At 36.9% G+C, this 68,889-nt stretch overlaps 7 protein-coding genes and 1 pseudogene across 9 annotated transcripts; 3 read left to right on the top strand and 5 right to left on the bottom strand.

The window, feature by feature from the left end:
• The first annotated feature begins 1,286 nt into the window (after positions 1 to 1,286).
• On the top strand, positions 1,287 to 11,393 carry LOC114473352 (syntaxin-2-like). The gene is made up of 9 exons (XM_028462916.1): positions 1,287 to 1,416; positions 1,511 to 1,571; positions 2,819 to 2,918; positions 5,256 to 5,330; positions 7,511 to 7,584; positions 7,695 to 7,803; positions 8,649 to 8,722; positions 8,855 to 8,992; positions 10,994 to 11,393. The coding sequence occupies exons 2-9, from the start codon at positions 1,551 to 1,553 to the stop codon at positions 11,198 to 11,200; spliced, it is 798 nt and encodes a 265-aa protein (XP_028318717.1). The 5' UTR covers positions 1,287 to 1,416; positions 1,511 to 1,550; the 3' UTR covers positions 11,201 to 11,393.
• A 2,648-nt stretch (positions 11,394 to 14,041) lies between these two features.
• pgam2 (phosphoglycerate mutase 2 (muscle)) lies at positions 14,042 to 15,604 on the bottom strand. Its single transcript, XM_028463390.1, has 3 exons — positions 15,092 to 15,604; positions 14,794 to 14,974; positions 14,042 to 14,389 (listed from the first exon to the last, which is right to left on the bottom strand). Exons 1-3 carry the CDS (start codon positions 15,506 to 15,508, stop codon positions 14,220 to 14,222), a joined length of 768 nt encoding a protein of 255 aa, XP_028319191.1. The 5' UTR covers positions 15,509 to 15,604; the 3' UTR covers positions 14,042 to 14,219.
• A 3,295-nt stretch (positions 15,605 to 18,899) lies between these two features.
• LOC114473415 (heat shock protein 30-like) lies at positions 18,900 to 19,988 on the bottom strand. Its single transcript, XM_028463016.1, has one exon. The coding sequence runs from the start codon at positions 19,916 to 19,918 to the stop codon at positions 19,301 to 19,303; it is 618 nt and encodes a 205-aa protein (XP_028318817.1). The 5' UTR covers positions 19,919 to 19,988; the 3' UTR covers positions 18,900 to 19,300.
• Positions 19,989 to 22,258: 2,270 nt separating this feature from the next.
• On the top strand, positions 22,259 to 23,056 carry LOC114473445 (heat shock protein 30-like). The gene has a single exon (XM_028463079.1). The coding sequence runs from the start codon at positions 22,309 to 22,311 to the stop codon at positions 22,924 to 22,926; it is 618 nt and encodes a 205-aa protein (XP_028318880.1). The 5' UTR covers positions 22,259 to 22,308; the 3' UTR covers positions 22,927 to 23,056.
• A 1,952-nt stretch (positions 23,057 to 25,008) lies between these two features.
• Positions 25,009 to 25,804, bottom strand: LOC114473437 (heat shock protein 30-like). Its single transcript, XM_028463064.1, has one exon. It carries the CDS (start codon positions 25,752 to 25,754, stop codon positions 25,137 to 25,139), a length of 618 nt encoding a protein of 205 aa, XP_028318865.1. The 5' UTR covers positions 25,755 to 25,804; the 3' UTR covers positions 25,009 to 25,136.
• Positions 25,805 to 27,258: 1,454 nt separating this feature from the next.
• On the bottom strand, positions 27,259 to 29,137 carry LOC114473140 (N-acetyllactosaminide beta-1,3-N-acetylglucosaminyltransferase 2). Its single transcript, XM_028462556.1, has 2 exons — positions 29,035 to 29,137; positions 27,259 to 28,631 (listed from the first exon to the last, which is right to left on the bottom strand). The coding sequence occupies exon 2, from the start codon at positions 28,600 to 28,602 to the stop codon at positions 27,259 to 27,261; it is 1,344 nt and encodes a 447-aa protein (XP_028318357.1). The 5' UTR covers positions 28,603 to 28,631; positions 29,035 to 29,137.
• Positions 29,138 to 30,630: 1,493 nt separating this feature from the next.
• On the top strand, positions 30,631 to 52,837 carry smad2 (SMAD family member 2). 3 transcript variants are annotated; one of them, XM_028462553.1, is made up of 11 exons: positions 30,633 to 30,827; positions 38,009 to 38,430; positions 41,720 to 41,809; positions 42,607 to 42,800; positions 43,734 to 43,868; positions 43,967 to 44,041; positions 44,262 to 44,315; positions 45,023 to 45,235; positions 45,489 to 45,626; positions 45,750 to 45,894; positions 48,942 to 52,837. In XM_028462553.1, exons 2-11 carry the CDS (start codon positions 38,183 to 38,185, stop codon positions 49,063 to 49,065), a joined length of 1,416 nt encoding a protein of 471 aa, XP_028318354.1. In that variant the 5' UTR covers positions 30,633 to 30,827; positions 38,009 to 38,182; the 3' UTR covers positions 49,066 to 52,837. The 3 variants fall into 3 exon arrangements, with proteins under 3 accessions (XP_028318356.1, XP_028318354.1, XP_028318355.1); XM_028462554.1 differs by having other exon boundaries at positions 43,967 to 44,029; XM_028462555.1 differs by lacking the exon at positions 41,720 to 41,809 and having other exon boundaries at positions 30,631 to 30,827.
• Positions 52,838 to 56,981: 4,144 nt separating this feature from the next.
• Positions 56,982 to 58,486, bottom strand: LOC114473717 (sperm-associated antigen 6 pseudogene; annotated as a pseudogene).
• Between the last annotated feature and the right edge of the window lie 10,403 nt (positions 58,487 to 68,889).

Genomic DNA, 68,889 nt, shown 5'->3' on the forward strand with positions numbered 1-68,889 from the left:
GTTTTTGTTTACTCAGAATCATAAAATAAAACCAATTTCTGGACCTGATTCTGTGGAAGCTGTGTGTACCATTAATATGAAATTACTGAATTGCTGGGCTAATATTGTATGGACATGTATTTGCATGTAATGGAAGAAACCTCTCATTTCTATATTGTTGTGCTGGAGAGACATCTAGTGGCCAAAGCGTTAGAATCATGTGAAAGGATCAGGAATTCAAATAATCCTTACTCATGTATATATGGATGTAGTGTACAGTATATTTAGTATACTTTGCATACATATACTGTATATGCATTTTTAATGACAACACACTTCATCCATTAGTAGTTTTTGTTGTTGTTGTTTTTTTTTTTTTTTTTTTGTTTTTTTTTAATACAACAGTTTTATTGCTAAAGAACCATTATATATTGGTCTGGTATTAGTTGAGATGATGTGGATGATGTTCTGAGGTCCTGGGGTATTTTTATAATTCAACAAATTTTAAACAAATTTCAGTCTCACAACATGAACACAAAATCTAAAGAAAAATGTAAACTACAATAAATAAATAAATAGAAAGGTAATTTGTGTATTAACAATTATTGATTGCGTGAAACTAAATTAGAATCATTAACATACACAGAAATGAAAGGTTTGACTTGAACACACCTACATTTATGAATAAATTATTTAGTCAAAATAACCAAAACATTATACGCACCAACACCTTTTTCCCTAAAACAAACGAGTAAAATTACCACAGATAAAGGAACACCAGATGCTAGATATATGATATCTATTAACTTAATACCATCGTAATAAATACAGTATCATCTTTCAGCCCTCAGTGCCCAGGGTGTTCATTTATCCTTTTAAGCGTTTGTCAACTTTTTGGGCCTTGATGGATGCCGTAGAAGTGACGACTGTTTGCTTTCTGTGATCTGATTGGTCAGCACTTTTATTTTTACAAAACATTTTACAGCCCTTTTAAATTGATAATAATAAATATACTTACGAGTAGTATTTTATTTGAAACGGAGTCGTGTTGTTGTTTTTTTCTATTTTTTTTTTTTTTTTTGCAAAAATGTGGTCAAACTACCTTCATTCTTTTTTTTGTTTGTTTTATTTTATTTTTGGCTCAGCCTCGTTATTGTTTAGTTGTTGTGAAAATGTCTTTTTATTATTTCCGTGTGAAAAACAAAAGTTTGTGTCAAACTATATGTAGAATGAGCTTCCGTGCGGTTTTCTTTGTTTGTAAATGCCATCGGGAGCGCGCCTACGTGCACGCGCTCCCACAGGTGTGTAGAGTGACGTCATCAGATGAGGTACTGTCATTTCCGTGCGTCTCGCGTTTGGTCAACGACCGTGAATGTGTTCAAATGGATGTAAAAGTCGTTTTTCTGGACGGTAAATAGAAACAAACGCATTACAGATGTAAGTATTTTTCAACAACCGATGTTTGAAAGACTTTTCCACGGAAGAAAGTAGCTCTTCTACAGCCAGCTTGATTAGTTTTGTCTTTTTGCAGCAATAGCAGGATGTGATGAGAGCTACTACAGAGAGACAACATGGAGGATTTCTACAAAGAGGTAACCTTCACACAGTGCAAAAAATAAATAAAGAAATAATTTAGAAATAACCTTTGTAATTATATGTTTAAGCTTCTCATAATAATAATATAGATTATCCTATGTGTATAGTTTTGCATGCGTGTTTTTGTTGTCATTTGTGCTTTATTAGTGATCAGGTGAAGTGGCAACTTTATTACAATTTTTGAAAACTTAAGGTTTTCAAGATAAATCTGTTATTTTCTCTATGAAGTCAAAACATCTTATTAGATAATAGGATTTTTAGCATACACGTTTGTCAAAGGAAAGCAGTCCTTTGTACTGTGATCCCCTAAAATGTTTCACCTCTGAGGAAGACTGGCAGTTGACAGTCGACATATGTCCGGCAATCTAAGTAGACTTCCTAGAAAAAAAAGCTGGCTCAATAAATGAAACCTTAACATATTAAAAAAGAAGACAAAAGGAATGTGCTGGAATTATGAAACCATGAGTCATTGTTTAAATGTCCAACTAATTCAGTTGTAGATATCTCCATAATTTATACACAAATTACCACATTATTCTAAGAACTTCAAACTGTTTTTTTTTTTCTCTCTCAATTACATAAAAATTGGTCACAAAATCAAATAAATTGTAAGTGAAAATCCTGCAGGGACTGATATCTTCCAGTTATTACTTTGATATTATCAGTGCAGTACATATTTACGATGGAGCATTGTAGTCAGTAAAAAAAAAAGAAATCTGTTTTCCGAATTATTATTTTTTTAGTCAATTTTCTGAATATTTTTTTTTTCAAATCAGTTTTCCAAATTATTACTTTTTTAAATCATATTTCCAAATTTTTTATTTATTTTATTTTTTAATTCGTTTTCCGATTTAAATGAATAAATAAATAAATAAATTCAAAAAACGGATTAAAAAAGAAATAAAAAATTGGAAAATGGATTTAAAAAGATTATTTTTTTCGGAAAACAGATTAAAAAAAAAAAAATCTGTTTTCCCAATTTCTTTTTTTTTATGACTCCAATGCTACATCGTACACATTTTATCAATTATTTTAATGTGGAATTGCAAACTAAAGCACAATAATGATTAAATTACTAATTTACTTGCCTAAAATTTGCGATTTGACACCCCTGCATTAGTTGGTCAGTGACTGTATGAGTTCATGGGTTCTTGGTTTTCCAAGTAATGTCATCATAACAAAAAACTAGTGTTTTAACAACTGTAGTCACTGTGTTGTTTCTGTTTGGCTTTTGTTTGTGTAGGTGGATGAGGTGAAAGACCTCATTGAAAACATTTCCAGCCATTCAGAGAAGGTAGAAAAAATACATGGAGCTATCCTCTCATCTCCAAACCAAGAAACAAGTAAGAGAAGTTCTATTGTTGATTTCAATGTTAGTTTGATGCTTTCTTCCTTCAGGGCATGAAAACAGGAACATACGGGTGGTGGACGACCTTTAACAAACACACCCAAACCTGTTTTATGGAAACAAACATGCTATTTGTTGTACATTTTAGGTTTAACTGTTTAATCATTTGTGTATATCTACAGCACACACCCAACACAGCATAACGTGGATGGCTGTTCATCATAGGAATGGGATCCACACAAGGTTCCTGCTGCTTAACAGAAGGTTTTCCTTGCCGCCATGAGGAATTCATGTTGGGTGTGGGATACATATGTATGTGTATATACGTATATATGCATATGTGTGTATCCATAAAATGAAGAGTCCGTCCTTAAGACTGCTCTACTGTAAAGTGTCTTGAGATACCATTGGTTATGATTTGGCTCTATACAAATAAAGATTGATTGATTGATTGATTAATGATTATGATGGATTATTTTGAATAATATAAACAGGAAAACTTTCTCAATGCAGTTTAGAATCATTTGTTTTTTTAAGTAATAATTAATCAATATCAATTTTTAAAAAAAAATAATATACAGTGGGGCAAATAAGTATCTAGTCAGCCACCAAATGTGCAAGTACTCCCACTTAAAAAGATGAGAGGCCTGTAATGTTCATCATAGGTATACCTCAACTATGAGAGACAAAATGAGAAAAAAAAATTCAGAAAATTGCATTGTAGGATTTTTAATGAATTAATTGGTAAATCTCTCAGTAAAATAAGTATTTGGTCACCTACAAACAAGCAAGATTTCTGGCTCTCGCAGACCTGTAACTTCTTCTTAAAGAGGCTCCTCTGTCCTCCACTCTTTACCTGTATTAATGGCACCTGTTTGAACTCGTTATCAGTATAAAAGACAAACAGTCACACTCCAAACTCCACTATGGCAAAGACCAAAGAGCTGTCAAAGGACACCAGAAACAAAATTGTAGACCTGCACCAGGCTGGGAAGACTGAATCTGCAATAGGTAAGCAGCTTGGTGTGAAGAAATCAACTGTGCTAGCAATTATTAGAAAATGGAAGACATACAAGACCACTGATAATCTCCCTCAATCTGGGGCAAAATTATCACAAGAGCGGTGAGCAAAAATCCCAGAACCACATTTGGGGACCTAGTGAATGACCTGCAGAGAGCTGGGACCAAAGTAACAAAGGCTACCATCAGTAACACACTACAGCACCAGGGATTCAAATCCTGCAGTGCCAGACGTGTCCCCCTGCTTAAGCCAGTACATGTCTGGGCCCATCTGAAGTTTGCTAGAGAGCATTTGGATGATCCAGAAGAGGTTTGGGAAAATGTCATATGGTCAGATGAAACCAAAATAGAACTTTTTGGTAAACACTCAACTTGTCGTTTTTGGAGGAGAAAGAACACCATACCGACTGTAAAGCATGGGGGTGGTAACATCATGCTTTGGGGCTGTTTCTCTGCAAAGGGGCCAGGACGGCTGATCCGTGTAAAGGAAAGAATGAATGGGGCCATGTATCGTGAGATTTTGAGTGAAAACCTCCTTCCATCAGCAAGGGTATTGAAGATTAAACGTGGCTGGGTCTTTCAGCACGACAATGATCCCAAACACACCGCCCGGGCAATGAAGGACTGGCTTTGTAAGAAGCATTTCAAGGTCCTAGCCTGTCTCCAGATCACAACCCCATAGAAAATCTTTGGAGGGAGTTGAAAGTCTGTGTTGCCCAGCGACAGCCCCAAAACATCACTGCTCTAGAGGAGATCTACATGGAGGAATGGGACAAAAGTACCAGTAACTGTGTGAAAACCTTGTGAAGACTTACAGAAAATGTTTCACCTCTGTCATTGCCAACAAAGGGTACATTACAAAGTATTGAGATTAACTTTTGTTATTGACCAAATACTTATTTTCCACCATAATTTGCAAATAAATTCATTAAAAATCCTACAATGTGATTTTCTGGATTTTTTTTCTTCTCATTTTGTCTCTCATAGTTGAGGTGTACCTATGATTAAAATTACAGGCCTCTCTCATATTTTTAAGTGGGAGAACTTGCACAATTGGTGGATGACTAAATACTTTTTTGCCCCACTGTATTACTGTTTTTATATTTTAAAAATGTGTTTGTCCATCACATTGTAATAAAACGACTAAATAAAATCTAAAATGCTGTAGGTGTGTTACTGGTGCTAAATCACAGGGTGTGGGACACTTTATATTCCTCTGTGATATTCATATTCATCTTTGTGAACAATGTGAAATCCAAATATTGAATAGAATAACATTTTCCTTCTTGGTAATTTGTTGTTTCTCTTGCAGAAAACAAAGATAAACTCGAGCTGATAAATGGTGTGATCAAGAGGGACGTCGACTTGGTTCAGACCAAGTTAAAATGTAGGTGTACACAGTTGAGTTACCTGCAGTTTTTGCTCTAATACGATGCTATTTTAATCTCATGTCCAATTTCTTTCATGGGGTACTAGATGAATATTGGCACGACTTCCTGTGTAATAGCAGAAATGGTCTTGGATTAATAACCAATGTGCTACAAAATTGCTGAGTTAAAGCAAAAACAAGGATTTCTGGTTTTCACCCAGGTGGCCTGGGTACAACTCCTAGTATGTGAACATATTTAAATGTCTTCTGTTGCTTTAATATCTGATTGTTACCTCTCTGGGATCAATAAAACACTTTTATCCATGATAAACCTTAAAGCATGTTACCTTAGTTTATTATGTGGGTCAGCTTTTCTCAGAAACCACTTAAGATACGATAATCAAATTTGATGTGGGGCTTCAGGGTATCAATACCTTGATGGAGTTCGAAAATGAGAAGTGCGCAACTATTTTTTCCGGAGTTATTGCCCTTGTGCCATTTTTTGTTTACTCTGTTTGAGGTATCCTCAAAGGGCACAGCTTTTCTCAGAAACTGTTTAAGATAGTATAACCAAATTTGGTGTGTGGCTTCAGGGTATCAATACTTTGATGGAGTTTGAAAATGAGAAGCACGTAAGTATTTTTTCATGTGTTATTGCCCTTGTTCCATTTTTTTTTGGATTCTGTTCAAGGTATCTACAAAAGGGACAGCTTTTCTCAGAAACTGTTTAAGATATGATAACGAAATATGGTGTGTGGCTTCAGGGTATCAATACCTTGATAGAGTTTGACAATGAGAAGTGTGCAAATATTTTTTTTTTTTTGAGTTTTTGCCCTTGTTCTGTTTTTCTTTACTCTGAGGTGTCTTCAAAGGGGACAGCTTTTCTTAGAAACCGTTTAAGATAGTTAGTTATTTCATATTCTGATGTGATAGTATTTTCTTATGTATACATCTAAGTTCTTAGATTCAGGACATTTAAAAAAAGATTGTGAGTTATAATGAGAACCAGTCTGGCAGGGGATGTTGATGATTGTCTTCTTGTTTTTTTTGTTTAAAGTAGATTTTTCATTGAATCTAAATTAGAAATGCATTCATATCAATAAAAATATGAAAGTGTTGTGACATTCTGTGACATCATGTACTGATCAGAGAGAAATTGAGGAAAAATTGAAAGCCGACCCAGGTATTGTGGCATTATGCTGATTTTACGAGTGCTGAATTGACTAGATTGACAGGCGAATCGTGTTTCTTTTTAAAATCCTTTAGTTGACTTTTAATGTTTAAGTGTATAGCAGTGGAGGTTTGTGTGTGCACAAAGTTAATAAAGTTGTTGTTTTTTTTGTTGTTGTAATTATTACTTGTGTTTATTTGTTCATTTATCGGACATAATGTTGCAAGTCAGTATGAGCTATATTGGTATTACAGCTGTCAACATTGGTTTTCTGTTTGGGTCAATTACATTTTTCAGTTACAATTATGCTTTTAATTAACCATGTTCAATTACAATTAAATTATGATTACAGTGACCAGCATTTTTTCCAATTGCAATTAAATTACAATTTATTTTTTTATTTTTTTATTTTATCTTCAGAAAGTCGATTACAATTATGTTCTCAATTACTAAAGTTTAATTACAGTTGATCACAATGACTGAGCCTAAAATAAATCACCTAATAAAAGTTAGCCTTCCTCTTGTGTTAGCTTTTTGTTAGCATCTCTAATGATTGTTAGGCTTCCTAATCAATGAAAATATAGGTTTTATTGTTTTTGGTGTCTGTGTCTGAGCCTTTTTTGTATCAGTATACCCCTCAATTTATATATTTCTTCTAAATGATAAAATGTAGGAAAGCTTGATTGAAACATTTTTTAATAATTGTGAACTACATATGTGTAGAACTGTAACATGGTTCTCCAGTTTAGTGTTAAATTATATCTGACAATTTTTCTTACAATTACAAAGTCAATTATTACAATTTAATTAAGGTTAGGACAGCAATAGATTTTTAAAATTACAATATAATTATGCCATAATTGTAATCAATTCTCAATTACACAATTATAATTTACTCCAACCTTAGTTTCAACATTATAGGTGATGAATATTAATAATAGTAGTGTTGGTAATACACATGGAAATGTGTAACTTTAATTTGCAGGATTGTAACCTGATGCAGTATGATCTATGTGTGTTATTTTAGTGATCCTAAAGAAGTGGCCAGTAGACGAGAAGAGCATTAGTCCTTCAGTAATGGAGCGCATTCAGAGGAACCAGGTCTGGCACGGTTTAATCCTTTTTCATTTCGCTCACTATTAATTTCCCTAATTTGGGTCTGTTTTAAAAGCTTAAAAACAAATCTTCTTCTCTGACTCTATTCTTTACAGCACTCCTACCTGACTGGCAGGTTTTCTGATGTTATGAGGGATTACCACCAGGCTCAAGTCTCCTTCAGAGATAAATGCAAGGCACAAATACAGAGAAAATTGGAAATAGGTGAGAGAACAAGAGCAAGTATCATTAGTAACCAGGGCCGGCCTTCCCGACAGGCAACACAGGCGGCCGCCGAGGTTGACATCTGCTGGAGGGGTGCCAAATTGCACCCCCCAATTTTTTTTTTTTATATTAATTTAAAAAGTATTATAAACATGAAACACACCCTTTGAAATCACTGTATATGTTTAATTTGATATTAATATTAAAAATCTTTAACTATACCTGCTGATCTTCTGCCCGTATTTATATTTATTTTATTTTAATTCTTGTTCTTGTCTATATAATTTTATTGTGTTGGTTGCACATTGTGTTGTTTGGTTTTAAGATTTGTGGTACTAACTACAAAAACCAAACAGAAAAGTAGAAATTTCCTTGTACAGAAACCTTTATATCTTATTTTAACTTTTGATTGCACTGTTTTGCATTGCTTTTGGATTTTGCACCATTTTTGTTATTGTTCCCATGAGACATTTGCACTATACTATTATAGTGCATTATTCTAAATTTTAAAATGGGTTGTATTTTTTTTCAATAATTTGTTGTTGCAGAATTGTATTGTTTTGTCTTGATATTTAAAATATATAGGTAAGTAATTTCACCTAGGGCACCAAAAAGGCTAAGGCCAGCCCTGATTGTAACAGAACTGATAAGATTGTTTCTATAATTTTTGGTGTTAAATTGGCCGTGCAAGTCTTTTTGTTCATCCTTTGCTTCCAACCTACTGTTTGAGCATCAGCTATGCTTGATTTAACACTTTGATTCTCAAAACCTCAAAATTAAACAATGTGATAATGTGCACTGACCTGCTTAATGTGTTTGAACGTTCTTCATTGTGTCTCGATCAGTGGATAAAACCATTTCAAATGAAGAGATGGAGGAGATGCTGCACTGTGATGATCTTACCCTCTTCATATCTGACGTGAGTATCTTTATTTATTTTTTTGTTCTGGTTCACAATGCACTGCTCTGATTCAGTCCGTGATTTGTGTTGTAAATCATTCAGGCAGTAATAATGATTAATACTAGAAACTTGGCATTTCTCTTTCTAAAGGTCACTTCCAAGGCTCACATTTCCAAACGGGCTCTGACTGAGATAGAAAGTCGTCATCGGGACATCATCTGCCTCGAGTCCAGCATCAAGGAGTTACAAGAGGTGTTTGCTGACACTGCCATGCTTTTAGAGACTCAGGTAAAAAGGATCAATCATTAGAAAATGCTGCAATTTACAGTGAACTAAGGATGCACCGAATATTCGGTGGCCGAATATTGCAAAAAAAAAGCAACATTCGGTCTTCAGTTTTGTGAGTTAAAATCAAGGCCGAATAGTAGGTTGTGACGCAATGATGCAATCAAACAACGCACAGTGATTTCGAGTCAGAAAAGTGTGTGCGCGTTGCTACAGAACCAGAGCAGCAGCAGCAGCTCCTCCTTTCCACACACAAACACAGCCAGACTCTCTCCTTACCGCTTACCGCTCTCCGTCGTCCGTCACCGCGTAAAAGTTGGAAGCCGTCCATTTCCACAACTGAGTCCGTTGTTAGCGCTGTGAGCCACCAATTCGTAAACAACCCCATTGTTTCCTCCTCAGTTCACCAGAGATGTCGGGTGTCGCTGCACAGACTGGTGTAGCATTAGCACGGAGTGTGTGTAAACAATGGTCGTGGCTCCTAGCAGTGACTCCCAACACGATCGGCAGCAGAAAATGTAGTGCAGTTTTGGCGTCCAGTAGTGCAGCTTGTATTTACATATATGGCAATAAATAGGGATGTAACGATTAATCGTAAGGCAGTTAAAAATCGATTCATAGGGGTCACGGTTGATATCGATTTTCTGACAATTGAATCGCAGTACTTTTTTTAACCAGCAGAGGGCGCTATCCGGAAGTGTTGGCGGCGGGCGGAGTCTGCTAATACTTTCTTTCTGGCCGCCTTCTACTCTTAAATATGTTAATAAATGATTCATTACCCCTTTAGCACCGAAAGAATATCTGTAATATTACTTGAATATCTGTAAAAGTCACGGTTTTCTATTAGCTCTGTCTGCTAGCATAGCTTCTCTTCTTCACTGCAAGATATCTGCATGCCAACCGACCACTGGGTTACCAGCGCCCTCTGCTGGTCCAAACAAATATGACGTAAATCAGTGTAATCACGGTTTTTTTTTTTTTTTTTTAAAGTTCAATTGTTAAGGCACAAAATACATTTTCAGTTGCACTTTTAAAAGAAAAAGAACTATTATGCAGTTTTGCATAGTTTATTATAGAACCAGAATTTAAATTAATAGGCTTCATTTTCATTTGTATTATTCCTTTATTTATTTCATTCAAGATTTATTTTTAGTTAAATTGCATTGTTTTGAATAGTTTATCAAGGAATTCTTTTGACAATGAAAAATAAAAGGAAAATAATACAGTATTTTCTAGTTTTTTTCCCAAAAAAAAAAATTGTCTACAGTCCCATTTTGTAAATGAAAAAATCGTGAGAATCGTATCGTGAACCCAGTATCGTGAATCGAATCGTATCGGGAGTTGAGTGAATCGTTACATCCCTAGCAATAAAGTATAATAAATAGTCTATATTAAACGGCAGTGTTTGTTTTAGTTGTTAGATAGTTGGAGAGGGAGGAGCTCACATTCTAGGAGGTGTGTTAAGTGACGTCACCTGCCAACGTGGGCAAAATCCTACTCGCTCGTTGAAAACTGACTTTTTACTAAATGTGGAATAACAAGGGAGGAGGAAACAGAACTTTTTCAACTTTGGCCCTCTAAATGATGCTAAAGGGATGTGTATCACTGTAGCAAAACCATAAAGTTATTTTTTTTCATCATACCTCTCCTTTAATGCACTTGACTTTTTTTTTTTTTTGGAATGCATGCTTTGTTTTATTTGAAGGGCTAATATAAATGAAAAACTTTGTTGTGCTTTTTTTTGAAAAGCAAAGGCTACTGGAATATCTAAAAAAGTCAGAATATTCAATAAACATTTACTTTCTTTAAAAAAACATGTCTAAAAATGTATTCTAGGCTATTTGGGCACTACTTTAAAAAATGTGAAAAACTTAACATATACTGTATATTCAGTATTCGGCAAAGCGTTTATGTTTTATTCGGCTTCGGCCACAAATTTTCATTTCGGTGCATCCATATAGTGAACCAAACCAAACTGGTGTGGATCTTTTTTTTTTTTTGCAGGGAGACTTGATCAACAACATAGAGAAGAATGTGTCAAAAGCTGCGGAGTATGTTGAGGTATCAAGAGCAGAAACCAACAAGGCAGTCCAATACAAGAAACATTGGTATAAGATCGCATCCATACCGAGTTTCTTAAAGCCATTAAGACGACAAAGTTCTGTTAAAACAGCTGCTGGTCACAACTCTGAAGTGAAGACTTCAAAATGAATATATTTATATATACACATATGATACGGCATATGAAGAACACACAAAACTTTACCAATATGGAGTCATTCAATTAAATATAACTAAACCTCCAAAAGAAAAAGAAATGATTCTGTCAAAAATATGCTGTATATATTTTTGAAAATGTTATTTCCCGTAAAAAAAAAAAAGAAAAAAACATTATAATAATAATTTGACACTTTCCCATTTATATTCCCATTTAGAATGCTTTCATCACACACACTAAATAAAGGTGCAGAAGTGCAGGATGCCTTCAGAAGGTAGAAGTAGCTTTTGATGCTGGAAAGAGATTTCAAAATATATCAAAAGACTTTGAAATCAGCCATTCTAATATCTGGAAAACAGTCCTCAAGTGAAGGACATTGAAAACCTTACCAACTCTCGTTATCCGAGCAAGTCTGTACCCTCGAGAAGTAAACGAAACACTCCAAAAACTCTTTAAGACATCTACATCTCATAACAGCAGACACTCTACAACAGCTATAAACTATTGTCATATAAGTGTGACCAAAAAAAACTTAGGATTACTTAGGTTTTTGTTTTTATTATTATTATTATTATTATTATTATTATTATTATTATTATTATTATTATTATTATTTTTGATGCATGTCGAGAGGGTAGTTTGTGTAAACCAAAGACAGCATTCTGGGAAAAGAACCCCTTATATAATATAGTTTGGGAGTGTTTTGTTGCAACTGCCTCTAGTCAACTCTCTGGGTTAGGTCCTCGCAGGTATTCTACCATCATATGGTGCTTGAGAACCTCTGTACAAAAATCTAAAAGTACTGGGAAGTTGGCATCACACCCCAGCTCCAAATCACATTGAGATGCTTTGGGTGGATTTGGAATTGAACGTTCATTGGTTAAACTCCTCAAACGTCTCACAGCTGAAACCATTGTGCATTCAGGAGTGTTTCAGTCTTTCCTCAGACTGATGATGGACACTATACGACGTCTCACTTAAGTAGTTTCAGCCTATCATGGTAACACTATTTATATTTTACTTTATTTAAATGTGGTGCCAAATTCAAGGCACTCATCACAAAATATGAAGTTATGTTTTAATGAAAAACCCAACACATCCATATGAGCATGTGTCAGCTTGCTGTATGGTTGTGTTGGATTCTGTTTTAAAACAGGTTTAAAAGGGTTTTTTTTTTATATGCAAAAAATAGTTTTCACATATAGAGGAATGTATACACTTTTGTTGAACATATTTAATTAAGTGATAATATTGGTTTCTTTGTATTTATTCTGCTATTGTTTGAAAATTTAAATTATTGCATTTAATTTATGTAGCTCTGGGTTTGTCAGATGTTTCTGTGCAGTGTTTTTTCGATGTGTGATTATTTTTTATTCATTCTGTTGCTTTTGCTCAGCTTTGTACTGCATTTGTGGATGTATGGCAATTATGTGTGAAGAGAAATTGCATGCAAAGGAATTTAAAATAATGTAACTTACAACTGTCCATTCCTGTGAAAAGGAATTAAAGATATACTGCATAACTGTGTAAAAGTCTCTACAACAGGAACTATACGCGTTAAGATCCTGGCCTCTCGTGTTCTGGGTTACAACACACTAGGGTTTAGACTGGCTTTCGAAATACAAAATGATTGGTTCACCCTGGGCAGATCCCGCCCACTGAGGTGGGAATAATATTCTCTTTGATAGCAACTACAAGGTGTGTAAAATAATATGATATGGTTTATTTTTGTGATCTGTACTGGAGGTTTAGCAACAGTTCTTTATGTCCGGATAAATCCACTGCTCTGTGCTGTAAAAAACTGACACATGAAACCCTGTTTTCTTTAGTCCCTCCAGGATTTTGCGGCCAATTTCTGTGATTTTTTTTGTGGCTTAAAATGCGTGATTTTGCAGCACTTTAAAAAAAAAAAAAAAATTGCAACATTTTGAGGCTTTATTATTTGCTATAACTTTGCCTAAACTGATCACTTTGCCAAAAACCTTATTGCCTTTGAATTATTTCATAACAATACAGAAAATAGCTCAGATTCACAATAATTTAACAAGATACAAATTTTTTCCATCACTTTTTAAAGGTTTCTAGTGAAGAGTATATTACAGAGAATCAGTTGTTTAAGTTTTTAAAACAAAAACAAAAAATCCTAAAATAAATAAATGGTTCTTTTCCTGTCAGAATCTCATCAATGCACTCTAGACTTTTGCTACAAACACATTTTGCTGCAGAAGAGTCTCATACATTCAGCAATTTGTAAATTTGTGCATGGAGATACCACCAGGGGGCACAAACACCAATGACATTGGCCAATGCTGCCGTTTTAGAGGTACCTGTATTGAAGCTCTATCACAGATCTTTTAAAATAGTAGAGGTTTAATCAGTTTTTTTTTTTTAAAGTCCTTTTACAGCAGCAGGAGATCATTAAAGACTTGCATATGTGAAACACATTCGCCGCTATTTGGCTCGAAAGTCAGTCTGGCAGTTATGACACAGTCTGTAACCAAACTAAATGATGATTCCGCTCGCACCAGGGGAATCCCAGCGACTGGTGGTGGCTGCCGGCTTCGGAAGTTCATGTGGCTTACTCAAGGCAGACGGACTTCAGCCACGTTGAGCCGCCGAATCGACCGGAATCTTGAGTCAGATTAGTTAAAATTGTAGAAATTTACAGTGATTGGAAAGAATTGCAGAGCCACGCAGAATTTGTGAGGATTGGCTGAAATTGCATTTATAGTTGCGATCGCAACATTGCGATTTCCTGGAGGGTCTGTTTATTGATTGTGCCAGGATGAAGGCTATTATAGCATGGCTTCAGAGCTGAATGAGAAGCTACCACATAAAATACAGAGCTGCTTTATTGACATGTCACTTGTTAGTCTCGTCACTTGTTTGTCCGTTGAATGAACCATTTACACTTTCCCAGTTGGAATGGACTACAAAGGATTTATGTGTTGTTTGGAGGAGGGAAATTATGGATAAAGCAGGAACATTGTCTGTTTCCTCTGAGGTAAAGGCTCACTTCTTGGCTTTGCCCTGAGCAGCCACAGCCTCCATGGCCTTCTTCACTGTTTCTTCATCACCGAGGAAAGACATTGGCTTCACAGGCTTCAGGTTGTCGTCGAGCTCATACACGATCGGGATTCCCGTTGGAAGGTTCAGCTCCATGATGGCTGCATCAGACATTCCTGGAAAAATGGGTCAGAGAGACTTGACAATCCGAAAACTAGACAGAGAATTAACTTTACAGTTTCTGCTTTTGGCAAAGTAAAAAAAAAAAAACTAATCTCTCTAATCTTAGGTTTGTGATTCTTCTGAATGTTTGGCGGCTATGTTGAAAAGTTCAAGATATCTACATAAAGGTCATGACTGTAATGGGAAACAAGCGTGTAACCTTCTACCCTGGCCCTTAGCTCTGCCTCCGTGCTATTTTTATGCACAGTACAACTCAGTGTGCAGACAAATGTCTGAGTAGCTTGCTATTCAGCTCTGCAAATGCAGTGAAACCCCTAATTACCAAGGTTTTCTAATCGTTTTTGTTTACTGTGTGATTAACTCACTAAATGGACTGTAATTTCCCCAAGGAGCTCACCTTCTAAGTGCTTGACGATGCCACGGAGACTGTTCCCGTGAGCAGCAATAATGACATTTTTGCCAGCTTTGATTTGAGGAGCGATAACATCATTCCAGAAAGGCAGGGCCCGAGCAATGGTGTCCTTCAGGGATTCACAGGTGGGCAGCTCCCCGGGATTCAGACCCTTGTAGCGTCGAGACTGAAGATGCATGAATAAAAATGTATCCGTTGAATTTTTTGTTTATTGAAAGTCTTAAACATCAGTCGTAACCACTCATACCCAATAAAGCATCTCACTTAATCTGATTCTTCTCACCTCACTGATGATTTTGTGGTAGGGGTGTTCCCCATCCATGGGTGGAGGAGGGATGTCAAAAGAACGACGCCAGATCTTGACCTGCTCCTCTCCATGCTTCTCAGCTGTCTCTGCCTTGTTGAGTCCAGTCAGACCTCCGTAGTGACGCTCGTTCAGACGCCAGGTACGGACCACGGGCAGCCACATTTGGTCCGTTCCCTCCATGATGGTCCACAGGGTCTTGATGGCACGTTTCAGCACGGACGTGTAACATATGTCAAACTTAAGGCCTGCATCCTTGATGGCTTGGGCGCCACGCTTGGCCTCCTCCATGCCCTTTTCACTGAGGTCAGCATCAAACCAGCCACAGAAGCGGTTCTCCTGGTTCCAGGAGCTTTCACCGTGACGGACGATGACCAAACGGTGTTTAGAAGCCATTTTTGACAGTTTTTCTTCGCTTAAACTGACCTGAGTCTCCTGAACCCTTCTGAATTGTGCTTGAATACACAGTGACTGACCAACAGTGAGCGCGCGCACACATGCCAGGCTCTATTTATAGCAGAGTGGATTGTGGTACCTCGTAGCAGATGCTTCTTTTTGACTCTCCACCAGTGAGAGCCTCTAATCCTCTGATGGACACATCACACCAGCCACTAGAATCCACTCTTCAGTGCTGTGGGAATGTGCTGGCTGGGAAGGCCAGAGGTCAGATATAAGGCCAAAATAGCAACATGACTTTTAAACTGCGATCTAATGAACAAAAGTAGAAAGTTAAGAGACACTTGCAGAAAGGGCACTCCTATAACTTATACTCAATCCAATGTGCATTAAAAAATAAATGAAAGATATATTTTTCTGGTCTGATATGTTAACAAACCAAGGAAGAACAAGTTTGTATGAGATTAGAAAAATATTTGAGTTTTCGTTTGCCAAGGCTCATGGGTGTATTGTTTCTAACAGTGCAAAGATAGCGTAATCCTTAATGGTGTATCAGACTTTGTGTTCTGTGTTAGACTGGGACCATGTTCCCTGTCTTACACCCTGCTGTCCGCTCTGGCCTATGTCCCATATAGCAGTGATCATGAATAATTAAAAACATGTATCAATCTATGCATTAAATAAATACCCACCTGCCACATTTATGTGTCTCTGTGGGTAAATACAGAATCGGTGAGGATAGAATCAAACACCTAGTGATAGATGTACAATAGACTCAAAGCTACCAATACACCATTTGGTGGTTGTGGTCTATTTAAAGGAGACATATCATGGTTTTAAATCCTTCCTTTGTACATATAAATCATACAGTTGTGGTCTATATAAAGCGGAACTGCAATGCTTGGGTCTGAATTCCTCATTATAGCTCCACAGGCCCCTTTTCTACCCCTTTTCTGATGTGCTTCTGAGAGCAACTCGCTTTGGTGTGGCCTCTTTAAATGCAAATGAGACACTTCATACTCCGCCCCCTCTCCAGGTTGCAGAGGTGACACTCAGTTTAACTCCACCCTGTTCGGCCATTTTTGTAGTTTGATAGAAGAGATACGATTATGTTGCGCCGCAGAAACTTCTTATTCACACGTTATTTACAAAATGTCAACAACGGAAGACTTGTCCATCCAGCCTTACATGTTTGAGCCAGAGTCTGACCCGGCGGAGCGAGATGAAAATGAAGATGATGAACCCGCAGAACCCTAACAAGTGAGCAAACACAAGCACCGAGCTAACGCTAGCGCCAAGCTAACGTCACGAAATGCATTTTAATAGTCTTTTCAGAGACAAAAACGGCAAAATGAAATGACTAATGAAAACTTCAGACTTAAATTAAATCATGTAGGCCATATCATCAAGGATCTAAAACGAGCACACAGCGCTAACATATGAAGACGATGCAACTGCTAATGCTAACAAAACAATGACAGGGACGTCTTATCATCACACTTTTTAGCGTTATTTACAGTTTACCGAAGTGCTCTGTTCGTCGTCTCCAAAGATAGAAGGCATTGACCCCTCAATCAGATGAAGTATTTCGGCAAATCCTTCTTTATACTGGCGGAGGTTGCTGAAGCAGTCATCCTAGAAGTGCTTCGCGCACACAAAAATGACCTTACCCACAGATGTGGATACACTTCCGTGAAAAATAAAACTCAACCAGGCAATTCAAAAAGGTTCTGATGCTGGGAGACGGTGTAATGAAGCATGTGGGTTACTACATCCAACAACCGAACATTTTGACTTATCCTCTCGTAACTTCCGCATCCTTGAGCTTGGACTACAAAATAAAAGCGAGAAATAAAAATGGCGGATTGCTCGAAGTGTTGGTCCTGGAGTCGATGTCCTAATTTGGCAGTTCCGCTGCAAATACTGTGACGTTATTGTTCAAAAAACGTAATAGAGAATCGAAAAATCGAAACAGATTGAAAAATATGACCAAAACAGAATATAAAGATATTTACGGAGCACCTGAAGAGACTATTTGAACTTTTCTGTACTTCTAAACACTCTAAATATACAACAAAATGCATTTAAGGGCTAAAAAAGTGGATTTAGGATGATATGTTCCCTTTAACCCAAAATAACTCTTCATTTTGCAAGAAGAAAATCCCTTCATTGAATACAAACATTATTTGACATGTTTAGTTTTCAAGATGAATAATCCATCTTTTTATCAGTTATTAAATCATATGTGCCTGTTTTGTACATTTCTGAACAAATGAGCAAAGACTTCCTTTGATTCATCCTGAGGAGATACTTTGATGTTCAGCTGCTCGTCTCTCACAGTGTGAACATCTCACTAGTATTTAAACTAATAACTAGTTATACAGAGGATGTTTTCAGGTAAGTATTAAATACACACACTATTATTAAAGACAGTGATTTGACCTTGTAGATTCTTTTTGTGCTTAATTTGAACTGTTTTAGAAAAATCTTGTGTAATAGACTGGTCACTAGTCGATAAAGAAACATCCCTAATATTTATCTATTTATTAATGTGTAGTTAGTTACAGACACTTTTTAAGTTAGTGAGATGATACTGTCTGTTTCCTTACAAACCAAGTCCTCCATGATGTGGTAACATGGTTTGTTGAATAGATGAGTAGACTTCACACATTAGATTAAAAACATATGATTATTATGAGTGTGTGTTATTACTGTGAAGTGTAATATCACCAACACCTACAGAGGATGTTGTATTTACAAGTCTTTGTTTTTTTCTATTACTTACCATTAAGCTATATAGCTCCAGCTTATGAACATTCTGTGGGGGAATCACTTTATAATTGGACAACACATCACTGCATGTCATTGAGCAGTCACTGTTCCATCAGCAAATAGAAAAGCATCTTTTTTTGAATGAGCTGATATTAATCACAGATATGTGTTAATTTAAGACAGAATATATATATTAAAGTTTATTTTTACTTTAGTTTTACATTTAGTTTGTTTTTTAAGTAAAATACAAAAACATTCACTCTTTTATCTTTACCAAAGGAAACATCCAACAAATGATGACTAAATAATACAAATCAATTCATTTTTTATTTATTTATTTATTTCTATCAGTTATGAAATCATATGTCTATGGTTTTGTACATTTCTGAGCAGTTAGAATGACCTTCAATAATAAAGGCACAATCAATTTTATTGTCAGTATTACCATTAATAACAATTTTACATATATTTTTCTGATTTATTAAAATACAGTTGTTTTAACTCTAAAGACATATAGCATATTAGATAAATTTTACATACAGTTGAACAATAACATTTAACAGTAGTAACATGACACAATGAGACAAACATTAAATTTGACTGACAACAGAAAACATGATGCCATACATGCTTTTTATTGAAAAACAACAGTCAGAAGTTAAAAGAGCCCAAAAAAATGTACAATATTATACATGATGCCTGTGTTGAAGGTTGTGTAAATGCCACAGTTTCTGATGTTTTCTGGAAGTGTATTCCAGGATTCAGTTAAGTTCCATTTAAAGCCTGTTCATACTCAGAGAGAACATGTAAACTCTACTTAGAGGAATTAACATGAATTGAAGTTATAGCTTTTAAATTGGACACAACATGCAGCAAAGCTTTGTCTCCATGAAACACTTTCACATTAACATAATAAAAAGAAAAATAAGGTTTAAAGTTTAGTTTTCAAGATGAATAATCCAAAGCACAGCTGAACATCATTCATTGATACAAAGACTTAAGTCTTACACAGCTTGAGTATCAGTCCTTGTGTTCAGCTTGTGTGTGTGAGCTGGTGTGTGTGCTGCTGTTCTCTGCCTGTGAACACACACTCTGCTGGGTTTCCTCTCCTGAACTCCTCCTGATGATCAGCTCTCTCTCTGCTTCCTCTCCACGAGGATCTTTGTCTGCCTGGATGTGGAGCTTCCCGTCTGCAGACAGGCAGCAGGTGACAGCTTCAGGGTTCAGGCCTTCAGGGAGATTTAAGTCCTGTCTGAACTCCTGCAGTGTGTAAGAAGAGAAGCCTCTCCCGTCCTCCTGCTTCTTCTCCTTCTTCCCGCTGACTCTCAGCTTCCTGCCCACCTGCTTGACAGACAGCTGGTCAGGAGAAAAGCCTCGAGTGTCCAGAGTCAGGCTGAAGCTCTTTCCATCTTTCTCCAGCTCGTAGGAGGATGGTGACATGGCCTCGCAGCTTTGGAAAGGCTCCGTCTGCTCCAGGATGGAGTGTTGGAGTTCATCCATCAGCTGCAGACTGCTGTGTAGATCCTGTAGGTTCCTCTGGTGGAGCAGAGGTCTGACCTCTGGCCACAGACTGCGTACAGGCCAGTAGACGTCCCTGAAAGGACTGAGTGGAGACAGGAAACCATGAGAGCACAGCATCTTCTCTGATGATAGGGTAGAGTGAGATGAAGGTCTGAAGTGTTTCTCCTCTCTCTGCTGTTTGTCTCAGCAGTGGAACTGTCCCTCCTTTTATATTCTGACTCAAAACAATCCAGAACATTCAGGAACTTTCTGGTCATTACCAGAAAATGACACTAGGTGGTGCTGTTTGTCTGTGTCATGATCTCACTCTTGATTCTTGAATTTACTGGAAACAAACATGAGATATTTATATTTAGCAGCTTCCTGGTTATTAGCACTGGTCTGTCACTGATATGATTATTGAGGAATATCAAACTTATCATAAATTCTGAACTACTTGTGTTAGATGATGGTATTTCTTGAAATCAGCAAAAATGTCCAACTGAAATAACATTTTTTTAGTGGTCTTATGGATTTTTGTTAATCAGCAAGAATGTATCCACTCCAATTAAGGCTATCAGATAAATCTGCTTCTCACATTTAATTTGTTGCTTTTTTACATTCACGATCCACTAATTCATCTTCTATACCTGTTTATTGCATAATTATCACTATCATCACCAGCCCTCCCTATGGAATGGTAAGAAATACTTTATTAAAGGTATGATGTAAAAAGAGAGGCCTCCACCGCCCCCCATATACACACCCGAGAAAGCCCCAAAGAGCCGAGGATCCAGCGCACACTGCCACCGACCCCCAACTCCAAGCCCTCCTGCCAACATACTCTCCCCCACCCACATCCCCACACCCAAGCCCCCCGCCCAAGACCCTAGCGGAGGCCCACGCCCAGCAGACGGCCAGAGTCACGCCGAATGACACATCACTGCATGTCATTGAGCAGTCACTGTTCCATCAGCGATTAGAAAAGCTTCTATTTTTGAATGAGCTGATATAAAGCACAGATAATGTGTGTGTTAATTTAAGACAGAATATATATATTGTTTTACTTTAGTTTTACATTTATTTTGTTTTTTAAATAAATAAAAACAAAATTAACCCTTTAATCTTTACCTTTTAAAAAAGAAAAGAAAGGAAAACTTCCAACAAATGATGAATAAATAATTACAAATAAATCCATCTTTTTTTTTTTATCAGGTATGAAATCATGTGTCTGTTTTGTACATTTTTGAGTAGTCAGAATGACTTTCAGTGTTCTACACAATAATAAAGGCATAATCAATTTTATTGTGAGTATAACCAATAACAATTTTACATAGATTTTTTTTTTTTTTTTTCTGATTTACTAAATTACAGTTGTTTTAACTGTAAAGACATATAGCACGTTAGCTAAATTTCATTTGTTAACCTAAGGCAGGTAAACGTGTTGAGGAGTGGTGGAGGGAAAGGAGGAGTTCCTCAGTCTGGTGGTCCTGTATTTCACAATTCTGTACCTCCGTCCTGAGGGTAGAAGTGTGAACGGACCGTGTTGGGGGTGTGTGGGGTCATTAATGATGGAGCCAGTTCTACTGTGAACTCTGCACTTGTAGATGCTCTGCAGAGAGGGGAGTGGAGTCCTGGTGATCTTTGATGCTGCCTTCACCACCCTCTCCAGGCATTTGTGGTCCATGGCCATGGTGTTGCCATACTACATGGTGATACAGCTGGTGGGGATGGACTCAATGATGCAGCTGTAGAAGTTGGTGACGACTTTTGGTGGAATGTCAAATTTCCTCAGCCTCCTCAGGGAATACAGCTGCTGTTGAGCCTTCTTCACCAGCTGTGTAGTGTTGAGGGATCAGGTGAAGTCCTCACTGATGTGGACCCCCAGGCACTTTATACTGCTCACTCTCTCCACTTCCTGTTCCAGGATAGACAGTGGCTGATGATGACGCCACTCCTTCCTCATGTCCACTATCATCTCCTTGGTCTTGTCCGTGTTGAGGGTGAGGTTGTTCTCCACACACCATGTCATCAGACTGGCCATCTCCCCCCTATATAGCTTCATGGTAAATAATACAGAGGCAAAAAGCATAAATCACCAGGCAATAGGAGTTCCTTCTTTTACCCATGCAGCCATACTCTAATTAAACTAATCAATAAATCTAAAACTTTCCTTAGACTAATTTTATTCATTTAATTTTATTGATCCACCCACTGTGCAACTAAGCAGTGACCTGTCAATCAAACAGGACATCACCTGAGGTATCCAAGTATGATATTCCTAAATAATCATATGTAAATATATCATGTTTGTTTCCAGTAAATTCAAGAATCAAGAGTGAGATCATGACACAGACAAACAGCACCACCTAGTGTCATTTTCTGGTAATGACCAGAAAGTTCCTGAATGCTCTGGATTGTTTTGAGTCAGAATATAAAAGGAGGGACAGTTCCACTGCTGAGACAGACAACAGAGAGAGGAGAAACACTTCAGACCTTCATCTCACTCTACCCTATCATCAGAGAAGATGCTGCGCTCTCATGTATTCCTGTCTCCACTCAGTCCTTTCAGGGACGTCTACTGGCCTGTACGCAGTCTGTGGCCAGAGGTCAGACCTCTGCTCCACCAGAGGAACCTACAGGATCTACACAGCAGTCTACAGCTGATGGATGAACTCCAACACTCCATCCTGGAGCAGACGGAGCCTTTCCAAAGCTGCGAGGCCATGTCACCATCCTCCTACGAGCTGGAGAAAGAAGGAAAGAGCTTCAGCCTGACTCTGGACACTCGAGGCTTTTCTCCTGACCAGCTGTCTGTCAAGCAGGTGGGCAGGAAGCTGAGAGTCAGCGGGAAGAAGGAGAAGAAGCAGGAGGACGGGAGAGGCTTCTCTTCTTACACACTTCAGGAGTTCAGACAGGACTTAAATCTCCCTGAAGACCTGAACCCTGAAGCTGTCACCTGCTGCCTGTCTGCAGACGGGAAGCTCCACATCCAGGCAGACAAAGATCCTCGTGGAGAGGAAGCAGAGAGAGAGCTGATCATCAGGAGGAGTTCAGGAGAGGAAACCCAGCAGAGTGTGTGTTCACAGGCAGAGAACAGCAGCACACACACCAGCTCACACACACAAGCTGAACACAAGGACTGATACTCAAGCTGTTGAAGACTTAAGTCTTTGTATCAATGAATGATGTTCAGCTGTGCTTTGGATTATTCATCTTGAAAACTAAACATGTGAAATAAAATGTTTATCAATAAATAGATTTTCTTCAACTTTAGTGGATTTCAGTTGTCTTTCACTTTCCTTATTTTTCTTTTTATTATGTTAATGTGTAAGTGTTTCATGCAGACAAAGCTTAGCTGCATGTTGTGTCCAATTTAAAAGATGTAACTTCAATTCATGTTAATTCCTCTAAGTAGAGTTTACATGTTCTCTCTGAGTATGAACAGGCTTTAAATGGAACTTAACTGAATCCTGGAATACACTTCCAGAAAACATCAGAAACTGTGGCATTTACACAACCTTCAACACAGGCATCATGTATAATATTGTAAATTTTTTTGGGCTCTTTTAACTTCTGACTGTTGTTTTTTTAATAAAAAGCATGTATGACATGTTTTCTGTTGTCAGTCAAGTTTAATGTTTGTCTCATTGTGTCATGTTACTACTGTTAAATGTTATTGTTAAACTGTATGATATATCACGTTTACCTGCCTTAGGACATCAGATGAAATTTAGCTAATGTGCTATATGTCTTGAGAGTTAAAACAACTGTAATTTTGTAAATAAGAAAAAAAATCGATGTCAATTAAACATTAATGGTAATACAATAAAATTGATTATGCCTTTATTATTGTGTAGAACATTGAAGGTCATTCTAACTGCTCAGAAATGTACAACACAGACACATTTGATTTCATAACTGATCAAAATAAATAAATACATTTTAAAATAGATGGATATTTTATTTTTATTTTTCAGTTTCCCCTTTGAGGGATTGCCACCCTATTGTGGTCAGGGGGTTTGCGTGCCTCAGTGACCTTAAGAGCTATCCCAGTGCTGAGCAATATGGCCTTTTTTTAAATATCTCAATATTTTTCAAGGTATATCACAATATACGATATATATCTCGATATTTTGCCCTTGCCTTGAGATGATGCTTTGATGCATACAATCAAACCAGAATGGTAATTCTCAATATTTATTGATGTTTTCTCTCTGGTGTAATTGGGGTTTCCCCTAACTATTATAGCATAGCGTACCTGTTAGTTTATTTTTTCAGAGGCAAACCCTTAAAATAAGGAAAGTCAGTTAAAGCCTCATGTCAAATGTCACACAGGGACTTATTTATTTATTTATTTATTATTACTGACAATTGTGAATTTATTGTTAGCCAAAGAATTATAATATAACAGTTACCACTAACACACGCGCTGTAACGATGGCCTGAGGACTGTCCCTTCAAGGGCGCCATTGGTAACGTAAGGTCATTCAGACCTGCCTACGTCCTGATTTGTACTGAGTGGTGACTTCTCTGTTACCGTCCCGTCTGAAACGACATAGAAGCAGTGTTTCAGCTTCCCATGCATACAATAAACGTGCAGTGTGACGGTAACGAATTGTTTTGAGTCCTGTTTACGTTATCGACCCACAGACACTTCCGGATCTCTACAGCACACACACACACTCATTCATGCGCACACACTGACTTTCTGAAGCCAAACCATTCCAAATGATTTAACTATTATTTATTTATTTATTTTTTTTACTAACTAACTCTTCGTTCGACCCTGTCTCATAATGTCGCTGCTGAGGTGAGTGAGTGGAGGAGGAGGTGTTTAATCAGCGCGTGTGTGTTGAGTTTCTCTCAGGGAGAGAGGCAGAGCTGGTTAAGATAGACAATGGAGAAACAGGCATACTGGCGGCTCTACGGAACAAACCTTTAATGTTACATCAATTATATCGATATTACGATATAATACTATGTTATATCTCTAAAATAAATATATTGATATTTATTAAAAAGTCGCCCAGTCTTAATTCCAGGATTCAGTTAAGTTCTATCTCAAGCCTGTTCATACTCAGAGAGAACATGTAAACTCTACGTATGAATTTAAGTTATCTTTTAAATTGGGCACAACATGGCTAACATTTGTTTCCAAGAAACACTTACACATCAACATAATAAAAAGAAAAATAAGGAAAGTGAAAGACAGCTGAAATCCACTAAAGTTGAAGAAAATCAATTTATTGATGAACATTTTATTTCACATGTTTAGTTTTCAAGATGAATAATCCAAAGCACAGCTGAACATCATTCATTGATACAAAGACTTAAGTCTTCAACAGCTTGAGTATCAGTCCTTGTGTTCAGCTTGTGTGTGTGAGCTGGTGTGTGTGCTGCTGTTCTCTGCCTGTGAACACACACTCTGCTGGGTTTCCTCTCCTGAACTCCTCCTGATGATCAGCTCTCTCTCTGCTTCCTCTCCACGAGGATCTTTGTCTGCCTGGATGTGGAGCTTCCCGTCTGCAGACAGGCAGCAGGTGACAGCTTCAGGGTTCAGGCCTTCAGGGAGATTTAAGTCCTGTCTGAACTCCTGAAGTGTGTAAGAAGAGAAGCCTCTCCCGTCCTCCTGCTTCTTCTCCTTCTTCCCGCTGACTCTCAGATTCCTGCCCACCTGCTTGACAGACAGCTGGTCAGGAGAAAAGCCTCGAGTGTCCAGAGTCAGGCTGAAGCTCTTTCCATCTTTCTCCAGCTCGTAGGAGGATGGTGACATGGCCTTGCAGCTTTGGAAAGGCTCCGTCTGCTCCAGGATGGAGTGTTGGAGTTCATCCATCAGCTGCAGACTGCTGTGTAGATCCTGTAGGTTCCTCTGGTGGAGCAGAGGTCTGACCTCTGGCCACAGACTGCGTACAGGCCAGTAGACGTCCCTGAAAGGACTGAGTGGAGACAGGAATACATGAGAGCGCAGCATCTTCTCTGATGATAGGGTAGAGTGAGATGAAGGTCTGAAGTGTTTCTCCTCTCTCTGTTGTCTGTCTCAGCAGTGGAACTGTCCCTCCTTTTATATTCTGACTCAAAACAATCCAGAGCATTCAGGAACTTTCTGGTCATTACCAGATCTCACCACTAGATTTCGCTGTTTCAGAAGCATCCTGGTTTTACTTGACTATTCCGGCGCTTTCATGAATTTTCCTGCATTGAGTATTTTTTGTCACTAGATGGCAGTCAAAATCCTCATTATTTTTTAGGCTTAGGTCTGAACACTTTGCATGGTTCTTGCTATCTTAGTAACTTGAGCGACTTTGAAATTATGATCCATGTTGCAGGTAAATTATTACATAATTGTTTTTCCATAGAAGCTGTTCATTCATTTCATTCAAAGAGACATTCTGCTGCACAATGCACTGCCACTGTCGGCCTATTAGGGCTTGGATCAATAACTGAGACTAGACTAGAAAGACATTTGATATGACATAGAGAACAGTGAATTGCATGTGCACACAGTATTGAAATTGATATTTCAAAAGGATTTTCTGAACTGCTTCATGTCTGTAAGACTTGGTTGGAGGTAGTTTGAGGCATTCCAGAGGGTGGAATAGAATTATATAACCTATGAAATGCTGTAGTTTCCTTTTTATTATTTTCAAAGTATAGGTTTATTAACTGATTTATGTTTTTTTTATATGCAAAAACCTAAGCAATTATAAAAAAAAATATTGAAATATTTTCTTCTCTAATGAGTATACATCGCATACCTATGCCAGGCAATAGCATCCCCTAATATTGCGTAGTCATCTAAATGTTAAATTTGGGATATTGATTCGAATGACTTGTTCCTTATCCTATTTCGGATATTTTCCGGAAAATGTTATCAAAATCTGTCCAATAGTTTTTGAGTTAAATTGTTCACAGACAGATAAATAAACAGCGGCAAAAACATATAACCTCCTTGACAGAGGAAATAGTAAAATATAAATGCCTTTATTTTTAATGCTAGATATATAACTACACAGATTACAATTTGCTTGACATAAAATCTCTTGTGTAATAATTAACATTTCAAATCATTTAACAACTTATGAAGACATTTCGTAGCATTTTCCTTTTCTCATTTAAATTTTAAAACAAGTGGTTAAACTGACGGAAAGTACAAACTGAGTCTTATTAAAAAAAAACAAAAATGCCTATAGTTACAGTATGTTGTATACACACCTATGTAACATAACATAAACACATTTTAAAATAGAGCTGGTGACGGAAAGTAATAGCAAACATTCCAGAGGTTTCTGTTTGTTTTGAAAATCCTTCAGTCTCTTTCCTAACACGGTGTAGGCCGAACCTTTGAAATGTAAGCTGCAGCACAAGCAGCCTGCTCGGGATGAAAATGCTGTCATGGGGGTATGTGTTTTTCAAATGAGTGCGGTGACAGCCTTCACCTGGTGCTCAGAGAATCTTATTTGCTTGGCAAATGACCCTCAGCATTGAGCAGGCAGGTGTTGGAGCTGTTTCCACAGTGTCAGCATCTCCTTGGGACTCCGTCTGTGAACCAGGAGGACAGATCTGTAAGCGCAGGGATTGCCTCTGTCTGACTCCGGGAGATCAAATGTTAAGAAACCTGGGTGGTGACTCGGCGAGAGCCCGAGTCTGTGCAGGCACATGCCGAGATACACGTCATCGATTGGAAACAGCCGAACCCTCTCAGACACCTCCTTTAAGCGTAACGCCAGTGAGCTCGAGTACACCACCCCTCCTCCACCTGCATAAGGAGGATACACGCCTTTGTAAAAGGATTCAGGAATGTAGTACTTAGTGGACGGATCACGGCGAGGCATTGCGTTATTAATCACATCACCGACAAACAAATCCAAGTTTGTCTCATTTGTGTAGGATCTCCACATGTTGTGCTCTTCTATCTGCTTATGCAGGTAATCAATAAGGGCATCTGTTCGCACAAACACATCATCATCCCCTTTGAAAACAAACGCAGCAGTGGGGCAGTATCGCTGGAGCCAATTCCAAAAGACCAAGTCCTTTAGGGTCAAATTAAAGAAAGTGTCTCTGAAGTCCCATTGAAGAATGTCTCTATACTTCTGGTTCTCAAGCTCCAGAAGGTTTTTAAGGTCTGGATGAGGACCTGTACTAGAGTCTTGCCTTCCAAGCAGGAACACTGTGCGCACCAGTCCACTTTTCTTCAATGACTCCCCCTTCACCAGCCCACTGCGTCCCCAGGTTTCTCGAATAGCTTGCCTATTTTGAAAGTTGCCCACTTGAGATTTGATCGCTATGATGAGCATGGGGGAGTCCAAACCATTGCTACCATTCTTTTTCCTACACATGCTGGGCTGATTGATGAGAATCGGGTACTCCCTGCAGTGCATTGACTTAACAAAGGTTTGCATTTGTTCAGGAAAGCTGTTTATATTGTACTTATGAGAGAAAGAACATTTCTGTGATGTGCAGTCATAAATGCATTTGTCCTCGGTTTGTAATTGGAGCTTTGCTTTTGACTTCCTCATCATCCCAGTTGTGTTTCCCCTCAATATCGGGTTGTGTTGACGGTCCCAAACATGCTGCAGATGGTTCCACAATGCACCATCTTCCAAACCAAGATTCCAGAAAGGGCCAAGTGGGTGAGAAGCTGTGCTGGATGAATTGGGAGAAATCCCTGGAGCTATATAGTGGATGGTTATTTTTGGAGGTGAGTAGGAGATGGTGACAAATATGGACACCATGACATAAATCACCAGATGGCAAGTCATCATACAAGGCAGCAAGCACATGCAGAGCAGTCTTCCATTGCATTTGCAGCATTTTCCCATCGCCTGCAGTACAGAGACCAGACGCACACCTGCACACAAAGAGCACATCAGAGGATGCAGGGGTGGGAATCGGCCTGCGAGACTCTGAACTCGACCCTCTGGAGTTTCTGTCTCCTTGGTGATGTTCCAGTGAGGGTTATTAGCTGTTCTTGGCTACACGTCATGAGCAGAGCATCTTACATGACTCCACTAGAAAAATAATAGTTCCCAAATGTGCCATTGTAATATTGTTTTTGCTCGAAGAGAAACTCAATGCGAAAAGTAAAAGATAATTGCCTTTGATAAATGTGTACATGCAACAACAGTGGCTGGAATCAGTCGTTTAACATAAAAGTTCAATCCAATTTTGACTCATTTTCTACCTCTACAGCTACTTTTTGTTCTGAGCTCTCCTCAAGTAAAAGAAGAAAGAAGAAAAATGCAACTACTTACGAGTGAGTCAAGTGTTGTGGGCTGTGAAAAGACTTAAGATGCCCACAAGTTATTTGCTCTTTCATGCGGTAAGATTCCTTGATGCTCGTCACACTGATTCTCTATTTCACATCATCTATGTTCATAAAGCGACATCTTTCAGGTCTCTGTGCTCGCTGTCCTCACAGTGCAGCAGCTTTATAAACAGCACCACAGCAACATGTCCCAGGTGAGGTTTCCCTGGAAGCGGTGAGCAATGGGCATGCGCCTCTTCAGCTCATTAGGGCTGCAGTGTATTACCCCCAAGGACAGGCGGGACTTTACGCTAACAAATCCCAACAATTTTTTTTTTTTTTTTTAAACACATTTTATTTGCATTAATGTGCTGCCGGTGTATATTTGCCTAATGTAACCAAATTGCTCTGTGCATGGGATGGAATACATACAATACTTCACCCTGTACAGCACGTGTGTCAAACTCACCCATTCATTGTTTCCAATCCGGTCCACTGCACGAATTAGCAAAGAGGAAAATAAATCTGATTAAAAACATTGATTAATTGGTCAAACTCCATAGAATTCTCCTGCAGATGTTAGTGACTGATTTGGGGACAACATGCAAACTCCACAATGAACAGTCTCAGCTTTCCATTAGGAATCAACTAAATACACAACGGTATCCAAGATTTACCACAGTCCTGCCTTTGATAAAATCTGTTTTTTTCAACTGGTTTTTTTAAATTTTTTTATCTTGAACAGCAATAGGATCACAAGTAAAGAACCCAAAATACAATCAAGAAGGTAGATTGAAAGCGATACTGTAGGTTTTAATCAACTGAAAATGTTAAAGATACATTTTGATTTGTCATTTTAGGTTATTAGAGAATAGTGAAAATTTTGTGGACTGACGGGGGAAGGTTGATGGTGGTCATCAAATCAAATCAATCTGTATTTGTCATTGCACATTACAGAGCAACAAAATTACATTTCAGTTTCACCCCGTCCAAGAAATATGAAAAGACAATCACATATAACATGGGAGGACATGGGGCGGGAGAACTGTGTGTGTGTGTGTGTGTGTCATCAATTATATATTAAGTTAAGGGGCAGAAATATAAGAATAAAATTCTTCTTACTGTTACTGCTCCTTTTTTTTTTTTTTTTTTTTTTTTTTTACATTTTAACACATAAAGTAAAACAATGAATTACATTAAATTAACGTGATAACATGTTATTGAAGAAAGCCCACCACAACATTTACATAAGCATGTGGCCATGGAGAATGGAAAAAACAAAAAACAAAAAAAAGCTATTTTTTTCTGTTAATCACATTTCAACTGTTATGATTGGGTTTAGGGAATAAAACTATTATATCAGCAGTAGTATAAACATTAAACATCGCATTCTGTGGCGGTCAAATATAGATGTTAAGCACTGTGTATCTATATATTATGTAAGCATAAAGGACAATCAAGGTAACCAGAGATGATACTGGGACATTCCTTCGTAAGCAACGATTTATGACAGACAAAGCTTTAAGCCAATAGAACGTCAGTTGAGCAACAGGTTATCGACATAATCCGATATCTTGTCCAATGGTAAAAGAGAAAGGGTGGGGCTTATCGTTAGGTTGTGTTTTACTCGAAGCCAGTCATACAAGGTTGGTTGAGCTTTGAATGAGGGGCCATCATCCCGGCGGCTCGGGGGTGAAAAATACTATTTAAACTCTGTCTGGAAGCTTATTAAAATGAGGAAGCTGGCTTTTCTGGCAGGCACCTGAGACACATTGTTGCCGTTATTCACCTTCCAGTGGGGTAAGCAGCTTTTCCTGTTTTTTTTTTTTTTTTTTTTTTTTAAAACAATGAAACGTGTTCGAGCTGAACGCGACAAAGCATGCAACGGACCTGTTTATTTGTCTGTGACACAAAGTAGCAAAGCTTGCTAGCGGGTTTTTGGGAACTATCAGTCATGTTCACACAGCAGACAAGTGAATGTCACGACTACGGCGCTTATTTAGTGGGGGAAATGTCAGACGGGTGTTAATCGAGTCCCTTTTCTTTGTCTGCTTGTCAGAGTCCGCATCCTGTGGTTGTTTTGACTCGCCGTCAGTAGCATTAGCCTATTCTTCTAATCGCCTGTGTTCATGTTGGAGCCCAAACACTGTGTTCTCTGCAAAGCGACAGCAGACTAAACACTCTGCACTTAAACTGTGGTGTCAGGGCTTTGAGTCGATACACGGTGTGACTGTTGTCGGCATGTTTTTTGTCCTGCCTTTTTGAAGTTGCGATCAGAGTTTGAGTTCACTACTTTGGACACTGGCGTCCATAATACGGTCCGCGGGCCAAAAAAAAAAAAAAAAAAAAAAAAATGATCAGAGTGTCCAGTCTAGGCATGAAGTCAAATTATTGTTTATAGTAGAACTGTGGCCCTCAGTTTAATTTTTTTTCTAAAAGCAAACTTCCCAAAATTGTAATTCAAGAAGTTGGAAGGAATATAAGGAATATAAAGCCAAACATATTACACAAAATAACTCCCAAAGTGCACAAAAAATACACAAAATGACGACAAAGATAGACACAACAACCACTTAAACAAACAAAATGACTACAAAAAAAAAAACATTGCATTACAGAAAAGCTTTAAAGACACACAAACTGTTCACAAAATGACATGAAAATACAGAAAACGGCTACAAAAATACAGAAAGTGATCTCAAAAAGGTGCAACAAAAATGCAGAAAATGACAGAAAAATACACAAAATTACAACAAAAACACAAAAAATAACTAATACACACAATGACTCCAAAAATGCACAAAAAGAGTAAAAACTCGACAAAAACATAAAAACCACTAAGACAAAAAAGTAATACAATACAATATATCCCGATATATTAAAGTATAAGATGATTTTATATATATATATATATATATATATATATATATATGACTTAAACAATCTTTAAATTATCTCCTTAGACCGGAACAGACTTGGCTCGGACTCGTTTAGTGTCATTAATCCACAACAGTTAGTTTAGATGCACACACAATTTGTAAATTTGTTTGTTTGTCAACTCAGGAGGTGGGGATGGGGCGTTTAAGCAAATCCAACATAGCACACCCTTGAATCAAGCAGCAGCCATGTTGAAAGTCTCAGGTCAATCTGAGCCTGATCTGCAGAGATATTTGAGGAACACACACACACACACACACACACACACAGATTATGGTAAATGGTAAATGGACTTGATTTATATAGCGCTTTATAACCACTCTGAAGCAGTCTCAAAGCGCTTTACATATCAGCTCATTCACCCAATCACTCTCACATTCACACACCAGTGGGACAGGACTGCCATGCAAGGCGCTAGTCGACCACTGGGAGCAACTTAGGGTTCAGTGTCTTGCCCAAGGACACTTCGACACATAGTCAGGTACTGGGATCGAACCCCCAACCTCTCGATCAGAAGACGACCCACTACCACCTGAGCCACGGTCGCCCGTTATCAAAGGTCTACTAATATACTGTATCCTACTCAAGTAGAAGTACTGTTGCTTGATTGAAATTGTACTCAAGTACAAGTAAGTTATACATAAAATACTGAAGTACAAGTAAAAAGTTGCTCAATTAAATATTACTCAAATTAAAAGTTACTAGTTACTTTTACTTTCCACATTTATTTTTGGTAATAAATCCCGCTACGGTTCCCTTAAACCCCTAAACATCTCATGTATAAACTTAAAAAGAAAAAGAGCAAATCTACCACAATTGGAAATTACTTTATTTTCCACAAGGGCATCTGTATAAAATTAAAAGGTCTGTCAAAATGTACAATAAAAAAAGAAAATATCACCAATCAATTCAATTTAAAAAAAAAAAAAAAAAGAAGAATTCTCAGGCTGTAAGCATATATGATATAATTTATGAACTCTAAAACAGTGCCATGTGGGTAACGACGTAATAGGTAGAAACCCCAACCTGAACCTAAGAGAGTGGAGTGGATCAGAAATGGCACGACTAAGAACATATGGATTAAATGAATGAATAATTTACTCAATAATGGTTGGGTGTTGAAATGTGAAGAATTACTTTACGCCATTTAAAACATAATTAAGTACGAAAAAAATTACTGATTTAGAAATATACTCAAAATTACAAAAAGCCATAAAAGCAACTCAATTACAGTAACCTGAATACTTGTAATTCATTACGTTCACCTCTAGTTATAATGGGTAAAACATAACTGAGGCGTACTCAGACAACTTTTATCTCAGCAGGGATCACAAAAATGCAATTGTCTGATTTTATTTATTTTATATGAAAGGGACAGCACATACTTATTAATGTCAAAGTAAATAAATCATGGGCAATTTTTGTCTCTACCTCTCTGGCAGGTTGATGCCAAACTGTAAGGACGTACAAATATTTAAAACATTAATGCAGTCATACAAATACTTATGAAAATGACTAGCTATTAATGTTAAACCAACTCTTTCAAATATAGTTTCTAATTCAGGAAAGTGCTGACAGTGCTTGTTATTGCACATGCCCAAGGTACTATTATAAATTGCACACTGCTCTAAAATATATTTATTTACAGATAATAGGTATAATTTTGTCTTTCCAGCAACTATTCACAATCGCCACATTCATGTCAGCATTTGGAATAATGACCAATCTGAGCAATAATACAAGAACAAAGGGTTTAGGTTTTTTTTGTCATTTTGTTTTGGGGTTTTCTATTTTTTTGTGTAATTGTGTGCATTTTGTGTATGTATTCCCAATTGTGTTTTTATTTTTGCTTTATATGTATCTGGAGTCATTTGTATATTTTGTCATCCTCTGTATTTAGTCATTTAGTTTTCTATCATTTTATGTGCTTACTTTGGGGAATGACTTAAACTCTACTGTGTACAAATTTTTTTTTAAAAAAAAAAAAAGCAAGATTAACACACTGGTGAATGGGACAGAAGTAGGTACATACATTTTTAACTTGCCGCCAATAAATTAGTTACTAGAGTATTTAGATTTTTTTTTTTTTAAACAATATAAACTAATTTCAGGTTGTTCCTAATGATGTCTGATATTATCAGCGCTAAAACAAAGAGCATTTAATTAAGCTTTTGCCTTTTGTTCAGAGTTCAGAAAACATTCAAATTGGCATTTTTTAAAACCTCTACATTTTTTGCTCACTTTTGAAGGTAATTAATGTTATTATTAATGAGCAATATTTAATTGCGTTGATGTATTGCCAATTTACTTACATGATAATGAATAGATGACCAATGATTGGAACTTTGCATTTAGAATTATATTTTAAATAATAACAATTAGGAGTGACCTGACTGACTTACCACAGGCAATTCATAGTTTTTTTTTTGTTTGTTTTTTAATATAATTTCACTAAATTTGTGGTATTTCAAAGTATCTGTGAAGCACACACACATTCACTTTTTTTTTCACTAAAGTACTGCCCAGTTACAGCTGACTAACTTATACTTCTCCAAGTTTCATCATCAGTATGTGTTCTTCTGTACTCCAGCTTCCCTGCACATCATTGATGAGAAATAATAGATACATAATGGTTCTTCAAAACAACCCCCACAAAAGCACTGAACTGAAGGCTTCACAAAAACAATAATTAAACTTTAAAGTGTTGAGTAACTATCTGTCGCTATCCAATAAACTCAGAATATGCATATCCTATATAGCCTGTACACAATATAGATATTTTAACATGCAGATTGTTAATATTCATGCTTTTATATGAAACATGGCAGTGTGTCAATGCTGGTTTAAAAAAAAAAAAAAAAGGTAGATGTTTATGTGTACGTTAAAGAATGTTTTTGTTAGTTTGTTGAAAAATATTTAGTTTACTCGCGTTTCTAGAAATGAATATACATAGAATGCACCATGCAGTGTCCTTTGCTAATCATTGAATTAGCTCATGTGCTAATCCAATGAAAAGAATGCATTTCATCAGCAATCTTCATTTGGAAGTATTCCCATTGGCTATTTCCTACTGCTATGTTTTTCTTTTCCTTTAGGCCGTCCATCCACTGCCTGATAATTTAATCAAATCAAGAACCTGCAATTTGTAACAAGGTCAGACTCCAAATGTACAAGTTCATGCCATGAATGGCAGCAGGCTCTTTAGTTTTCATGGTGGTTATTGAGTCATTCCCATTTCACTGGCAGTCTTAAGCCTTTGATAGCTGCTTAAAATCCTCGACGGCACACGTGCCATTTTAGTGAGTAGGTTAAAGAAAGGGTCTGTGGAACTTAAAAGGTCATCTGGAGGGTTGACTGATTGGCCTTAAATTTAAATAGGCCAGGATTAACATCAGAGTTTTGCTTTGAAAGAGTGAACACATGTTTTTGGAGATGGGATGATGTCGGATTACCACCATAGATCAGCAATAGGAGTGTGATAATATCTCAATATGATGATATATCGCGATGTTTCGTTTAGCGATATGTTATCAACTGGACATGTGTCTTGTTGTGGTCAGTGTGTGTTAAGAAGAACCACTGTGCAGTATACACCTTGTTTTACTTGACGGTTATTCATGTGAAATTGATTGACAATGTTTTGTAATTCCTGTGAAATGGATTCAGTGCAGTAGATAAATTCTGAATTTCTTAAGTGACAGATATCGTGATGTATCGTGAGGTACCTGGCGATACCCAGCCCTAATCAGCAACATGGATCTTGGTTTTAAATAGTCTTTCTAGGAGACGAGGTGTTTACATTTGTACAGGGTTCCCATAGATCCTTAAAAAGTCTTTTATTTCATTAAATTCATGAAAAAAGGCCTTAATTGTCATTACAATGTCTTAAATTTTAACACAAGTATAATTTTTTGTATTTTTTGATTGTAATTAGTCTCAGATTTCTAAATAAATGGTAGCAAATATTTTTTTTATTTATAATTTACCCTAACATTGCACAATCATGATAGCGAAACCAACTACAAAACAGTGACGTGGTTGCAGCGGGACTTTTGACAACATGGGGAAATTTGACAAAAATTGTCTGTTAATTAAAGATTTTTCTTAATGGTTTACATTTTTTGTATTTTTGTTGTTTTATAGATTTTTTGTGTTTTTAGAGTGATTTTGATTATTTTAGTCTGCTTTATTTTTTAGGACTGCCAACTTTGGTTGTTTGGTTGATGCCGTCGTGGTCGACCAAGATTTTCATTGGCCGACCAGCAACCGTATCAGTTTCAATACGGTTTTAAAAAATGAATACATAAATAAATAAAAAAAACAATGTATATAGGTGATAAGGATTACATATCAAATATGATTTATTTCATGCCTAAACATAATTCTATGTCCAGCAACAGCTGTGTGAGTGCTGCGCTGCAAAAAAAAAAGTGTTGTGCTTCAGCTGTCAGTGTGCTCTTCTCAGATCAGAGAGGAAACCAATTAAGACATCCACTATTGAATCAATGTTTTTTCTGCACAAGAACATGGATTATCCTTATATTTGGTATGTGGATTGTAAATAGATCCACCGCTGTCTCTGGCAAAGCGGGCACACTGCGCACCTGTGTGCGTTTGACGTGCTGGCTTCATCGTGTGCTAATCTGATATTGATATTAACAGATATGTTAATAAAAGCAGGCATACCACTAAAACAAGTGTAAACATGCCATTTATATGAGGAAAAAATAGGTTTAATTGTCTGTTTCAGGTCGGGCGCTGACATAAATACCTAATGTCTGTTGGAACTGTAGGTTTTGCTTTGTCGGGTTCTGGTCAAAGCTTGAATAAGGTTCATATCATAAATGGTCTGTGTTTAAAAGCAAATCAGCTCTACAAAAAGCCAAAACAAAGTATTTGTTTCTCTTTTTCTTTCTCCTCCTCGTCCTCTGCACCTGCTCATTCATTCTCCTCTTTTTTTTTTTTTCCCTTTGCTCGACTAATCACTAGGAATATGCGATATTTTATCGTTTATGATTTATCGTCAAAAAAGATTCTCACCGGTAAGAATATGTCATCCCATGACATAAACGATAAATTCCGATGTCGGAAATTAGCGAGGGCCATGGGCCATTTGTCCCTCAATTTAGCCAATAATGCCCATAAAATCCTTGTTCCACGGGCCAAAACTGCCCCTGTATGTTGTCAACTTATTAATCCCTGGAGCGGAACGCTGTTAACGGGAGCGCCGCAGCAAGCCTCGGTGCTCCTAACCCAATCCAAGTTCCTCCGTCATGTCCACCCAAAGTTCCACAAACCTGGGGACAGAGATGAACCTGTAGCAACGATTATGAACTGGACACTCAACTAAAGCTAACTATGCTAAGCTAATCCACCGACACACAGACTGAGCTAAGGGCTAACACCAACAACAGCATATAAGGAATAGACCAAGTAAAAAGAAGACGTCTTACTGTCATGAAGCCACAGAGAGCCATTGATTTGTTTATGGTCAGATTTAACACTTGGTTGAAAGGATAAAAGTCACTATTCATCCGTACCAACTTGTGAAATGCAATGGTTTTAAATATATTTCACGCGTTCACAGACAAAGCTGGTCCCATTAGACTAATGTAACTATTGAGATTATTACACCTAAATATACTGAATGAATAAACCATTTCCTTGGTTGACTACAGCCCTATTTATTTGTGTAATTTACTGTCATTTAGTGTATTTTTGTGTGTTTACTTTATGGGCCGCCAGTTGCACGTCTGCAATAGACACTGGTAACCATTTACCCTAACTCTATGTACTTAATGTGGAGTCCTCCCGCCAATTGTGTTTACTGTAAAGTTGGTCTTAAATTTGATTTCAAATGGCATTAAAAAAGTCTTGAATTTAATTTGAATGAAGCTGTAGGAACCCTGTTGTAGTACATGTAAGTGCACTGAAGAAAAAGCTAAACAAGTATGATGGTGAAAAATATTTTTTAGGTTGTGTTAAAGCCATACTATCTTTATCCAAACATTGACCTCTCCTTTTTTTCCCCTTTTTTGTTTCAGGTACTTTTTGGATGTGCTTCACTTCCCTCTGTCCAGATTGTGATTTTGAAATTCTTCCAAGCTGTTTGATAAGTGCCATAGTTCTGGTTAGTCACTCCAAAAATAAACTTAAGACTTGTGCCCTTAACAGCCATAAAAGTTGCAGTACAATAAGTAAAGATCAGTAGACGCACCATGTCCTCGATCCTTCCTTTTACTCCACCCGTCGTCAAACGCCTCCTCGGCTGGAAGAAAACTCCAGCAAGTGGCGGAGGAGCGGGAGGAGGAATCGGGGATCAGAATGGGGGAGTCCAGGAGGAGAAGTGGTGCGAGAAGGCTGTGAAAAGCTTGGTTAAGAAGCTGAAGAAGACGGGCCAGCTGGACGAACTGGAGAAAGCCATCAGCACGCAAAACAGCAATACCAAGTGTGTCACCATACCCAGGTGAGATGCTAAAATATTTTTCAAGACATGTGGGTAAAACAAGCAGGTCATGCCCAGCTGGTTAATTATATTCAAGGTGGATCACATTAATTCTTCAAAATTGATGGTGGCTCTTCATAACTGCATCAAAACACATGATAGAAGTACAAATGTACACCTGCAAGTTGGCAGAAGAAAAAGTATCTGTTGTGTAATATTGGGCTGACTTCCTCCTTATGTTGTCATGTTAGTGGGGTCGAAGAAGTGAAACCTGATTGGAGGAAACAGATGTTATGAGTTTTTTTCATTACTCGGTTCAGAAAATCTGACTGCATTCCTTTGGATTTCAACTTGTTTTAAAACAATTTAATTTTCTAAAAACTGTTTTAATCTTAATTCTGGCTGATATGGTAAATAAAACACTATTAAGTAAATTTGTCCTTTTTTCGTATTACAATTGTTTGTCTGTGTTTCTATAGTATCAGTTGGATTTAGTAGAACAGTGCTTAAAGAGTAACTAAACCTAAAAATTTCACTTCAACATATTTGGTTGTAAAATATCAGAGTGACTGCCCTCTATGGGTTGAAACCTGGCTATTACAATTGATTTTTGCTATTGGCTGAGAACAAGATCATTTAACACTTTGGGACCATCTTGCATCACAAACGAGCACTGTTGGCCCCGCCCCTTTTATAAAAATTAACACCTGTGGGCTCTACAATCTGTGGTGAGGAGGTTGGATTGAGAGACGAGTAAATGGAGAGGTATATTGAGTAATGAGTAGCTCGTTAGCATAGCATAGATTGTTCATTGGAGATTTTATAGTCTTAACTGCTCCAGGAGCCCTGGCCATAATGAAGACATTTTTTGAGAAGAGGGGAAAGCAGGGCTTTAGGTACTCTTTAAACAAACTACTGATCCTTTTAATTTGAACCAATACCCAGTAAAACAAAATGTTATCTGCAGCTGACTTTAAAGTTGCCCTATGGCAGAAATTGGCTGAGTTTTTAGCCAATATTGTATTTGACTTGAAGAGATTAGCAAAAATATTTCCAAATTACAAAATGTTTATTTAAAGTGTGGAGGGTAAGATCTAAGGAGGGGTATTTTTGGGAACTTAAGAAGTCAGTTAGACCACTAGAGTTAAGTAACTTGTTCAGTGCCAGGCCTGTCTGTTTCTACATCCTGAGGAATGCACGCAAGATTGTAGCTTCAGAGTGACTGATAAGGTCACTGTGCTTCTTATGGGGTATTCATTTGAATATTCTAGTCTCAAAGTATAAGATCCTTTTGTTTTAGGTGTCACTGATGGTAATGGGGCACCTTTTCATTTGGAAACCCTGACAATAAAAGAAGCTTCCTTTGGTCTGGTTTAATATATATATATATATATATATATATATATATATATATATATATATACACCGTACTTCTTGAAGGTGTGGGTTGGGGTCTTGACTCTCGACATGTCTGGAGGTGCTTGAACTGATAGCGCGTGTCACGCTTTGTAGGTTTCAGTGAAAACAAGAGATTTCACAGTGACTTTGGGGAAAGATTAAAGGTTTCACGTTTTCAAAGGACTTTACATCAGCTGTTGGTAGTGGAAGATTTGAACCATATTAATTCAATGTGCTCCACTTTAAATGATCGCTGTAGGGTGTTTCTGCTTTGTTCTCATAATCCCAGTAATTAAAGTTTAGCAGATGAGGATCAAGACATGTGCTTCAATGGGACTTTTCAATGCAGATACTGGGAAGATGGTTGGCCTTGAATTAAAGGAGGAAGAAGGCGAGACCTTATCGAAGCCAGGAGATTGTATACTTTAGGCCTGAGAAGTCTGAGAAGTGCTGATAAGCTTTGTGTGCTATGGACAGGCATGACAGCTACTTTGATCAGAGAACAGTGAGTGTTGTGTGAATGTGTCCTATGTAGAGTACACATCCAGAATGCCTCATCTTCACTACCCACCAAAGGACTGTTTGATGTGTAAGTCCTTAAAGAATACAATGGGGAGTGTGAACTATTGTGCAAACATCAAGGACAAAAAAGCTGTCATTGTGTTCACTGTGTGGGACGTTACTGACTCCATTGACTCTTTCAAAAAAAGGCTTTACTTGGAATTGGATACATATCAGTTTTTTTTGATAGAACACACATTGAAACCAATGTAAAGGTAGTAATAGTTCACCTGACTTTAGTTCTGAGAGCAATAAAAACCCAGCAGAAGTCTTCATCGCGGCGTTAGACACAACAGTTACACGGAAAATCGAGCAGAAAAGGCAGATCGAGGTGGAGAGGAAACAGTTTAAAGACACAAACACTGAGGAGGAACGGACCACTTTGTGTCCTCATGGACCACCATGACTGTGCAGGGTCCGCCCCTCACACACACCGGTGTCAGAGAGAGTGAGTGAGTGATAACAGATGGGATAAATCGCATGTAAACCAAGAGAAGTTTATTCAAGGTGAAATAATTTGGATGCGTAGTGATGGTTATCAGTCCACTCAGAGCGGCAGGCAGCCTAAATCACAGCCCCCTTCGTGTGTGCTTGTGGCGGGAACGAGCTAACGGCAGCAGCCGCTGCTCAGGACAGTAACTACAGTGATACGTGCATTCATGTTAGTCTCTAAAACACCAGAAAATCTCCACTAACACAAGATAAAGTCCATATACTTGTCACTATGTCTGTATTGAGAAAAAAGTTGCTATGAGCATTCACAAAAGACACCTGTAAGGGAGGTTGAGTTTCGGTTTCAAAACGGAGCGGTGAGGATTCTACAAACCACAGCTTTAATGTATCTTTTAAATTGTCATCTGTGATTGTATGACACATTTGGATCAATTCAGTTCGTAATCACAGGTGTTCTGCACAATTTGCCTCAAATATTGAAGGATTTCTTCAATATCCAAAGCACATCAGTTCAGTTCCCTTCCATGTATGGATACAACTGTGTTGTCCATTGACTTTTGTCACTCATGTCATTGTTGTGATTTATTTATGTTATTCATACAAGCAGGACATTTAATCACTTGTGGATGTGTTAAATGGCTCCTTTCTGGTTTCAGCCGAAAAATAACCTGGTTGGTCTGAATCCCCATTTGGTCATTGACTCACCTGGTCTCTTTGCTCTCCATGACAATAAGAGACTAACCATTACATATGTGCTTTACATCCTACTAATCTGGAATGAACACCTCATGTTTACCATTTATTTGCTTTTATTTTTATTTATTTTGTTGCATTTGTCTTTTTTTGTGCGTGTCTTCATGTGAATGCATGTCTTCTGTGTGTGTGTGTGTGTGTGTAGCAATTGCTCAGACCTCTGGGGTCTCGGCTCAGGCCACACGATAGAGCAGTGGGACTCTGCTGGCATGTACGGATACCCTGACCATGGCAGGTGAATACACACACAAATACACGTTGAAAAACTACCGTATACATGTATGTCTGTGCTCATGCAGTAATGGATTTATTTGCAAACGACAGAAAAATTATTTGTTTATTGTGGATTAGGTAGGAGAAGGAGAAATCAAGCTTTAATGCCCATGTCATTACATTAAATGAATAGCATTGGCTATAAATCAAAGGCAGTAATAGTGATTTTCAGATAAATCCTATGAAAATGAGTTTCTCAAATTGTCAACATATGCCAAACATTGAGAAAGTTTAATATGATGGATTTTGGTGTGTTGACTGAAGGCTTAATGTAATCATTAACAGAAAAGACTCAGCAAAGAGGTATTTGCAATTGAGTGTAGGGCATTTTGTCACTCATTTAACATGTTTGTTTTTTTGCAGTGTAGAATTGGATCCTTTTAAAAAAAAAAAAAAAAACAAGTTTGCTTAGAAATGTAAAGGATTTGCCGAAACAATCATAATACACTTATAAAGAGGATATATTAAACTCTTTTAACCAAAACATATATATTTCCTGGTGCTGCCCAAACTAAACCAAAGGATTTCTGCTGAAAGCTCAGCAACAAAGTCAGTGTATATATATATATATATGTATATATATATGTGTATATATATATATATATATGTATATGTGTATATATATATATGTATATGTGTATATATATATATATATATATATATATATATATATATTAAAAGTAGAAATTTGAGAAGGTTCAAACTATGATTTTTATCACGTAGTTGAGCTTTTATAAATCCACTTCACGGTGCTTTCAGGTCACTGGATGGTCGTCTTCAGGTATCTCACCGAAAAGGCCTGCCACATGTCATCTACTGCCGCCTGTGGCGATGGCCCGACCTTCACAGCCACCATGAGCTGAGGGCCATTGACAGCTGCCAGTATGCTTTCAACCTCAAGAAGGACGAAGTGTGTGTCAATCCCTACCATTACCAGAGAGTAGAGACACCAGGTAACACTATTTCTGAGGGTGTTCTCACAGCTGAAATGTGTCTATAATGAAAGTCAGTCAAAAATGTGTGTAAGCATTGTATATTTAGTAGGGATGTAACAATTTACTCAACTCCCGATACGATTCGATTCACGATACTAGGTTCACGATACGATTCTCTCACGATTTATTTTACAAAATGGGACTGTAGACAATTTTTTTTTTTGGGAAAAAAACTAGAAAATACTGTATTTTTTCCTTTTATTTTTCATTGTCAAAAGAATTCCTTGATAAACTATTCAAAACAATGCAATTTAACTCAAAATAAATCTTGAATGAAATAAATAAAGGAATAATACAAATTAAAATGAAGCCTATTAATTTAAATTCTGGTTCTATAATAAACAATGCAAAACTGCATAATAGTTCTTTTTCTTTTAAAAGTGCAACTGAAAATGTATTTTGTGCCTTAACAATTGGACTTTAAAAAAAATAACCGTGATTAACACTGATTTACGTCATATTTGTTTGGACCAGCAGAGGGCGCTGGTAACACAGTGGTCGGTTGGCATGCAGATATCTTGCAGTGAAGAAGAGAAGCTATGCTAGCAGACAGAGCTAATAGAAAAACGTGACTTTTACAGATATTCAAGTAATATTACAGATATTCTTTCGGTGCTAAAGGGGTAATGAATCATTTATTAACATATTTAAGAGTAGAAGGCTGCCAGAAAGAAAGTATTAGCAGACTCCGCCCGCCTCCTACACTTGTGGATAGCGCCCTCTGCTGGTTAAAAAAAGTACTGCGATTCAATTTTCAGAAAATCGATATCAACCGTGATACCTATTAATCGATTTTTAACTGCCTTGCGATTGATCGTTACATCCCTATTATTTAGGATAAACTATGCATTTTCCTAATTTCTCTTTTTATTTTTATTATTATTCCGACAGTGCTGCCTCCAGTGTTGGTCCCTCGCAATACAGAGATCCTGACGGAGCTTCCACCCTTAGATGACTTTACCAACTCCATTCCTGAAAACACTAACTTCCCTGCAGGCATTGACCCTCCAAATAACTACATCCCAGGTGTTTATGTATTCAGTGTTTGATATTACAAACTATTTAAAAAATCTGAAAATCCATCCCTAACATCCTTGTTTCTCATATGTGTGTGTGCGTCACAGATACCCCGCCTCCCGGCTACATGAGTGAGGATGGCGAAACCAGCGACCAGCAGATGAATCAAAGTACGGAGTCAGGTAGAACAACTTTATTGGGTTGGGGGAGGTGCTCTCCTGAACCTTTGTAAATCAGAATACATTAAATAAAGCATAGATTTTTTTTTTTTTCCTTCATTTTTCAGAAATGTTTTTAAAGGTACTGCTTTGGTGACATGCATGTGTATCGTTTGAGTTGTGATTTCTTAAAAATACAATTAAATTCACCCTAAGCATGTGCTTTTTTTTTTTTTTTTAACAGGCTCACCAGCAGAAATGTCACCAAGCACATTGTCGCCTGTCAGTCACAGTCTGGGTAAGATATTGTTATCAGATCTTTTTTGTTGGGAATCTTTGTTCAATTAGAATGATACCATCAAATTACAAATAAACCAGAATATTAAATAAAAACAAGAATAACAGTATACGCAACAAACTTATTAAACATAATGACAGCCATTTATTTAGTGTCAGTTAAAATACAAACACAAATACATCAAGAATATTTTAAATAGTAAGACTTTGGGTCTTGAACGATGCTAAAGTCATTAATAAAGTAGGTTCACAATTGAAGCACAAAGACTTTGAAAGGATTTGAAAAGAACATTGAACTATTTAAAAGAATGTCATTAAAAATCGACAAATCTTTAACAAAGAATTATACCTTTAATATAGATAAATTACAACTTATTATGAATTTTTTAATGTATTTTGAGTGTTAGCATGGATGAAGCTTATACAGCAAAACAAAATTAAAAATGTTTGCATTGTAGCTTGGGGCTTCTTACTCAAACTGATTGACACAGAAGAGCAACGGACTAATTATTTTTTTAATAATATCCATTAAACTGCTGAATCCAAATTAATAGCCAAAGCTAATCCATACTGTGTTTGCATTAGCTCTGGTTATTAATTTGAATGAGTGAAAAAGTGAAAATAAGCATTCTTCAAATGTTTCTCGTCCGTCATTGTCTGAAGACACAAGTTTATTTATTGCTTTTCTCTTTTTGTTTCAACCCTCAGACCTTCAGCCTGTCACCTACAGTGAACCAGCGTTCTGGTGCTCTATAGCTTACTACGAGCTAAACCAGCGTGTGGGAGAGACCTTCCACGCCTCTCAGCCGTCTCTGACCGTGGACGGCTTCACGGACCCCTCCAACTCTGAACGCTTCTGTTTAGGCCTTCTCAGCAACGTCAACAGGAACGCAACCGTTGAAATGACGCGAAGACATATAGGTAGAAAAATAAATAAAAATATATATCTGTCCATCACCTTAAAATGCATCCAAACTTTGCTCTGTTTTCTTTCACTCATTTCTATCACCTCCATCATTGGAGTCTAACCACAACACAGCAGAGAATAAATCTTGCTGCTACTTGTAGTTAAATGACAGATTGAAACCAAAATGTGATGGAATCTTGACTGTAATTGTTGCTTGTATTAAAGTTGACTTATCTTCACATTTCTTGTGTTTTTATCCTCCTCTAGGTCGTGGCGTGAGGCTGTACTACATTGGAGGGGAGGTGTTTGCCGAGTGCCTCAGCGACAGTGCCATTTTTGTTCAGAGTCCAAACTGCAACCAGCGATATGGCTGGCACCCAGCTACAGTGTGCAAGATACCTCCAGGTTATTTCAATGATGCATTTGGTCTTCTTGTGTAGTTTTAGGATATGTAGCAGTCTATTTCTTCCTTACATTTTATCAAACCTGTGAAGCCTATTTGTAGATAAAGCTTCTCATTTGTCTCAGGCTGTAATCTGAAGATCTTTAACAACCAGGAGTTTGCAGCACTGCTGGCCCAGTCCGTCAATCAGGGATTCGAGGCAGTTTATCAACTGACCAGGATGTGCACCATCAGAATGAGCTTTGTCAAAGGCTGGGGAGCTGAATACAGGTCTGTCACTCTTTACTGCTGTGCTTGATAAAAACACATTTCTATAGAACAGGGGTCACCAACCTTTCTGAAACTGTGAGCTACTTCATAGGTACTGTATAGTCCTAAGGGATACCAGTTTAAAAAGAGCTTCTTAAATACTACATTTTTCGGACTATAAAACGCACCGGACTATAAGGCGCACTGATTTGTTGTTGTTATTATTATTATTATTATTATTAATAAGGCTCATTAAGCAAAACAAAATAGTCAGATAAGTCAAACTTTATTCAACTCATTAACAATAACTCAACATTGTTCAGGTTTAACACATAAAATACAGAACAATACACTCACTTTTTCAGTTCAGTATGTTGAAGCACAGTACTGGTACATATCACTCCACAAGACGTCTAACTACGGTAGCCCTGAAGCGCCAAAAATCCATCAAGCGGTGCAGCTTCATAGTTTACCAAAGTTGTACTAAAACATTTTAACTTATTAATTTCATACATAAGGCGCACCTGATTATAAGGCGCACTGTCGATTTTTGAGAAAATTAAAGGATTTTAAGTGTGCCCTGTAGTCCGAAAAATACGGTACTACATTCTCACAGTTTCACTATAATTAGAGGATAGGATAATAAGGAAGGCTAGCAGGCACTTAAAAGGTCGGAAATGTTTAAAGGGGCCATGTGTAGAATTATTGTGAATTTTCCACTTTTAAATATGTCTGAAATACCTAGAATCACAATTCAAGTGTTAAGAAACACGTCCTTAGCTGTCATGCTATATGTGATTTTCTTTTTTTAATTACATATTTATTTATACATTAATAACTATTGCCGGCCCGGCCAACTTTTAATACCTTTTTTTATACCGGTTGGGTGAGTATAAGCCTACAGCAGAGCCGTCCCAGAACTAGGCCATCAAAGCCTTTTTCTGTGCGCAGTGTCTTTATACAGTTTGATGTAATGTTCACTAGCATCACCACTGTGTTCAAGTCCATATTTTCAGCTTGTAGTAGTCTGTTAGGTGAAATATATAGGTAGATAATTTCAAACATATGCGCTAAATAATTTGACGTCTTTCTTTTCGACTGTTTTTGCTGTTTAGATTTACATCAATAAAATAAAGATCAAACACAAAAAATAGGTTTCATCCTATTTAAAATAAAAACAGACAAAACAAAAAAAACCTGGCACAAGTAATATGCCACCTGGTGGTGGCAGAAATTGCTTGCAAATTCTACATATGGCATTTTTAAGTTTCAACATGAAACACTTTATTTCTTCTAATTTGTTTATTTTTCAGATTTCACAGAAAATCCCCATGTTGCTGTTTTACTAGGTACAAACAAACAACTTTTAACTAATTGTAAAACATGTAAAAAAAAAAAAAAATTAAATCCACCTTGCATTTAAAAAAAATATAAAATAATGATATACAGTAAATAAAATATATAACATACCACAACCCATACACTAAAATCTGCAGCATTTAAAAACATTTCACAATGTTTCTGTGAAAATAAACATTTAAATATGGTGGATTTCATAATCTACATCTGTTTTTATCTTAGTGAGTTAAATCCTGGAAAGTAAATCAGATTTTAGATGGAGCTCATTTGTGACTAGAGCTCCTGAGGGCCCCTCACATGGTCCATGAGGGCTACCTGGGGCCCGCAGGCACAATGTTGGTGACCCCTGCTGTAGAAGATTTACACCCAGGTGTGTTAGTGCAGGGAAACTTCACTGATTCATTACATTAACTGTGTTTAGGTGCTTTAAAGCTACTTGTTTGGTTAGAATCAAGAAATGACCTTTGAGTCATTAATTGCAAGTCAAGCAAATTTTATCACTAGCGTCACTGAGCAAAGCATCTATGGGAAATAAGTGTTTTGATTTTTTTTTTTTTTTCTCCAATGCATATCAGGTGTTTAGTTTTTTTTTTGGATGTCAAATTTGTAAATGTAGTCACATGTGACCTTCATACATGCCTTTCTCTGATTCTATAGCAATAGGATGTTGGGTTTAGAAATAAATCCTGAAGAAACTTTTAACTAAAAATATATATATTCTAAGACCAAAATGTGAATATCCAGTCTGATAGCAGGTCTGGCTCTCTTGTTTACTGCTATGTGTCCCAAATGGAAAGAGCTTCTACTCATGAAGTGCTTCAGTGTTTTTACTCCAGTTTTCTTTCTTGTTTGACTCATGTTTCTGCACATTACTCTGGTTTTAAAACATCCTGTAGGCCAAAGGCAGAGTATTTATTTAAACATTTATTAGTGAATTGCTTTAAAAAGAATCAGAAAATGAATGGATGGAGTGAATTGCTTTGTCTCTTCTTATATTCACCTATTTGTTTGAAAATATCCATTATTGTAAGCATATGTTTGCCTGTTCTCACTGGCCATAAATAGCCATTATTGAGTCTGTGTGTTACATCCAGCGTTGGGTAGAGGAAAATCCTATCACCTGAAAACATAAAATGTGTCTAATGCATTACCAACCCACAAAATGTACACATTTATTAAAAAAACAATTCAAATATTTTTTGCCTGATTCTTGGTCCAGATGTGACGTTTAGATGTTGATTCCTTTAAGCAAAATGGCAGAAATGTGTCTTCCTGACCAATAAGTATTTTGTCCTCCTAACTGTTATACTTTTAAAGAAAGTTATGCTAAAAAAAACAAAAAAAGCACTAGTTCTATATATGGTGGGTTGGTTGTGGAGTAGTGGCTAAGGAAACAGGCTTATAATGGAGGATTACTGGTTTGAGTCAAACCTGTGTCATCACTATGGGATGTTAAGCAAGTCCTTTAACCCTAACTGCTTGTGGTGTATGTCACTTTGGATAAAAGCGCCTGCTAAATGAAATTGTAATAATCTTGTAATCTTATGATTGTTTCTAGTTTGCAGTTAAAGGAACCTGCTCCACCATGCAAACTGTAATCTACTTAAAATACATTTTATCATTTACTAACAATAAAAATGTGATGAATAATTGAGTTTGTAATTTCAAACCTTTCTTTTGCTGTTCTGAACTCTTTGGTTGTTCTGCAGACGTCAGACTGTCACCAGCACCCCCTGTTGGATCGAGCTTCACCTCAACGGCCCCCTCCAGTGGTTGGATAAGGTGCTAACACAGATGGGCTCCCCTTCAGTGCGCTGCTCTAGTATGTCCTAAAGGGAGGGATGTGACATCTGAAGGACTCCACCATGCAGTCTTAACTTACACACACATTCAAACAGCCCACAGTGGATCTGTTGGAGGAGACACAATGACATCATTAATGGACAGAATAACTTTTTTTTTCTCTCTCCTCCTTTCACAGTCTTTGTAAACATCCTAAGAACTGAACTCATGCTGCGATGCAAAAACATGTGAAGTGTGATTTCTGCCTGTATTTAAGCAGTTTTTTGTCAGAAAATCCCTTGTTTCTGTGGAGCCCACTCTTATCTACCTACTTCTTACAGCACAACTTTGATTCAGTGACGGCGTTTCCTTTCAAACAAGGATAATGGATAATAGCAGGATGGAGCAGCTTACGTTTCTACCAAAGTCAACTACACACGATATCCACAACCAAACAAAAAATGGTTTTTCCTTCTCTGTCCCAGTCTAGTTCTTTAATGAAGGGACCAGCACAGGTTGAACAAATCCACATACACCCTCGTCTCGTATCACATGCTCGGTTAGCGCGCAGAAACACTGATGCACATTTCTAGTCTGTACGCAGCTAAACTTTGACTTGACAAATCATTTCTTCTGTGTAATTTGTGAAATCTTGCCACTTACTACTTCCTGTTTGTGTGCGGATGATAAACCCCGTGTATGGACGGATGACGTTTCATTGCTTTTTCCAGCTGATTATTTTTAATTGGCAGCCCGTCACAGACCATAACTGGTTTTAATGGGTTTCTACATGAATGCATTAAGCTAAATGTTAAAACATTAGAGCACGAACGGCCAAACTAAAAGAAGAAGAAAAAAATGTTTTTTTAAAGTGTACTTTTCACTTTTCACACCTTTGATCTTTTGTTGCAGTCAATAGCTGACACAACAATTTGTATATTTAATTCTTCTATGAGGAGTTAACTTTTTTTTTTTCTTTCTTCTTTTCATTTTTAAATGTGTGATCAGTGACTTACAATTTGCACAGACAATTGAATTTGAGCAACTCCAGCCAATGTGCTTTCAAGGGAAAATAGAAGCAGTAGGATTGATTCCCCCAAAAACTTCCCATCGACATGCGCTTGCTCCGTTTTGCATTCTCCTCGATATATTTTTGTATTTGCATCTGCTTGATTTATGAAGAGTAGCGATTTAGCAGGAGATGCGTACGTTTCAAAAAAAAAAAAAAAAAAAAAAGCAATGCATCAATGTTGCTTCCTTCTGTGTAACAGAAAAACAATACGATACCCGTCATGTATGTTTCACTTTGGAAGAAATGCAGATTTTCTTCCATTTGTGACATATTTGATAGGAAAAGTCCCACCGCGTGGGACTTAAATTTATAAAATTACTTCTATACTGTACTTGCACTGCCCCCAAATTATGCACCATTGAGAAGTTGCCTTTGATGTAAGACAGCAAGATATGCTTTGAATTGTACAGAAAGGAATGTCAAAAAAGCCCCACCTAAGTCTAGAAAATGACTAAATAAATTCTCCTATTTCATATTGGAAAGAATAGATTACTTTATTAAAGACAGGTTTTAAGTACCTGTTTGATTTTAAAGGGGACCTATAATGAATTATTAAATGTTGCCAATTTGTTAGAAAATGTGAGATTATTTGAACAAAACAAAGAGCTTTTAATCTTTTTTAGATCTCACTTTAGAGTTGTTTTTTTTATGTGATTGTTTTTTTTAAAGTGACATCACAAGCACAACACACTGCAGTATTTGGCCAGTGTAAGAATAATAATCAGTGTTGGAAAAAGAACAAACATGTTGAATCCAGTAGGTCTCCTTAAATGACAAGCCAGTTTATTATTTTATTTTTTTGTGTTTTTACCCACATTAGTGTTTCCAGTGTCTTAAACCTTTCCAGCTCACAGTATTTAAGCTTTAAATCTTCGACAAACCAGTTACACGACACTGTTTTCCTAAAGCTATGATTTAGCAAAAATTTTGTATTTTCATTTTATTTTTATATAAATATATTTAAATTCTTGAAATCTTGTTTTTTTTTTTGGTTTTTTTTTCTCCTTTCCTGTCTTGAAATATACCCTCTATTTGCGATGATTACAGCTTCTTCATGATCGTTGACGTATGTAGCATAGGATAGTAAAAAAAAAGAAAAAGAAAAAAAAACTGGTTTCACTGATATTAGCTCGTCTAAAGATTTAGATGCCACTTTGTGACCAAAGATTTAGTGCAGGTATTTAATACAATTGGCTTCATCGTATTATTTAAACTTTTTCTTCTCTATAGTTTTGTTTGCTTCATAACTCTGTGTGTAGATACATGTGTTTAATTGTTTTTTTTTTTTGGGGGGTGGATGTGATCCAATAGTGTTTCTGTGTGTTTCTTGCAGACATTGGTTTTGAGGCTTTGTTGAACAGTCTGTTCCAGGTCTCACTGTTTAGCTTGAATAACTCCCATGCATACAGGAGCTCATATTTCCTCATGTGTACAGTATTTATACTCATAATACAGTGATGAAAAATGTAAATACATGTTCATGAGATGGGGTGTATTCTCTCTCCCACCCACCCCCAAATCAATATCTCAGGTTCATGCTCACATTCCAGGTTCTTTCCTCACATTCTACTCAAACGAATCTCAATTTAGTCGTGCATGATTTTTTTTCTACTAAAAGACTTTTTCATAATGTGAGGTATGAGCGTACTAAGACAGATTTAGGGCGAGCCCTTCTATGCATTTACAGGTGCTCACTACCCACAAAGGCCACAGTTTTTTCTAAATTTATTTTATTTTATTTTAGAGGAAACGTTTCGATTTAGTGGAGAGAAAAGATGCATTAATTATGAAAGGAACCCATTTAAAATGAAAGTCTATGGCAGTGTGTAGCATGTTTTTTATAGAAATTCTAACTTTCTTGAATTATACCAAAAAAAAATCAATTTATTTGAATAATGTAAGTTCCTCAAAAGTTTAATTAACTTCCTAATGATACGTTTTCTCTCATAATCTAGATATTTCTGTGGCCTTTGTCCTTTATCCTGTTGAACAACTTGACTTAATGTTGGTTAAAACCAGGCAAGTCACAAACTGTACTCATTTATTCTTCACCTAACTAATACTGATCAATAACTGCGAGCTGTGTTGATGTTTCTCTCTGTATACGTCATCTGATTGTTCACCCGTCTTGTGATTTGCTAACTTTTTTCTACTAAAGGGGAAAAGTGGATGGGACTGGTCATCATAAATGGGGAAATAGACCCCGTGTGTCAGCTGTACAGTTTCTGCATCTGCTTGAGTTCCATGCAGTGATTTTTACTTTGAAGAGCAGAATTGTACATATATCTTATTTCTTATGGCTGTCCTTGTTGTTTAGTGGAAGAATAAGCTCTCACGACATTGTTTGCTTTACAGTTAACCAAAACTTAATGTTCTTCAAAACCAGCGTTCATTTGCGGGAAAAAAAAAAAATTACGTCAGCACATTATTAAGGTCCACATTCCCATTTACTGATTACTTACTGTATTTTAGTTTTTTTTTTTTCTTATTGTGATGACAATTGTGTGTCCCATACAAGTCTCTCTCTGGTTAGTCCCACAGAAGCTGGCTTTTTGGACAAAGTGAAGTTCTTACATGTCTTTAGTCATGTTTTATACTGTTCTATAGCTGTACTTTTATTTGATTTTTTTTTTTTTTTTTTTTTTTTGCTTGCTGTCAATAATGCTTTTTTTCCCCCTTAGACATTCTTCTTTCAATCACTGATCTTCATAGGCTTTTCAACTGTCCTATACAACTTCTTACAATGTACACTAATAAAGCTGTTTTAAATCGATCCAGACTCGGGAAATGTATATTTGTCAAGACATTGAAGCTTCTCTTTGTGTGAAATACATTAAATATATTTTAGATTTTAAAATATTTAGTTACATTCACTAGAGTTGATTATCCTGGCATACAGGCAGTAAAAACTAATACTTTTGCCAAGTAACACATATGCTATATATATATGTGTGTATGTATGGCAATATCAATGATTACAAATTTCACCTTACAAGTACAAAATGGGATGAAATACAAAATAATATTACTCTCTTTTCAACAACTCCAGACCTAACCAAAACACAATTTAATATGCATTTAAAAAAAAAAAAAAAAATAAGGCGCAAAATGGAATATTTGGTATAAAGTTATTACTGACTTCAGTAGGTCAATAATTGATAGGAATGTTGATTTTTAGCCATTATTACTTTAAGAAAATGAGCATTTATTCATCCCACCTAAAACCCGTTATCCCTGTACTTTAAAGGTAAAGGCTTTGATTTATAAAGTATTTTTTTGGGAAAATCACTTTTATATGTCAGGATAACAGTATACGCAAATTATGTGGTTATAATGGGAGTCAATGCGACCAAATATATCTCCTATTCTATATATGTGTTGCAATAAAAGTGATCATGAAATTATGATAATGAAAGAAAACTCCTGGCCGAAGTTCATACAATTAGGCGCCCCGAGGGTTAAACTTGTGAGAACAAGTATCGGTAAACGGTAACTAACAATTTAAGTACCAATATCAAAAACGAATGTTTATCAAACTGTTACATTACATTTTTTTTTAGAAAAGTTTAACTTTACTTCTACAACAAATTCTTATTCTGTTAAGTTCATTAAACAAAAGTCCCACAAACCTCTATAAAAGTGCCCAGTATGTTTCATGAAAATAAAGTGCAATCAACTTCCAAACTAAACCTAATGACTGGGCATTTACGTGCTATGCATATGTTGGCACAATTAAATATATTTTTTGTCAGAAAAAAAAAATTATCGATTTGGACTTTTTTTTAGATCAAGACGATAATTGTGCTGTGAAATATTGTGATATATTGCACTCGATTTTTGTTATTTTTTTCTTACACCCTTACTAAAAATATTCAACAATTTTTAAAATAGTTGTTTTAGTGATGGTTGCTATTGGGTATCATTTGCTAAGAGCTATCGGCACTCATGGTAGATGGACCAATATTCAGATGTTCCTCAGAGAATATAGTCGATGGAAGTCCTAATACTTTTATGATTGACTCAGACTAGATATATATATATATATATATATATATATATATATATATATATATATATATATATATTATAATTTCTGCAAAGACAATTGGTGGAGAAAAATGTGATGATATATCGTGAGACAAGATTGCGATATTAAATGTCACAAGATATATTGTTGATGGTATGAGTGGATCCAGTGACTGGCCGTGACCACTAGGGTTGGGTAGGCACGTTGCAAATCGAGACCACCAATGACAATTTCATATGTTTTTGCTGGCAAGTGTTAATTCAATTCAAATCAACTTTATTTGTATAAAGCAATTTAACAACAAAGTCATCTCAATGTGCTTATCAAAATATAAAATTCATAATAAAGAAAAAAACAAAAAACAAGATCCACATGAACAAGCATTTAGCCATCTAACAAAATCAACATCGTAAAACACCATTAAAGAAACATAAAAAATTATTTAATATAGCCTCCATACTCTCCCAACAAGATATATATATATATATATATATATATATATATATATATATATATATATATATATATATAAGGAACGTACAAAGAAGAAAATGCCTAAATCATTCAATGGAGTCATGTGCGATAGAAATACCTTTAATTTGCTTATAAAAATATCGGCTAAGGACCGTGGAAAACAGTACCCAACGTTACTTCATAAGAGTGGAGGTACACATTTTTTGTTCAAAATGCAATGTTATCATCGAGCAAAAGCGGAAGTCGTCTATGGACAAGCATTTTGCGTCTGCAAACCATGTCAATAGAATGGAAGCCAGTGCACGTACATACAGTATGTTTGTTAATGCTTTGTATTTTTTTATTTTATTTTTGTTATGCCTAAAGAAACGTCTGAATGACAGGTTCATGTTATGCACTTTAAGATTCCCTCAGTTCAATATTGTTTACTGACTTGCACTTCTGATGATCATTTTTGATTAAAAACTGTTGCACCTTTTGCATTCAGGGTATGCTCAGTGTATAAGTCAAAAAAAAAAAACAGCGTTTGCATGTTTTGCTAAATTGTGTTGGTGTTTGTTTTCCAACAATAAAGCATATTTTTTCTGGTCAATGTGTATTTATAAGTGGTAGAAACAATTAACTTAATTGTGACTAAAGCATGTTTTAGGGCAACTTTTTGAAAAATGGTCTGCGAAATCAGGCATTTCAGCCTGCAACAATCACAAAAAATGCCCGCGAAATCCTAGAGGGACTGAATAATAGGTTATTTTTCCAACTCCATTTTTCTTCTTTAAAAAAAACCAAACAAAAACAATGTATCAATATCACACACTCCTTAATCATCTAGCGCCTAGGTTCCCAGGTATGCAAATTGTCATGAGGGTACTTAGTACTTATGCAAAGCTAATGCTATCCAATACTAATATCAGGCTAATGCTAATGCTAGGTTAATGATATATTGATGATAATGCTCGGCTGATGCTATGTTCTTGTTAGGCTAATGCTAGCAAATGCTAATGTGAATTCTAGGCCAATGCTAACGGTAATGTTAGGCTAATGCTAATTCTAATACAGTGTTCAATGACGCGGGCCAGCACATGCATCCTCACTTGCAATTTCTTCAGGAAATGTAAATATTCTAGTTATATATGATTCCTCAACAGGATAGGTGAAATTCAGTGACAATTTTCACTGTAGGGCTACATTGTGCATGACATTACATTATTATGTTTTTGAATTGTGCAGGAGTTAGGGGTACATGGCTTCAGGTTGAATGTCTGAAGGGGTACGGGACTGTGAAAAGTTTGGGAACCACTGGTCTAGCATGTCATCATAAACTCAGTGGAGCCTGGTATTGAGATACTTTCAAAAACTAGGGCCACCAAAAGGCCTTCTGCATGTGCACTGAGGACTGTGTGCCAAATGCTTGTTCCCTGTAGTGATGGATGTTGCATTTTGCCCCATAAACTCATTTAGCATTTTTTGTTGGCATATTATATGGAAACATATCAACAGACTGCCAGTCATTGATCCGTTTCCGTATCAATAGACACTTCCTTTCGGGTTTCTCCATGCACCAAATGTTTTTTTCTTTTTAAACAAGATTTTTCCTCATCTTTTTCAGTCACGTTGGATTATGTTCTGCACTCTAGAGTTAATATTTCAAACAAAATTGTTGTAATACAGTACAGTGATTTGTAAGAAGAAAAAAAATATAAAGTTGATGCCCAATTACATAATTTTTCTTGAGTTTCAAATGATTGTTTCAAGGCAGTGGAAAAGGTAGTGTTTATTGTGTAGGCGGGGTATGTTGTGTCCCATTGTGTTGATAATATAATGCTCTAAATTTCTTTGAAGACATTAAGATGTTTCATGATTTTAGGCCATGAAACACAATAAAGAAGTGTTCTTCAACTTCAAAACTATTTTAAATATTTATTTTGCACAGTGATGTTATTGGCATATTTCATTTCATGCACTGCAACATGAATTATTAGTTTTGGCCTGCGGCCCTCCACCGCAATTAATATTTGGATTTTTAATTAAAAGAATTTGATCACCCCTGCTCTATAGTTTAAGCACAAATACACAAATATTAAAAGCTTTATTGTCTTTTTTTTTAATTATTGGGTTCTCTATAGGGCTGTCACGATACTAGAATTTCAAACTCGATACCAATACTCCGAAGAAGAAAAAAACTCAATACCATTTTTGATACCAGTGTCATGATGAGGTAGTGTGTTCAGCTGCAGCTGAGGGGAGGGGCTGCACGTGTGTCTGTTTGTGTCTGCAGCAGTGAATAAAGTTGTGTCAATTGAAACAGGCGAGGAAAAATAAACTGGAGATGAATCATAGATATTAAGAGGCTTTGGTAACGATTCTTTAGCAAGTGAGCACCGTATCACTTTTACTTTATTCAGTATCAGGTTTTTTGACAACACTAGTGCCATCTGGGGTGATTGGCTGGGGGGGCCTTGACGGCAGGGTATGTTTGTTCCCTGGCTCCTGCGGCTTGCTTGGCTTTGTGTGGGAGAAGTAGGAGCACCACTTCTTGGCCTGGGGTCTCTGGGGCTTCTCGTGGGGTGACTTGTCCTTGAGGCGGTTGGCTGGAGCCTCTTGAGAGCAGCTTTTTATGGCATTGATCTGTGTCCACAGAGCCGAGCTGGGCTCGGCCTCCATCTCTTGACCTTTACTCAACCCACCACTCTTCACAAACTCTTGCCGAGCTTCGCTGTCATAAGGCAGAATCTTGCTGAACTGGCCGAGCACATGATTGAGGATGTTGCTGGGAGCTTTATCGAGGATTGGCTCTAAACTGGGCAGGTGAGTGCACTTCAGCAGGATGTTCTTCAGAGACTCCTCCAAGCTGGTCGCCCCTGTGTAGAACTGCAGTACTTTAGGCAGTAGGCCTGCAGTGGCCACAGCCTTGGCGTGTTCTGGTGTATGATGTCCGATCTGACCAATGGACCAAACTGTGGCCCCCTTGATGTGTTCATTATCCTCCTCGGACAGACAGATGGCCAGCTGGTGCAACCCCTTGGTGAGGATGACGGCCATAGCGAGATTTTTTATCGTGAGAAGCAACGCATCCCAGCATCATGATCCTGGGAAGTCTCAAGCTTCCACGGCTTTAATCCAGGTAGTCCATCACCTCCGCTAAACCACCGCATTTCACAATCCTCTGAGCAAACTCTGCACTGTGTTTGACCACCTCCCACATCAGGGTGATGATATCTTTTTTTACATATTCATCCAAGTTCTGGAGGCAGACCATGACTTCTGAGGAAATGTCCTCCGCGAATACCATCTCAGCCAGTGTTTCGTGATCTGAATGAGAGTGGACAGCACCTGCCTTTTCACTTTGGCATCTGGGCTGTGGATCATCTGTGCCAGAAGTGCAATGGTGTCATTGTTGACCTTCTCCCAAACCAGTTCAGTAGTGTTTAGGGACAACGGTAGAGAGACTGTACCTGCATCCACCACAGCCTGAGCACCTTGTTGTGCGATGTTGCCTGGAGCCCAGGCGGCAGCCTCTTTTACCTTGGGGTCCTTCGCACAGATGACCAAAGAATCCAACCCACCACAGTCAACCACAGCCTGGGACAGCTCAGGCGAGTGTTTGGCCACAGCATGCAGCACAAACGCTGCAGCCTTCTTATAATGCTGATCCTGTGAAGGAATAGACTTGATCAACTGACGCAGGATGTCTTTCTTCACCACAATCGTCGCCAGCTCTTCACTGTGTTCTACAAGGCGGCCCAGAGCCAAAACTGCATTGCGCTGGATGCTGCGATCCTCATCTTTTGGCGGAAGTTCATGTTCTGAGGGCTATTAGAGAAATCAGCAACTGTCTGCATTAATTCCATTCTTAACGACTGGAAGTGGTCATAGGCTTCAATCATCTGTTGTTGAATCATGGTGGGTATGTCAGAAGATGACTCCATATCAACTTTTTGGTTTAAAAGAGTGCTTTCCATTTTGTCCTAAATTGTGGGGAAAATGGCCCGTAGCCCTCACTATTTTCCGACAAGGGAATTTATTGTTTCTATTGTAGGATGATATATTTTTACCGGTGATAATGGGTATGACAATATATCGCCAAAGATAACATATCGCACATTGTTACACTACATGACAAGTGTTTTATCTCGCTGCGTTGTCGAAACTGAACATTTATCCTGGACACGTTTGACAATGTTTCTTTCCATTTCATCACATCTCAACACAGTTTTTAGGCCGGGCCACCAGACTCACTTTGTTGTTCTTCTTGTTCTTTTTGTTGTTGTCTACACGAGTGAAAATTGCTACTCCTCTGTTATTCGTGAACGGATCGGGCTGAAATTTGCTTGGTATCTATGGATGTGTACGCATCGACGCTCGGAGCCTGATTGTTGAGTTGGGACCCCAAAAGAAGAAGAAAAAAAAAGTAAGTTGATTTCTCTTTTATTTGTGAGTCAAATATTATGACGGTTGGTGATACCGAATCATTGGCACTTACCAAATATATAAATAGAGCCTAGGCTTGGGCGAAAATACGGTAATATTGCTTGTCTTAAAAAAATCGTATCAGTTTCAATATCGTCATTTAATTATGTACTTGGATTATTACATCCTTTATATAACGAGTTCTCAACTGGTTTCACAACTGGGACCCACATTTTGCCACTTTTTTTTTTCTTCTTTTCTTTATTAATTCAACCAACCAAATTTAGCTTTTCAAAAATAGCTGTTGAAAACATAATATGTAATCTTTAAAAAAAAAAAAAAAAACATAAATGTATAGATTTCCATATGCAGCATTTCACAGCTTGCCTGATAAAAGAAACATTTATTTAAAAATAACAAGTCCAACAATAAGTCTTTATTTATTTTTTACCAGCTTTCCGCGACCCACCCAGTACAGGTTTGCGACCTGCTTTTGGGTCCCGACCCACCAGTTAAGAATAACAAAGTTTATATCACTGATAAATCTTTTTTTTTTTTTGGATTTCAGTTCAGTTCAGTTTATTAGCCATTTGCGGTATCAAAAACACACTGGAAGGTGAGGTGCAAAGAGCTCAGAGTGCACTATTAACATCAGTATATGACATATATAAAACAAGTAAACAACAAAAAATTTAAAAAATAAGACCATAAAGTCAAAGTGCATTATTGTTATAGAGGTTTCTTTCTTTCTTCTTCTTTTGAGGGAAAAGTTGCCTCCACTCCACGTTTGAAGAGATGAAAACAGAAAATACACGTATGCGTGATTAATTAATGATCAAGTATTCAATATTATTTTTGCTGAACCACAACACATAGGCCTTTCATGTTGTGTGCTCAGGTCGCCACTAGAGGGCAGCAGTGGCGCATTAATGCACAGACGAGCGAAACTTCAAAATGCATTTTGTTCTAATAACTAATTAGAAACAGCTGCTTGATTTTCAAATCGCGGTGGCGTGTTTTAAGTTACAGCTCAATGAATTTTCCTCTCATTTGTTCATTATAGTTGAGATTCTTACTAAAGTCTGCAATAAGGTGAGGTGAAAAACAATACGTTTTGCTTTGATTCGCTTATTTCCTTATTGAAATATAGTTTAATTCACTGGTGGTTGAATACAAGTTACGCGTTGCACCACAATGGATTTTGATCTACTAGTCCACGCCCCAGCCTGTTTGTATGGTAAATATAGCTGAAACACATGCCCCATGTTTATGAATAAAACTTTATTTAAAATCCCATTAAATCACTATTTCAGGTGGGAGGAAAAAACAAAACCAAACAATTTTAACACCATTGTGCCCTTGTTTTCAAATGTATTTATTTAAATTTTGTCACCAATTGTTTGCCAAAATAAGGGGAGATTGTGAGAAATTGCAAGATCTGTGGAAAAATGTAGAGTCCTTTTCACAATTTGCAATTAAAAATGACTGCATTCGTGTGCCATAAACAAAGGAAAATTACTACAAGCCCATACACTATTGTGGAGTTGAATTAAATTGCTGACATTGAGATATCTACAACTGAATTAGTTGCCCAATTTGATTCTTTAAAGCAGTGGTTTGCAAACTCTTTTTTTTTTTGGCTCAAGTACTCCTTTGTCAGACTACAACATTTAATAATAATAATAATAATAATAATAATAATAATAATAATAATAATAACACATTTTGAAGAATCTCATTTTGTAAATAAGTAGAATTAAACTGTATTTAGTTCTCCCGAATAGATTCATTTGTAAAGTTTCTTTAATTTACGGTCTAATGTGGGCCAAAGACTGATCCTTGTATTTTCAGTTCATGTTCTAATCAATATCATTTCTATCATCATTTTGTGTTATTTGTTGTTTGTTATTTTCATTTTTCAGTATGTTTTAATCTTAATTTGTGCGTTGTTGGTCTTATTGAAATTCGGCTCTCGTGATGTGTGTGTGTTTTTGGTGTCGTTTTGTATGATTCTCTATTATTTTTGTGTATTTTGTATTGATTTTGTCTGTTTTTCTCTCATTTAGTGTGTCATTGTTGTCGTGTATGTTGCTGGTAATAATATTTCTGTCTTAGTGTGTGTTTTTGGTGTCGTTTTGTGTATTTTGCTGCTGTTTGTTATTTTTTACGATTCAGGTTATTTTTCTCGTATTTTTGTTGTTGTTTTGTGATTTGCCTGTAATATTTAGTGTGATTATCGTTTTTTAACTGAAGATAAATATTATAAAACCCCATATTTTTTAAGGTTTTCATTTGTTAATTTTCCCCTCTCTCTTTCAATTCAATTTAATTCAATTCAAACCGGCTTTATTGGCATGAGAAAACATGTATGCACGAAAAGATTAAATGTTATAAAATAGCTACATTTGTACAAAACAATAAGATTAAAATAAAACAACTCTCTCTCTCTCTCTCTCTCAAGTACCCCCTGTAGTGCCATCGCGTACCCCCATTTGAGAAACACTGTTCTAAAGGGCCGGATTTTGGTCCCTGCGCCTTGAGTTTGACATGCGTTCTAAGCATTTCAGATAAAATGTGAACGTTGTGGTGGAATGTTTGCTGTTTGTAAGTTAGCAATGCTACAGCAATACGTTATGTTGTGAAGATTTAATGAACTTATTTAATGAACGTGCTTTTTTTCCACCCGAAACATAGTTAATGTAACTTATCTGCAGATATCGTGATATTTAACAACAGTGTGAAGTTGTGTTTTTGACTGGTTTTGTAGTTATTTTTTGGCCACTTTGGCATGTGTATGTTGGTGAATAGCTGTGTAATTATTCCACAGAAATATTAGGCGTCCACTGTGTGAGTGAGTGCACATGCTGCTACATCAGTGAGTACTACTAAGTGACCCACTTGTGCTCCATTACCAGGGCATCATTAGGCTGCTGCTGTTGATGCTCGCTCTCCTTCCTTATGGTTCAGCCTTGGATCTTCTCCTGTCCCTGGAGCCCTATTACAGCACAGAGGAGTAAGCATTTCCCAAACAAATTAATACCATATCCTGGGTGTACCTAAACTTTCTGGAAGTGTAATATAGACTGTAATGATGGCCGTCATTTCTATCCCTTTGTTTTTGTTTATGTTTCCAAATGGTTTATAGATGCAAGTTAACTCCTGTGACTGTGGCGTCTGCTTTATGGAGCACGTATCGATCGGCTGTGCTGTAAGTAGGCCGCTTTCTTCATAAAGCAGCTACAAATGCAAAATGCTTTCCAATAACTAGGAGAGTAAATCAGCTTGGTAAATCACAGTCAGCATAACGCACACTGCAATTGTGACTTTATGGATTCTATATGAGCATGCAGAGTGACTGCAAATTCAAATCTTTTTAATGGTGAGCGCCTACTTATGGAGAAGGATTTTTATGTCAATATCGTTCTGTATAGAGTATAGTTATAGGTTATTACAGGCCTTGAATTGGTAAAGTCATCAATACATGTAATTTAGTCCAAGTCCAAGTCCATATAGGCAGTGGCTGTCCGTACGGTTGCCGTATCAATATACCGACTTTCCATCCGTACGCAGCGCCCCTCATTGGCCAGTTTAGGTCACGTGACTAAGACTAAACCTAACAGTAAACCTAACCCTAAACATTTTTGCGATATAGGATTATAACCTAACCCTAAGACAATACGTACTTTGTACTTCGGTAAACGTACCAATAGCACCGGGGGTTGTCCGTATGGCAACTGTACAAATAGACACTAACAAATTTACCAGATTCTATCTTCTTTATCCTTGAATTAATAATCAGGGCCCTGTCGCACTGGAGTCTATCCACCAATCAGAGAGCTTATTTAACCTGGCATGCATGTTCCTGGATGTGGAAATGGGAGTAATGAGAGAAAACTCTCAACCTTTTAATTAAGATACAGGCTATAAATAGTCACTTAAAATAAAAACGTTGTTTTTAAAATAAAAATTCAAAATATTTTTGGTCCGTATGTGTTTGTCCACCGTAATCTACAGAAAAAGTTACATGTATGCACTTTGAAATATATAGAGTAATACAAAGTGTGTATAGTTCTGGACCCGGACCTCAGACAAACCTGACTATAGTTCCGGAACTTCCTGTGCACATGTCCAGTTCCGTCACTGCTGGACCTTTTCTACATAAGCTTCTGACTTTTTTTTTTTTTTTAAGTTTTAACATATTTAACACGGCAAATTCCACCTTTAAAAATACAAATGTGAAAAAAAAGTTAGGGCTAGGGCTAAAATAAAACTGAGGGAACTATAGCTAGAAGGACACGGGTGCGGCAGTGATGGAACTACCGGCATTCGGCTTACTGCGGACACATGCGCACAGGAAGTGCCGGAACTATAGTCAGGTTTGTCTGAGGTTCGGACCAATAGCAACAGCCTATATAATACGTTAAGGTTTCATGTCGAGATCAAAGCATATTTTTCCTGAGAAAAAGTTGTCTGAATAAATGAAACCTTAAAATATTATTCAAAAATAGACCAACTTAACAAGCTGGAATTATTACACTTAAAATGATCCTTAAATGAATTTACAGTTTAATAAAGGAATGTGATTGAATTTCGATACTAAATTCATGGGTGAATAAAAAAGGAAAGCGTCCTTTCTCCAGCACTTGCTCTTTAAGTTGCACACAAGTTTGTTTTCATCTCCACCGTAAACACTCTTAACATTTTCACGCATTGCATTGTGGGATGTGGAGTTGCAGAGATGAGTGCTTAGAAGTGTTTTTACTTCCTTCTGATATCACAGGGAATACTGGGAACAAACTAGGACAAATATGATGAAAAAACACAATAAATAGTAAGAATTAATCTCTTTATGGGACTTTACATCCCATTAAACTATTTTCCCTCATTTTTGTGAACTTGATTAATTATAAGTGAGTCTGAATTAGAGTTTTGAAGATATGTGTTGGAGGCTTTCATTCCCATTCTTCTATCTGTCCATACATCTCTGACTCCTACAGGAACTTTGTTTTTATTTAAACATAAATCAAAGCTAAACTTGCTAACATTTCCCTTTCCTTCCTGTATTGGATCTGTCATAGGACCTGGCGTCTGACCCCCAGACTGTCATCTATCATTGATAGTGAGGCCGTTGTTGGTGCCATTTGACGTCCAAGGTTTCCTTACATTTCACCTGCCTGACCCCCTCCGCTCGGTACGTTTCCTTCACAAGGTTTAGTGTGCTTGTGCCTCAGGACACGAGATACGGATGTAGGTACGCCTCCTGTAATTCTTGGCTATATGTCTTAGGAAGGCACAGCGTGTGAGTAAGTGTGTGTTTTAAGGGGATCCCAAAACACACACACACATAAAGTAATCAGGATAATCATGTATAAGTTATGTTGGCTAATTAAGACTGGGCCCTAACCTATGACTGACCCCATAGAAATGACAAAGCTCTCTCTAAAAGCTTTTGTACTTGTGTAGCTGCAGCCTCTCGGCCACACCGGAGTGTTGGATATCCAGTGTGTGTGTGTGTTTGTTTTGGCTGGCCAGTAGTGCAGCACTCCCTTGATCTGGTAACTGGAGCGGTGAGGAGGATAGAAACAAGAGAGCAAAGAGAAAAGGACAGTGAGAGCGCGAAGGAGGGAAAAGAAAGAAAGAAAGAGCACGGCTCCTTGGTGGAAGAACGTAAGAGAGCACTGAAAGCCTGGCCCATGTAATTAGGCCTAAATGAGTTTTCCACTGACTCAGTGGGTCGTTGCAGCACTGGGACAAAGATAGACTGGAGTCAGGTCAGCCAGTCACGGAGTCGGGGACGGGCCATGATGTGGTGGTCATAAGACAACAGGAAGTGATGGTCTGACACTTGGATCAAGGTTTTTAGTTTTGGAGATGATAGTTTACTGATCTCACTTTGTGTTTACTTATTATAGTGACGTGATATTTATCATATATTAATAGAATATTAACCCATGATTCACTGCCAGAGTGCAACATCACTATGGAGTGATCAGCTGGAACAATTACAACTAGTTTGTATAGCCAACATGAAGGAAAACAAGATATACTTTATCTTTAAAATGTGGAAAATCATCAGGATGTCTTAGAAATGTCTAAAACCAGTAAATAAAAAAGTACTTATTTTAAGAATCAATTGAGGGGGTTGTGAATCAATTTTCTATTCCTATTGTTTACCTGTGAATTATACATTAAAGCTGCTATCCGGAGTTTCTGAGAAACATCTTGATGTCCCGCCCTCAACAGCTCCACATCCTCCAACTGCCTCTGCCAATCTACCAGAAGCCACGCCTCTACTTTTCTGCACGTTCATCACGGAACATAACGGTTGCATCGGGTCGCATTGATATAGGTCTATGGGTCAGGTAAGAGCCAAGATCTTATTTACCTGTTTGCTGTTGTGACGCGCTGCCTTGTTTATGTGCACAGTTCCACATTCACTTTGATTGACAGACTCCGCAACAGGAAGTCGAAGCTGATTGGCTGGGCGATCACGGCACTCGTTTTCATTTGTATAGGGGTCTATAGGAAGAAGGAGGGACTTATATACAATGATGTATATAAATGACCACTGGCAGTAGACCATAGTAAAAGACTAGTTAGGTATTTTTTTGCATTTCAAAAGAATGATACATAAACAGATTTCTCAGAAACTCTGGATATCAGCTTTAACTTAAAAATTATGAGGCAAATTGGGATGAATTAGCATGTTTGTGGTTAAAATGAAATAACAGTCACTCAGATATGACCTGCCATAGCGTTCGGCTTAAGATCATTTTACAGATAATGGTGTGGGTTTTGTTTTTCATTTGTGTTTTTTTGAGCAATGTTATGAAATACAAATTGTCAGTGTTGGGAGGAAATGCAGCGGAGGTAACAAACTGTCTACACACATTTTGGTCCTGCCCAAAAGTATTAGCGTATTTTTTGGAAAACTTAAAAAAAAAAAAAATTGAATGACATATTTGAAAAAATATTGTAGCAAAGTAATGTACAGTATAACATTCCATGAATGATTTAACAGACTAAAGGAATTGTATTTAATGGAAGAAATTACTTTAGACAGAAATATGTGACAGGAAAATATATTTATTAAAGCAAACATTTACTGTCATAAGATTTTTTTTAAATTATTTAATTACGGTAATCGTTACTTAATATTGTTGTTTCTATTACTGCTGCTGTGATTCTAAACCTATGAACCCCAGGAAACTACAGATGTGAAAAGCTGGTGTGTACTTTTAAATGTTCTAGTAAATCCTCTGTGTGAATGAGCTATTTGATTAGTTAATAGAGGCGCGTGCAGTCCCTATGGGAGTGAAGCTTGTGTTTTGTTGGTGAGTTTTCTTTTGTTCTGGTGTCACATACTAAGCAGGCTATATATATATATATATATATATATATATCTTTTCCTCTAATCCCATTTTCTCTCTGTTCATTCTTTCATTCATTTTTTTCTGCCAGCAGCAAAATTGCATAAACATGTAAACCAGTGATCTGCCACTGCTTACATTTATATTAGTGACCTTTTCTATGAACATGATTTCTGTCAATATCAACTTAAGTGAAAGTGCATTTTTGCCATGTTTATAGCAACAGGATAACAAGCGCGCACACAAACTCATAAACACACTATTTCCTTATCACAGACACATCCCCCTGTATTACTCCCCCCACCTCCCCTACATGGTCTACATGGTAAGGTGTGTGCGAGGTTATGAAAACAGTTAGGCTTAATAATTGATGTTCTGCATTTCAATCAATTTCACCACAGTGTTAGGCTAATTAAGGTTAGCGCCATCCTCCCAGGGGCTGGGCACGCACGAGTGTGAGTGAATGGAGTTAGCCTTAGACGTGTCTGTGTGTGTGTGTGTGTGGTCCTGGGGGCTCCACGCTCCATTTTAAATCTCTGAATGCATGGGAATTCTCTATTTCAGGAACAAGAGATGAGAAAGTGTCTTTTACACACTTCTCTCCTTCCTTCTCTTCTCCTCCACTCATCCTGTCTCTGTCTCACTCTTCCTCCTTTCACTCTCCCCAGGCAGGATCCTGAATGCAATTAACACAACCGCTTTACTGCCTGCTAATTATTAACACACACACACAAACACAGTTTAGAAATGATTATTTTATGCTGGACTAATTTAAAGTTCATTGACGATTGTTTGAATTAATTAAATAAGAAAAGTACACACTTTAAGACACGTAGGGCTGCCTGGCAGGCCCTGCATTTGAATATGAAGGTAACAATTATCCTCCAAGTGTGTGTGGGGGGGTGTGCGTGTGCACAGTCAGATATACAACCTAAAAGAGTGTGTATGTGTGAAACTGTGTGCATTAATGAGTCTTAAACCCTTTCTGCCAGTAATAACTATTATAGCTAAGGAGCTGAGACATGCTTTACGGGCAGTAACACTGTATTTATAGCATTGGATTGTCAAGTGTTGGCTTTACTTTCCAGAAGAGGTGGGACTTTATCAGTTTAGTTACATTCTTTTTCAATAATTATGATGGAAATGATTTTTTTTTTTTTAAAGCAAAAATAGGCTCCGCTCAACAACCAATTAGAGCGTGTCTCAGAAATCACTGACAGTTTGTTTGTCAATTTTTTAGTTGCTTCAATATTTTTGTTTTTATTTTCTTTTTATTTACAAAATACATAAATAATCCTAATAAAACAGAAATAAAACCAACCATATTAAACTTTTATTGCTATATATATATTATTTATTTATTTTTTATTTTTTTTCAGGCATGTGACATTTAATACATTTTGTGCAATCGCATACATATAAAATATTCCTATACACACACCCTAAAATATATACACCATTTGATGTTAATAAATAAAATAAAACTGTTTAATTAGACCCACACATACTTAACATGCATATCTCATATCTGATTAGCATGCCTGAAAAGGGGTAGGAAGAAGTAAACTTAATTTATTTAGTAGTTATATATTATAATTATCTTTCGGTATTAAAAATAGTATTATATATGTAAATATAATGGTAAGACTATTTAATATAGAAGGTATATATACACATAAACAATATTCATACACATACATTACATATTTATCAGATATATACACATACATAAACACAAAATGTCAAGTTTGCATTCATATACTGTACATTCAGACAGTTCTCCCCTTCTTAAAAAGGCCTGTAAACACCCAAAACCTATATATAAGATTATATCTACAAGCACGTGTGTATAATCCTGTTTGCAGTGTAAGAGACACCCTATCGTTTCTTCACCGTATTTCATACCTGAATTCAGTTAATATTTCAAGTTTGAGCCTTTTTTTTTTTTTTAAACAGTCTCATGCTTGGACATTGTTTCAGATCTAGACTGAGTTTGTTTTAAAACCTCACTCCACTGACTGAAGTGCACGTCCTCCTTATTGTTGTTAGAACACGCTTAGCTCTGAAGTCCAGATTCACCCTGTAGTTAAAACCCCCGTCTATTATCACTGAAAAGTTTCTGTATGTTTTCTGGTAATTGCTTGTTTCTAGCTTTTGTGCATTAATTTAGCTGTTTCGAATTCTACCAAATCTAGGAGTTTTAATAAGCTGGAATTAATAAATAAAGCATTAGTGTGGTCCAGGAACCCTTCCTTATACCAGTATATGTGTATGTATATATATATATATATATATATACATATGTATATATATACATACACACATTTCCTATAATTACATATAGAAAGGCCTAAGCTAGAAAGCTAGATGAAAAATAGTATTATTCAGATATGCTAAAATAAAAAAGACAGAAGTTCAGTATTTGAAATGCTATATAAAAGGTTCTTAATGCAAAAATTTTATTTAGAAAAATACCCCAAAAAAAATCAAAATAAAAAAATTAGATGATCAATTAATGGCTATCT

This window comes from Gouania willdenowi, chromosome 12 (genome assembly GCF_900634775.1).
Source record: "Gouania willdenowi chromosome 12, fGouWil2.1, whole genome shotgun sequence".
Classification (NCBI taxonomy): domain Eukaryota; kingdom Metazoa; phylum Chordata; class Actinopteri; order Blenniiformes; family Gobiesocidae; genus Gouania; species Gouania willdenowi.

Bases quoted from the DNA above. Each gene is read 5' to 3' on its own strand.
- LOC114473415 (XM_028463016.1), bottom strand. From the start codon at position 19,918: ATGCTGTGCTCTCATGGTTTCCTGTCTCCACTCAGTCCTTTCAGGGAC.
- smad2 (XM_028462553.1), top strand. From the start codon at position 38,183: ATGTCCTCGATCCTTCCTTTTACTCCACCCGTCGTCAAACGCCTCCTC. The intron at 43,869-43,966 runs GTGTTTATGTAT...TGTGCGTCACAG, and splicing joins TCCAAATAACTACATCCCAG to ATACCCCGCCTCCCGGCTAC. The intron at 45,236-45,488 runs GTAGAAAAATAA...ATCCTCCTCTAG, and splicing joins AATGACGCGAAGACATATAG to GTCGTGGCGTGAGGCTGTAC.
- LOC114473445 (XM_028463079.1), top strand. From the start codon at position 22,309: ATGCTGCGCTCTCATGTATTCCTGTCTCCACTCAGTCCTTTCAGGGAC.
- pgam2 (XM_028463390.1), bottom strand. From the start codon at position 15,508: ATGGCTTCTAAACACCGTTTGGTCATCGTCCGTCACGGTGAAAGCTCC. The intron at 14,975-15,091 runs GTGAGAAGAATC...ATGCATCTTCAG, and splicing joins ACCACAAAATCATCAGTGAG to TCTCGACGCTACAAGGGTCT. The intron at 14,390-14,793 runs GTGAGCTCCTTG...CCATTTTTCCAG, and splicing joins CATCGTCAAGCACTTAGAAG to GAATGTCTGATGCAGCCATC.
- LOC114473140 (XM_028462556.1), bottom strand. From the start codon at position 28,602: ATGGGAAAATGCTGCAAATGCAATGGAAGACTGCTCTGCATGTGCTTG.
- LOC114473352 (XM_028462916.1), top strand. From the start codon at position 1,551: ATGGAGGATTTCTACAAAGAG. The intron at 1,572-2,818 runs GTAACCTTCACA...TTGTTTGTGTAG, and splicing joins TGGAGGATTTCTACAAAGAG to GTGGATGAGGTGAAAGACCT. The intron at 5,331-7,510 runs GTAGGTGTACAC...GTGTTATTTTAG, and splicing joins GGTTCAGACCAAGTTAAAAT to TGATCCTAAAGAAGTGGCCA.
- LOC114473437 (XM_028463064.1), bottom strand. From the start codon at position 25,754: ATGCTGCGCTCTCATGTATTCCTGTCTCCACTCAGTCCTTTCAGGGAC.